This window comes from Canis aureus, chromosome 12, assembly GCF_053574225.1.
Source record: "Canis aureus isolate CA01 chromosome 12, VMU_Caureus_v.1.0, whole genome shotgun sequence".
Taxonomy (NCBI): Eukaryota; Metazoa; Chordata; class Mammalia; order Carnivora; family Canidae; genus Canis; species Canis aureus.
This window is the reverse complement of record NC_135622.1, coordinates 63,561,970-63,633,341: the sequence shown is the minus strand read 5'-3', so window position 1 is coordinate 63,633,341 and position 71,372 is coordinate 63,561,970.

Below are 71,372 nucleotides of genomic sequence, written 5' to 3'. Positions count from 1 at the left end.
CAAGGACCCTGGTACTGACGCCCTTCCCAAACCCATCACAGCTCCACGGCTGCTACTCTTATTGTCATCTACCTGGCACAGGGCTCAGAACCTGGTGGCCACTCCACAGCATTTCTTGAATAAATCAATAAAAGGCAGCTTTTAGGGGAAGAAAATCTTTGTGTGGTTTGATTTTTTTTTTTGATAGGTGCATAATTTACAACTGACAATGTGGTGCCATAATTTAGAATGATCCATCCTAAAAGCTTGGTAACTTATCGAGTTGTCATCGAAGGTTCATGCCTGTCTCTTTGTGGATGTGACCCCGCTGAGAAGGGAGGCTCCGTGACTTCAGCACCCACAGCAGCGGACTCCGCGTGCATTGATAGATTGATTTCAGCACTCTGGGAAACTTCCTACAATGATTTTGATGAGTCAATATAATTAGTTAATGTCAGCAACAAATCCAATCATTTCCAAATTCTTGCTAGGCTTAGAAGCCTCCTAATTCCCATTGTTTAAAAAACATTCAGCTTTATAGTCATCTCAAAGAAGATTAGCATGTGATGGAGTATCTCCCTGCACTTACTAAATACATGAGATGAAATATCTCTCTTTTGTTCTTTTTTTCTTTTTTTTCTTTCTTTTTTTTTTTTTTTTTTTTTTTTGAGTTTCTTTTGCTTTTGAATGTGAAAAAGTACGCCCAGGAAAGATGATTGATGAGTTTACATCAGGCGTCACAATACTGAAGTTTTTATCTACACAATTTCCTTCATAATTTCCTGAAACCTTAAAAACCAGTATCTTCCTCCACATTCCAGTCATTGTTATTACCCTGAAAGACAGAAAGTTAATGAAATAGCAATGCTGGCCTGGTCTGGCCTGGAGACTGTGAAAGTATACCGATCCGAAAATTTTCTGGAAGGTAGGATTTGTTTGGCATGTTGTGGTGGCTGTGGAAGCAGACAAGGGCCCGACTGGTCTACACATGGTAACACTTTATTACTGATGGGTGCCCTGAGCCAATTCTACTCTCCGTCACTAGAACATAGAACCCCCTGGGACCGAGGACCTGCTCCTCGGCACAGCAGGCTTCCCACTTGGCAAAGATCATCTTTAACTACAGAAGAGGATTCTTTGGGGAGCAGCTTTCTCCAGATTTGCTGGTAAGTCAAGTGGTAAGTCAAGGAAAGCCCCCCTTTCACCAGTTCCTGGGAACCAGAAAAGAAACACTTTCTTATTTCCTTTTGTTGTTCTCATTGGTGCTTAGGTAGTCCTGCCTGCAGAAATCCCGCTGCCGGGTGACTGAAAACGTCACTTCTTATGGACCCGCTCTTGTCAAGCCACCCCAACGGATGCCCGAGAAGCTGGCTAGCACGGAGCTGGCAGTGGTCCCGCTGCTTCCTGGACCTGGATGTCACAGAAGCACAGGTGCACGGGCAGGGAGTCCCTCAACTCAGCTCCACGGTGTCTCACCCTCAGGGACAAGCCTGTTGAAGAGGCAGTGGGAGCAGAGGCAGAGCAAATAATCCCGTCCGTCCTATGAGTCCCCACTTAATTCTAGGTAGGCATCCTTGAGACAGTATAGACTATACCCCAAAATAATTAAAACTGGAGATTAATTTATGTGAAAATGATGGAAGGGGGTGGTGCAAGGAGAAGTACCTTTTCTTCCCAGCCGTGTCTTAAACTCAGACACAGGACAGTTGAGACATGCTCTTTGACGTGTCATTGACATGCCCGGCACGTAGTAGGTGGTCATGATGGATTCGCCTGTGATGTTTATGAAGCTTCATACAGTGTCAGCTGTTGCTACAGTCACTAGCAAGACAGTTCTGGGAATCTGGATAGTCCGTTCGTGCACTCATTCATTTGCAAGGAGATACGTACGTGCTCCTCTTGTGTGTCAGATAGCAGCACGGGTGCCAAAGCCACTAGTGCCCTAAGACGCACGTAAAGGTGTTTAGAGCACCAAAGAAAAACTATGGATGTCTAAACAGATATGCATAAGCAGCTGCTGGGATGGAAGAAAATATAGGCTGGAAAGAGAGCGTTAGAGGAATCAGGGCATGACGGCCAGGAGGGTCCATGACATCCATCACCCGGTGTTGGTGAGAACACGAGGAGAGGGACACCATTCCAAGCAGGGAGGACCACAGAGCAAAAGCTTAACTATGTTGCCTGCTTCCCTTGGAAATGTCCTATAATTTCCAAAGGCTTTCTGGGTAACCCGTAGAAAAGGACGTATCCTTGTTGCTGAAACTGAGTAACCTCATCAGTGCAGCCTTTTAAAAATGAGAAAACATGCCAGAAAGGCAGATGTAACTTCCATTTAGTGTTTTCAGAGCAAGAACTTCTGGCACGCCTGAGAGTACCGTGAGCAGTGGGGCATGCTTCTCTTCCAAAATGACTTCAGTTCCCCATCAGATCGTTTGCAATCAGGTGGATTAGGAGTCGTCTGAGTTCCTCCGCAGCCATGCCATAGGGTAGCCCTCCCGACATCTTTCAATTTAACTGCACAGCTGAGACTTTGATCCGTGTGAGAAAAGGTTTGGGAAGTTCTGCTTCTCAGAATGTCTTCTGCTGGAGATAGTGGGCACTGCATCCTCGATGAGGGACGGAGGGCTGACTAGAAAAATGCTGCCGACGACGGCGGAGAGCGGTCTCCACTGTGAGCCGTGACCGCGAGGCGCAGGCCCAGCTATGGATCTTCTTGACCGTTGAGCTAAGAACAAGAGTTGTTTGCCGGTTGTGCAAATCCTTTTCTATAAATATTTGTCCTTGACTGACAAGCTCTCGGTGTCTCCGTGTGCTTCAACATTTTCATGGTCCCAGAGCCACATATAGCCTTCGAAGTATGAAAATCTGTCTGGAGTTTATAATCACATCCTGGTGACAAAGAAATCCCAATGCAACCCCCTGAATTGTGTCCTTCAGCTCATAGCGATTCCGACCCTACAAAATGCCCTTTCCGGTAGGTAATGGGAATTTCCAGTGGAAATTTCTTTTCGGGGAAGAAACCATGGTGTGAATTGAATAGTACCGGTAAGACCTGAAGAGATTTCAAGGATGAACTTCTGAAATTCATAGAAAATTTTAGAATAGTTGTTTAAAACTTCTCTGCATATGTGCTTTATAGCTGGCCCCATTCCAACTGCAATACGTGAGCACAGGTCAGAGATGCTTCCTAATATTCTCTCCGTCACTAAATAGTATCCCAGGGTCTTGGTAGATGCTCAGTACATATTTCCTAAATCAATTAAGGGATTAATCATATTCATGCTTAAGGCAAAGAGCCCTAGAGAATGTGTCCTATGGAGAGAATGAGTGATGTCACTAGATCACACAAAGGGATTAAAACGTGGCTACCTGCCTTCAAAATGAGAAGCAAGCCTGCTTAATGCGGAGGAGAAGGATGAGTGGACGTGACCCACTGATATATGGACAACTGGACGATATGCTCTTAGCCACAGGTGCTCAGGGGCTGAAGAAGGTGACCCTGGGATGTGAATTTCACATCCCTCTCCTTTTTTTTTTTTTTCAGAGTCCCAAGAAATAGAAAAAGGATGTGATTTTATTGTTTTTGTTACGAGTAAACACTTGATATGATGTAGCATCATCCACGTAGGTATCACACCTGCATCCAAACTGGTAGGCTCTTCAAGAACGCTGGGGTACTGGAGACGCAACATCAGGGTGACCTTGGTCTCTTACCCACAAGTGTTGAGAGCTTCATTTATTGTACCCTCAGTCATCCACAATCGTGTCCACAATTATCAGTTCTTCATGGGTCTGAGCAAAGGAGGGGCTAGTGAGACATTTCTCAAGCAGAGACGTTAGCTGCCCTAGATGTGGATGGTGGACGTACGTGCGCTTCCTAGGGCTGCCAACAAAGGTGTGTTGTCCCCCAGTTCTGGAGGCCAGAAGCCCTGAATTGAGGTGTCTGCAGGGTTGATCCCTTCTGAGGGCTCCCAGAGAGACCCTGGTCCCTGCCTCCCTCCACCCTTCTGGTGACAGGGGTGACTGGTGGCATTCCGGGGCTTGTGGATGCTTCGCTCTGACCTCGCCCCGTCTCCACATGGTCTTGTGTGTGAAGACACCAGCCAAATTAGGGCCGCCCGAAGGACCCCATCTTAACTTGACCACATCTGCAAAGGCCCTATCTTCAAACAAGGTCACTCACAAGTACTGGAGATTGGGACTTCAGTGTACCTTTGTGGGGACAGGATTCAGCCCACATCGGGGAGCTAGCGTGGTCCTCAGGGCACAGGGATGAGCGTGGAGCACCGACGGGTCCACCACATGCTGCTGCCACCCATGCTGGAGCTTCCCTTCACAGCCACAGCCCATGATCCTAGAAACGTTACTCTGGTGTGGAATCTCTCAGGAAGAAGAATGAGGCAATGTCTTCACGGATGTGGGGTGTTGGGTGAGGTTGGGGGGCGAGTGTGTTGGCCATGCCATCCGGTGGTGGCTCCACGGCTCCACGGGTACCAAATCTGCAGAAGTCCATCCAGCTGTGCACTCACTGTTCGCCCTTTTATCCTCTGTCAATGACGTCCCAAAGCTGATGACAGTGATCCCGGGCCAAGTCTAGCCCACACTCTCTGTGGCACGTATACGACAGGAATTCTTAAGTACCCCGATCTGACATTGAGCCACGTCGCTCTGCGGCTTACGGGAGATCTTGTGCTAACATATAGTAATTATTTCTTTGAGTTAATTACGTACATACACTTGAGTTAGTGCTTTATCAGTAATGTTCTTTCCCCCATCTATTATTTATATACTAATTTTATTAACTTCATTTATTCGTTATTTTATTCATTACATGGGAGTCCACGATGCCCCAGTTATTGCAGTAGCTGCTACAGATGCAGGACTGGCTCAGACCGGGGCCCCGCCTCGGAAACGCATTCCATATTCGTGGAGTCAGACAGACGGATAGACAGGGGCACCCACTGCTGTGAGCGCTGTGTCTGCGGAAGCCGCAGGTGAGGGAGGGCGTCGGTGCCGGGAGGACGCTGCCCCACGGCGGCAGACGGAGTGATATTTGAGTGAGGGACGGAGGCACAGGATTCTGATGACAAGAATAGAGTCAAGAGAGTAGGAGAAAACTACAAAGATAATGGGACAGGGGGACCTGCGTGTGCACATATGTGCCTGCTCATGTGAGCGTGTGCACATACAGGTGCGTGGGTGAGTACACACGTGCACATGCATGCATATGTAGATATAGTGTGTGCATGGGCACACATACAGTGCACACGTGTGCAGGTGCACACATACACATGCAGGCATTGCCAAGGAGCCCTCCTCTTCCAGTGCTTAGGGACCTGAGGACATGAGGTCAGAACCTTGCTGTGCAGACAAGGGAGGGATGGAGAGAATGACGGAGGGGGCCCCCGCCCTGCTTTGCAAGGACGGACACAGGAGGGACGTGGGATGAGGACAGCGAGCATTTTATGAGCGGCGGGAGCAGCTGCTGTGAGGACAGCAGGGGTGAAGGGGCAGGGATGCCACCCCAAGCCCCGTGGGCTGACCCGCCCCACGCCACCGGTCCCTCCGAGAGCAGGTGGTCTCAGACTCGCTCAGGCGCCTCCGCTCCTGACAAGTCCCAAGGCTGGAGCAGAGACTCCGGTTTATTCAGGTTACAATAATAATAGGTAATTTTTTTTTCTTAGTGATTCCAGGAGCCAGGCCCCATGCAGACATCATCTCTAATGCACAAAACAGGCCAGTGAGGTCAATATTTAAAATTCAATCTTGTGGAGGCAGGAACCGAGGCGCAGAGACATTTACAGGCCCAAGGTGCCGCAGGTTCGTCTGATGCAAAAGCCCCTCCGTGGGCCTTTATTTCTTGCTACCTGCCTGCCCTGTGGGATTCCTACAGACAGAGCTGCCTCCGGAAGTCCGCGTCATTTGGTTTATACTCCAAGGAAGCGCCACCACCGCGTGAAGCCCGTGCCGCGTCCCCCTGGAGCCGGGAGCCTCGGGTCGGCAGGCCCACGCTGGTCCTGGGCCCATCACGTCCCTGCCGTTCAGCCCGAGCCGGGCTCACGAGCACACAGGGGCCTTGGGCCCTTGGACGTTGGAGCGGAGTCCGACGAGTCGTGCACCGGGGCAGCCAGTCCTCCCCCCACCACGCCAGCAAAGAACTGAGCTGATGCGAGGCCCACACCCTCGACCCGAGGGCTGCTCCCCCGCGGCACCCCCCCCCCCCGCCCTACACACACACCTCCTGCCTCCTGAGAACAGCCCAGAGCTTTCCCCGGGGATCTTTGCACCCACATCCGTTCCCAGGGCTGGAAGACGAGGCGCAGCGCCCGCACACCGTAACCCTGCAGCGGCCCCAGAAACCAGCCCGCGCTGACTATTAGGATCTCTCAAAGCAAGCCGTGAGCGGGGCGGGTGCCTCCCATTTTCAGGTGAGGGAACAGGTTCAGTACACGCGCCCACCGGTCACCACTCAGCAGGATGCAGCGACGCTGGGATTCCGCAGGTGCACGGGGTTCGCGATAGGCGGTCCCGCTCTCCCAGCGGGCTCTGCTCAGGCTGGGGCGTGAGTGCGAATCTGCGCTCTACTCACTCTCACGGAGGACTCCACGGCGAGATACCGTCGGGCGTCTCCCAAGGCCAGTGCTCCAGTCAGAGAGCGTGGGTCCAGAGTCAGGGGCGGGCCAACAGTCACAGCGAGGAGTCGACGACCCCGTGGAGCCGGGTGCCCCTGCCGTTGGTGATTCCACCCGAGATGCTTGTTCAAGGTGGTGGGCTTGGTCCTGGGGTGACAGGCTCTTGCAGAACTTTTAAGTACTCGGGTTTTAGCAGAAAGGCCAGAGGTCTCGGAAGGACATAGGTGCTGGGGCCCATGGGGCAGGGGTGGAGCAAGGGGAGCAGGCTCATGAGTGTGCCCGCCTGCACCACCCTGGGGGCCATGTGTCAGCGCCGCCTGGACCCCAGTCCCCCGTCCGTGTGGGTCCTGGAAGGTCAGCAGCGAGAAGATGGGACTAGACCCCAAGGAAGTTGGGGACTATCCCGAGGGGCCGTGGGGATCCCATGCGAGAGACTATTGACAAGGAGACGGCGGGCTCTTGGGGGCTCCTGGGTCCGACCCAGCGGGGCGTCGGGCAGGCCCTGGCTGCCCTCGTCCCTCCTGCCAGCTGGGCCCCGTGGACGGAGTGTGAGCTCCACAACTGACCTGGGAATGAACTTGAAAAGTCTGGCTCGAGAGAGATGCAGGCACCGCCTCCGTGGCCAGTGGGCTGAGCCGCACGCCCACCCGCCTGCACGCCCTCACGCCGCGCCCCCACCCATCCACACGCCCTCAGCGGGGCGCAGAGGCACGGGGTCTGCGGACAGAGGCGCAGCCTCCCCGCGTGCATCCAGGCCCAGCCGGCAGAGCCGTGGTGGCCGTGCCCCCGCGCCCAGGTCAGAGCCACCTTCCTCCCGCTGTCCGTGCCCCCGACTCCACAAGCCACAGATTCCATGACGTCAATACGAAGTGGCCTCGAAATGCCAGCAGTGGTGTTTGGAACATGGATGGGAACCCATCGGCGGGCAACCACGGCTGCAGAGAGAACCCGTCTGGGCCCAGCGTCCTGTGGCCCGCCCGGTGGTCGGCCTCCCGCTGGCTCTGGCTGCAGCCGCCTGGGCCGGGGCCTCGCTGCTTCTCGGGGGTCACAGCACTGGCTCCTGCGGCGAGGCGGTCGGCTGTCCTGAGGTCAGCGTTTCCAGGGGGGCGCGCAGGACGGGCCAGGGGAGGGGGAGCCACGCTGCCTGAGCACAGGGGCAGGGCGCCCGGGGGAAGGGTGGGGGCCTCCCCCCGAGGGGGTGAATCAAGGCGAGAAGGGGTGCCGGGCCCTGGAGCAGCTCTGGACCCTGGGCTGCAACGCCGAGAGCCCCTCCCGCCAGCGGGAGCCCCGCGGGCTTGAACCTGAGCCGCGCCGGTGGTCTGGCTGCCTGTGCCCCGCTGCCCAATCCTGCGCTCCGCTTCTCCTGCTCCCCTTCCAACCCGGCTTCTTTATTTTTATTGCTGTTCTGCATCGCTGAGAAATTCCCTCAGCACCCCCCTTCCCTCCCACCCGCTCGTTCTGGAAAAGAGGCTCTGTAAATCATCTCGGGGGACATTCGCCACAGAAGCTGCACGATGGGGCTCCTGCGGGCAACCCCCGCGCGGGCGGCGTGGCCTCAGTGCCCAGGTGGGGCAGGCGTGGGTCACAGGAGACAGAGGGGGAGCACGGTAGGGCCGGAGCCCCGGTCGGCCTCAGGCAGACGCTGCTGGGGCTGCAGGGGAGCAGCAGGCATGGCTCAAGAAACGGGCCACGGGGTGCCCACCTCTCAGGGCAGCCTCTGCGGGGGCCCTCCCACCCTGGAGCTCAAGACCCCCATTGCGCCCACGCCCAGGTGGAGGACAGGAGGCTTTGGGACCTCGTGCCAGACGAAGAGGACCCCCCCTCCCAGGGCTGGCTCCCCCTCGGGAGGATCCCAATCACTCCTATTCTTTCCCATCCTATTGTGTCCCTTGCTGGGTGCAGAGATGCACACAGGGCTGGGGAGAGGGGGTCTCCCCGACCCTCGGGTGTCTGGGCAGGCGTTTGCTGCCCAAGGTGATGGACAACGGGGGACACGGAGCGGGGAGCCCGGCTGCAGCTGCAACCCGGATCCGGGCCCCGAGGAAAACCAAACCCCACAGCCCGCGCCCCAGCCACCTGCCTTAACGGCTCCCCATGTTCATCTTTTTTTCCACGGAGTGGAGGTTACAGAGAACGGGAGACGGTGAGATCCCAGGCCACGTGGGGCTCCCTGGGACCCCCCCACCGGGAACAGAAGAGCCCCAAGGGCCAGCCCCGGGAGTGCATGTCCAGGTGCCCAGATGCCTGCCTGGAGCCTCCATAGCAGAGGCTGCCCATGCTGCCCTCCCCCAGGGACACCACTTGGGGTAGGGTCTGGGCCCTGCCCCCCCCCCACATCCCCCGCCGGACCCTGCTTCCCTGACTGGGACACTTGTTAGAGACGCAGACCCACAGGGTCAGAAAGTCCGGGGGTGGTGCTCGGCCCTGTGGGGTTCACGCCCCTGGGGTTATGATGGGTGCTCCAGGTGAGAAGCACCCACCACCCTCCCAGAGGAGGAGGAGGACGAGGGAGTCCTGCCAGGAGCCAGGCCGGGCTTCAAGGGCAAGCAGGGGCCCGGGGAGCGCAGACAAGACACTTGTGCCAGTCACCACGACCCCCTTCCTGCCAGAAAATCCTTCCCGCAGACTCCTATGGCTAGAACAGGCATGGATTTTTGGTTTTTTTAAAACTCCAATGGCTTTTTTCCATGTTTTTAGCCATAGAATTTTTTTTTTTTTTTTTTTTTTACCTGGAATGTTACATGTGACCCCAGAGGGTCGCTGCAGGTGATCCAGTTGCACCAGGTGAGGCGGGTAGCGGCCGGCGAGCAAGCCCGGAGCTGAGCGCGTGGCCTGGGGAGTCGTCGCGGGTGCCTGGCGGGACAGCAGCCAGGTTACTGCAATCCCGCGCTACCACTTGGATTATTCTTTCCTGAACCGCAACGAGTGGCCAGTTTCAGTATCTGGAGGGTAGAATGACCACCCTCCCCTTTCACCTCCTGCTTCTAGAAGAACCCGCCTCTATGCATCGGCGCAGCCATCTGACCTTGTAGGCACGAACAGCACCAGGGACGGGAGCTCAGCACCCGTCCACCGTTCCTTGCTGTCGTCTGATCAGGTGAGCGAGAGGAAGTCACATTTCTGAATCTTAATTGGTTTCATCTGCAAAATAATAATAATAATAATAATAATAATAATAATAACCATGCCGAGTGCGTGGGGTTACTGAGAGAGGAGCGTGCCGGCGTCCCGTCCCAGGTCTCGGTCTCCTGTCCGTCCGTGATGGGCGCCCAGTAGAAGTTCGGCAGCATCGCCACCATGAGCTGCCTGCTGCCCATGCTCGGCCGTGTCGCCGGGAGCCGCCCACAGGGAAACCCCGGAGCTTCAGCTCGCACGGCCCTCCGTCTCCGAGCACCCAGCTGACGGGCCGCCCTGGGTCCTCGCCCTTCCTTCCATCCGTCTGGTTCCCCACCAGGGCCAGCGCTGGGGTCTCTGCCTCTCCAGGAAGCTCCTGGTCTCTCTCCATCTCCATCCCTCTGCTGGCACCGTCTGTGCACCTGCTGTCCTGACCCCACGGCACTACCAGGTCCGTCCCACTGCCGCCCTGTCCTGCCGCCCCTCCTCACCACGACTCCCTGAGAGCGGGGACCTGCCGGGGCGTCTGCTCCTCCCGAGAGCACTGGCCTCCCCGTTGTTACACCAAAGGGAAGATTTTTACTTCTTATTTCACGGAATCTTTCAGCAATCTGAAAATATGGATTACTCTCCTATTTACTGAGAAAGCTCCTCTCCAGGATTCCTTGACCCCATGTGCCCAGGTTTTCACCCTGGCGCAGAGGCAGGGGACTGAGGTCAAGGTGACGGGCCAGGTGTCTGCCCCCCGGGGCCCCTCTCCTGGGCTTGTGGAAACCCGTCCCCTTCTTGGGTCCCTGCAAGGCCATTTCTCCATGAGCGCTTCTCTGGCATCTCCCAGTGATTCCAAAGTTTCTCTTCTAATAGGACACGCGTCCATCTGGATTAGGGCCCACCTGGCAGGCCTCCTTTAACTGACTCGCTGCATTATAGGACGACCTCTGACCATGGTCACATTCTGAAATACTGGGGCTTAGGGCTTTGCCATGTGAACTTTGGGGGACATTCAGCATTTTTACAAGCCGCTGCCCCCTGCCTGCTGGCTCCCGGGACCCCATACAGGACTCCCTCCCGGGATGGCTCCGTCCCTGTCCATGACCTCCATCACCATGTGCTGGACATACGCTGGACCTAGCTCATGGACGTCGCACCTGTGTCAGCACGAACGTGGACATTTCCAAGGTTTGTGTCGGCTCCGTGTGCTGTATTCAATGTCGCTGTGAATCCCTTTATGGGTCAACCTTCTGCCCATCTATCCACCCAAAAAATATTCATTAAACACTGCGTCTGAACTGTCTTTGCATTCACAGAGCTTACAGTAGAATGGGAACATCAGGTTTTAATTAGAAAATCTCATGAGAATAAAAAAAAAAGAAAATCTCATGAGCCACAAATAAATAAAAAAGAATAAAATAAATAAAATAAAATAAATAAAATAAAATAAAATAAAATAAAATAAAATAAAATAAAATAAAATAAAATAAAATAAATAAAAGGGGTGCCTGGGTGACTCAGCAGTTGAGCATCTGCCTTTGGTTCAGGGCATGACCCCGAGGCCCCAGGATCGAGTGCCGCATCAGGCTCCCTGCATGGAGCCTGCTTCTCCCTCTGCCTGTGTCTCTGCCTCTCTCTCTCTCTGTGCGTCTCTCATGAATAAATAAATAAAATCTTAAAAAAAAAAAAAGGAAATCTCATGAACCAACAGAAAATTTCATCTGCTGAGAGCGTCAGGACGAACAGACGCATAGAATAAGGGTACACTCGCCAGCGAGGTGTGGCCAGTTTGCCACGGATACAGAAGGTTCTAGTATTAGTTTTAGTGCATGTGCTAGTATGGGTCTCATGACCCAGCATTGGCTCAGGGGAGACGGGGACTTGCACGGGCACAGAGGGGAGAGAACAGTGTCCCACCGAGAGGGCTCAGGTCTGGGCACCTGAGGACAACTCCGCCACAGAGGCAGGTAGAGGTCAGTCCGCGCAGGGCGTTGACGGGCACGGTGAGGGCATCTGTGCATGCGCGGGATGGAAGAGGAGCCCACTGAAGGGCTTCACGTAGTGGGCCGACGTCACAGGATCCGCAGGCCGGGCAGTGCATCGCTCGGACTCCACGGGTGGAGGCGAGGTGGAGTGGAGGAGGCGCGGGTGAACTGTCCTGTCACCACGCGGTCCTGGCAAGGGGTGAGGCGGCCTCCGCAGGAACAGGGCGGGAACCTGCAGGGTCGGGCCTGGGCCACACGGCTTGGTGGCACACGGAATCCGAGTCGGCTCTTTGGCTTGTGCACAGCCTCTGCAGTGAGCAGACGACCCCGGAAGAGGGGTGTGCAGGGCAGCTGGCTGCGTGCTCGAGACACTGTGGGTGGCGGGCAGAGGCCAGGGTTGGAGAAGCAAGGCAGTGAGGAAACATACCGTGTTCAGGAGAGAGCAGGAGCCGGGCCGCGTGGGGACGCAAGTCTGAGCCCCGACCAGCTTCTCCACTCAAGGGCTGCACAGGGGAGGCTGGGCAAGGCATCCGGGAGGCCTGGGAAGGCACTGTCGTGTTACGGGGCGAGGCAGGAGTCCCGGAAGATGGGGCGGTGGGGTCCACTTTGTCTGCCGGGGGCTGAGGGCTTTCCACTGCGTTTGGGGAGCTGGAGGTGGTTGTTCACTGTGGTGGGTTCTGACGGGGGCAGAAGCCAGGCTGGAGCCCTGGGGATGGAGTGGAAACAGAAGGAGCAGGGAGCAAGCTGGAGCAGACCTGGGGCTACGGAGAACACCTGACAGTGAGAATGGTGACCTTGGGTGGAGCAGGTGTGGAACCCTCCCAGTTCCCCTCCATCCAGCTAAGAGCTGGAAGCCCATGAGCCCCTTGCTGGGAGTGCCGGTGGCTGTGGCTCTTACCGAGTCCCTCTCCAGGCACCGCCCGCCCCTGACTGGGGAGAGCTGCCTCCTCTGAACTCACCCCCTCTGTGGGGACATCCTCAACAGCATCACCAAGGGGCTCTGAAGGCCCATCTCCTTCCCCCCAAGACCAAGCTCTGAAGGGCCATGGAGGCACCAGGGGCTTGCCTGATGGGCTCTGTCGTGACAGCTCTCAGTTGACTCTCCCCACAGGCACTCATCCCAAAAGTCTTCCCTCTCCAATCCCGTCCCAGAAAGCCTGTGTGTCACGCTTGAGGAGGATGCCCCCTCCATCACCCACTCCGTCAGACACACTGTGGTCCACCATGTCCCAGTGCAGTGCTCACCACCTCCAGGAAGCTGACGTCAGGAGGGCTGGGTTTGGCGCCCTTCCAACGTGCCCCCTCGGCTCACTGGATACTTGGAGCGTTGTGTACGGCCACTACACAGCCGTAAAATGCAAATTGTTGCTAAAATATGTGCCATTCCAGCCCATACACACATTTTCTCCACACTCCAATGATGTCACAAGTTGAGTGCATCTCGCAATCCCACTGTTCTCCATTCCCACCATTTATCTTGTGTTAGGATGAACACTTTTGAGCCATGATCGAAAAAGAAAAAAAGTTAGTTGTGCCAATAATTTTTTGAATGTGCCAACATGAAGTGAAGAAAGATTATTAACCTGCATGATAAAATCCAAGCTTTATAACTCGAGATGTCTCCAAGTAAATGATCTAAGAGTGAAAGATAGCGCAATCAGTAAGCAATTAGGAATTTGTAAAATTGCTTTAATAGTATGAAAAGCATCATAAACATCTCTCAGCCTGGGAGTATTGACCAACAATTACACAAATTAATGGTAGCTAGACAAAACTATGAACGCAGAAATTTCTATATTATTAAAACTATGAAGAAAAGAAGAAGTTATTGCCAATGTTAGAGTAGATTATTACAACTACATTTCCAGAAAAGTTACTTCCTTGCTAAACAGAATCTGTGTGTAGAGTTATTGCCTTTTGACATCATCTGTCCACTTAATTGCAAAGTGAATTTTGGAAGGCCAGAATCATCCTTGCTTTTTCATGCTGTGTCCTCTTATACCTACCGTGTAACTTGGCATATGTAGGCTTGCAATGAACATTGAGTGGGGAGATGGATTATGAATGGATGGGTGGATGGATGATAGATGAAGAGAGAAGTGGATGGAAAAAAGGAAGGAAGGAAGGAAGGAAGGAAGGAAGGAAGGAAGGAAGGAGGGAGGGAGGGAGGGAGGGAGGAAGGAAGGAAGGAAGGAAGGAAGGAAGGAAGGAAGGAAGGAAGGGAGGAAAGAAGGGTGCATGTATGGATGAGTGGATGGATGGATGGGTGGATGGATGATGGATGAAGAGAGAAGTGGATGGAAAAAGGGAAGGAAGGAAGGAAGGAAGGAAGGCAGGTAGGAAGGGAGGGAAGAAGGAAGGAAGGAAGGAAGGAAGGAAGGAAGGAAGGAAGGAAGGAAGGAAGGGAGGGAGGGAGGGAGGGAGGAAGGAAGGGAGGAAGGAAGGAAGGAGGGAGGAAGGAAGGAAGGAAGGGAGGAAAGAAGGGTGCATGTATGGATGAGTGGATGGATGGATGGGTGGATGGATGATGGATGAAGAGAGAAGTGGATAGAAAAAGGGAAGGAAGGAAGGAAGGAAGGAAGGAAGGAAGGAAGGAAGGAAGAAGGAAGGAAGGAAGGAAGGAAGGAAGGAAGGAAGGAAGGAAGGAAGGAAGGAGGGAGGGAGGAAGGAAGGAAGGAAGGGAGGAAAGAAGGGTGTATGTATGGATGAGTGGATGGATGGATGGATGGATGGATGGGTGGATGGATGATGGATGAAGAGAGAAGTGGATGGAAAAAGGGAAGGAAGGAAGGCAGGTAGGAAGGGAGGGAAGAAGGAAGGAAGGAAGGAAGGAAGGAAGGAAGGAAGGAAGGAAGGAAGGAAGGAAGGAAGGAAGAAGGAAGGAAGGAAGGAAGGGAGGAAAGAAGGGTGTATGTATGGATGAGTGGACGGATGGATGGGTGGATGGATAATGGATGAAGAGAGAAGTGGATAGAAAAAGGGAAGGAAGGAAGGAAGGAAGGAAGGAAGGAAGGAAGGAAGGAAGAAGGAAGAAGGAAGGAAGGAAGGAAGGAAGGAAGGAAGGAAGGAAGGAAGGAAGGAAGGAAGGAAGGAAGGAGGAAGGAAGGAAGGAAGGGAGGAAAGAAGGGTGTATGTATGGATGAGTGGATGGATGGATGGGTGGATGGATGATGGATGAAGAGAGAAGTGGATAGAAAAAGGGGAAGGAAGGAAGGAAGGAAGGAAGGAAGGAAGGAAGGAAGGAAGGAAGAAGGAAGGAAGGAAGGGAGGAAGAAGGTGTATGTATGGATGAGTGGGATGGATGGATGGATGGGTGGATGGATGATGGATGAAGAGAGAAGTGGATAGAAAAAGGGAAGGAAGGAAGGAAGGAAGGAAGAAGGAGGAAGGAAGGGAGGAAAGAAGGGTGTATGTATGGATGGAGTGGATGGATGGATGGGTGGATGGATGGAGGATGAGAGAAGTGGATGGAAAAAGGGAAGGAAGGAAGGAAGGAGGAAGGGTGTGTGGATGGATGGTGATGGATGGATGGGAGGAGAGGAGGGAGAGGAGGGAGGAGGGGAGGAGGAAGGAAGGAAGGGAGGAAAGTAGGATGTATGGATGGATGAGTGGATGGATGGATGGATGGATGGATGATGGACGAAGAGAGAAGTGGATGGATAAAGGGAAGGAAGGGAGGAGGGAGGTAAGGGAGGAAGGAAGGGAGGGAGGGAGGTTGTGTGGATGGATGGATGGACGGACAGATGGATGGATGGGTGGGTGGGTAGATAGAAGAACATGGATATGCATATGTACTCTGTAGATTCTGAGGAATGATTAGCAAGATGGATTGTCACTATCAGGCACACACATTCGGATTAATCATGCAATCATGCATATTCTGGTGATCTTTTGGCAACAGGCACCTGTGAACAGAGGCAGTATATGCCCACCGCTGTGTGCTAATGCCTTAGCGAGCGGGACACCCTCACCTTGCATGGTCTCCCATCCAAAATCCACCCAGTTGCCAGAATTTTTTATTTATTTCTCCACTCAACTCCACACTTACAGGGAGTTTGACATCGGAATAAATAAGACTCGTCTCCACGTGCAGGAAGCTTTGACTCCTGCTGGAAGACGAACTCACAGCATGACCTCTATAACCTCCATGATGCGATCGCCCCTTTTGTCAGATCTTTGATTCCCTTTTACTTTTATCTTAAGAGCATAATTGTGCTCCTTAAATCAGGGCCTGTTGGCATTATCCGCCCCCCATGTCTATTACTGTAAAGCTTATTATTATTGTTATTGTTGACCTACCCTTTACACAGAACTTACTTTGTACTAAACACTCTTCTGGGTGTATTACATTCGTGAGCACATCCTCATGACAGAGAGGACGTGGCCCCCATAGCTTAGTAGTGAATAGACCGGGTCTCGAATAGATTAAAGGCTTACAGAAAGATGTGGACAGACAGACGGAGAGCTTGACTTGATGCCAGGCCTGAGGTTCTAGAGGCTTCATTCTGTTCATCACCAACGGGGTGGAACAGACGTTAAGTCCCTGGGAGGCTGGGGAGGAATTACGGGTCTTTAGTGCAAAGGTAGGAAACGTATGGGAGACACACAGGCCCGACCCCTGACCCCAAGGAGCTCACAGGGTGTGGGAGGAGGAGACCAGGTCTCGCCAAGAGAAAATGTAGTCAATACAGAAACGTTTCTGTCCATTTCTGACCATTTTCTTGAAAGTCTTTATTTTCAAGACTTGCTCTGTTGAATGTACCCTCTGGGTCCTGGTGCGGGGCCACAGAGGAGCCGGGCACGGCATTCACAGCAATGCTGCTCAGAGAACCTGCCATTTAAGAGCAAAAAACCTACTTCTAATATATTCCAGACAAGAATCCAGGGAAGAGAGAAGGCACCCAGAGTGGCCCAGGAGGGGTTGATCACGGGCAGGGGTGCAGCCCAGGCTGGTCCATGGCGGGCAGCCCCCGCCGTCTGTGGAAGGAAGACAGTGATGTCCTCACAGAGAGAGGTGGCTGTGATCATGCCATGGAACACGGTACGATCGAAATCGCTCTGCAGATTTTAGAAACCCCAAAGAAGACCTGTGATCCTCGCTTCCCAGCACGGTCTGCGTCGTCTGCTCTCCCATCGGCCGTTGGGAGCACAGAACACACTTCCTGCAGGTGGGGAACGGGGACGTGAGTGAAGCACGGGCCTGCGGAGCCGGTCCCACAGTCCCCTGCCTGACAAAGCCGATGTCGGCTTCCCATGTACGAGCCCAGGTTTTCTTGGCACCCGCCTCCAGAGCCGCCTTCTGCTCTGCTCTGCTGCAACCTGCCGGCGGCTCCGACTGGGTGTGCGGCCCAGACCCTTCCATCAACCTCTTCCCCAGGTCTCCTCCATCCAGGGCCTCCCCAGGTTAGGCCAGGCCCACCACCAGCCTCTCGCCTCAGCCTCTAACCAGGAGCTCCTGGTTTCCTCCCCTCCACGCGCCCTCCCCGCTTCCCCTCCCTGGAGCAGCATCTTCCGTCTTCCTCCACCGGGACCAAAGTGGGTCGTGTCCTGACTCGGTCTGTAGGCCTTTCCTGGAGCACCGCCTCTCTCCCCTCCAGGTGCCGTCTTCATTATCCTTCTGCCCGCCCCAGCCCCGGGTCTGTGGGCTCTGCCTTCCCGAGACACAGGAACCAGTCACAATCAAGGTAACTCTCATCTGAGCCAAATGGGGACACAAATGGAACATCCACATCATTGGAGGCGATTATTCACCGGGGGCCCTTCCACCCAAGGGTGAGGAGGCTGTGGTTTTTGTGGCACGGAAAGATAAAACGTCGGTTCTGCCGCTGACCTCGCACGCTGCCATCTCACATCTATTTTAGGGCCGCTCACCTCCCCATGAGCCACCCCTTCTGGGCCACAGGCACTTTGTCTTCCCCGGGTTTCGCCCTGAATCCAGTGCCTACAGCCATTTGTTTGTTTAAAAATAGTTACTGCTATTACTGACAGGATCTCCTTCTCTACAAAGACACCCGCCCGGGAGGGCGCCGGGAGGGCAGCGGGCACCGGCGGGGGCTCCGCGTCGGGCGGACGCGCTGTCGCCGGCCCAGCTCGGGCTCTCGAGGGAGGCAGAGGGTGGCAGACCCCAGGCGGAACCGAACTGCCACCCGGGGGCCGCGTGGACTCGTTCCCAGTGACCCTTCAGCCTGGCGCGTGTGACCCACCCGGGGGCCGCGTGGACTCGTTCCCAGTGACCCTTCAGCCTGGCGCGTGTGACTGCGTCAGAGCCCTAGCGCACCCCTGCCCCCCCCCCCCAGCTCCCAGCTCCCGGGGCCTCCGGGCGCGGCTCTCACTCTGCGACTCGCCTGAGGGAGCGCCTTGACCCGATCAAGATCACCCAGAACTTTCCACTGACCGCGTCTTCCTATTCGGTCCTAACAGTCACACGAGGTAGTGCACAGCCGTGTCCTGCCTCCAGGAAACGGGGACACGGAGCAATGGGGGGCTTGCCCAGGGCCTTGGCGAGGAGCCAGACTGAAATCCAGGCCCGCGGGCCGTAAGGCAGCCTCATGCGCTCGCATGGCCGTCGGGGAGGACGGGGTCTGGGCCGAGAGCGCTGAGAACAGCCCGACCCCGGAGGGTGCAGGCGGGGGGCGGCCCTGGAGGCCCGTGGGTCCTGCCCGTCTCTCCCGGCTCCCCTGGCACCTGCAGCGTCCCGGGGGGAGAAGCACCTGGCGGCCTTTAACTGTCACTCCCTCGCTTCTCCTGGGTCACTGCTCGGGAGGCCTCCAAAGCCGCGGCCCCTCGGCCCAGCCCGGAGAGCACCGGCGTACCCCTTGGTGGCGCTCGGAGGGCAGGGAAAGGCTCGTGTTGCCGCCAAGGGCCAGCGTCCTGTGGCCTGCACCCCGGGACCACAACCGGGGCACCCACCCCCATGGGGCACTGTGTCTGCTTTTCACAACCCTTCAGGGACAGGAGTGCGGCTCGCCCCGGCGACCACTGTCCCGAGGCTGCTTCTGAGCAGCACGGGGAGGGGGGGGCAGACCTGTGGGAGCAGCTGCAGCCGCCGCAGCCCCGTGGCCACAGAGGCTGAAACGTGTGCGTATCTGTTTGCTCGTCCGTGTGTCCTGCTGGCCTGGAGCTCCCGCTCCAGGGCAGTGGCCCGAGGTCCGCAGCCTCCCTCTGTAGTCAGAGCGGCCCTGGGTCTCGGCCACGGGGTCCGAGCTCCCATCACAGCAGGGACGGGCGGGGGCCGGCCCGGGACCAGGCCCGGGGCTCATCTGCGCCTCCCGCCGGCGTCCTTCCTCCCAGAGGCCGGGCCTCCCGTGCCGCCCACGCACCTGCGCACCCCTCGGACAACCTGGGGTCTGTTATCAGGGAGCTGAGCCGGGTGCCGGCCGCAGACCCAGGAGAGGGGGCAGAGGTGCTCCCGGTCGCTCCATCAGCGCTTAAGTGTCAATCACTAACCGACTGTGAACCTTAATTTTTTTCTATATAGAGAAAGACAACACAACACTCCCTTTTCCCGTAGAGAGGCCGTGAAATCCTGCAAAGCGCTGGGACTCTCAGGCCCCCCGGGACACTGCGGAGGGGCCGGCCCGTGCTCAGCCTCGCCCGGGGGTGAGGCTCATCGCTCTGGGCCCCTGAGCAGACCCTCCACGGACAAGGATCCCCCGCCAGCCGCCCGACGCTGAAGCCTCACCGGTGGACACACGCCACACACACCCTGCTGGCAGGGGCTCCCCCGAGGGCGTCATGCCTGCGCGGGACGACATGCATGGGAGCGTCCTCATGCCTGCGCGGGACGACATGCATGGGAGCGTCCTGGGAGTCCCCAGACGGGAGGGATCATCCCGCCCCAGAGAGGGTACGGGGATGGGGGGGGGGGAGGCACCGCAGGGCAGCCCTTTTGAAGCTCAGCTCGGCCTCCGCGCAGCACCGAGCTTTGGGACGTCCTGGGAGCCATCCGCCCCCCCACAGCTATCGGGAGAAGAGCAACGACCGCCCTTCGCTGGGACAAGCGGCAGTGAGGGTCTAGGACAGGGACGCCGAGGACACGCTCCCCTGGGTGGAGCCGCCTTCATCCCCAGCCCAGACCTGGGGGCTCTTGGCAGCGGGGAGGTTGGTGCTCAGGCCAGAAGCCAGCGCGCCTTCCAATTTCCACGTTTGGGAAGACGAGGCACTTGGCTGGGAGCTGAGTTTCTCTCCATCTTCGCTTTCGGAGTCCCGGGGCAGAAATATTTCAGAGAGGAAATAAAATGCAGCCGAACGTTTCCTTTAGTGATGAAATCCGGTGCCCCGGGGATCTTCTGGGGCGAGCGCACAGTCGCTCCTGGTGGCAGCTGTTGTCAAGCCGACTTGGGATAGACTCTCCCTGAAAATTATCTGAGAAATAATTAGAAATCCTGTGTCGGGTTGGAAGGACGGGGCCCGGCGGCGGCCTCATGCCCGTGAGGTCACAGACCAGCTCTCCGAGGGCGTGGGGCCTCCCGCCTCCCGCGTCCCGCCTAGCGCCACCCGAGGGCCCTCACTAAGCTCTGCGGAGCTTTTTCAGATTCTTTTGCGTGAGACGGAACTGCTAATTCTGGGAGGTTTGCTTCGGAAGCAAGCTGAGTCCTGGGGCCTGGCTTCTGCAGGGGCGGCCCTCCCTCCGACGGGGCTCAAGCTGGACGGAGGCTCCTCCAACCCCGCCGCGGGCCAGCGCAGCTCAAGGGGCAGGCCCACTCGAGCCTCCTCTGCCTCGAGGCCCGGGGCCCCGTGCACTTCGGGGGCTGCCCGCAGGAGGGCCTCTTTCCAGGAGAACCATGCAAGCCCCGTCGGCCGGTGACCGGTGCCCCATGGGCCTCTGAGCGTCAGAGACACACAGCTCCTGCCCTGGACCTCAGAGCACGGTTCTCACTGGCCCCACCAGGATGCTGTACGGGGAGGACCAAGTGCCCGGAGGGGAAACAACCTCCCCAGTCACTCGTCCCCGGGAGGTGTGTTAGAGATGCGGGGTCCAGGCCTCCCCCACCAAAATGACCCTGCGGTCCCCTCCCCGCCGGGGAGCACTGGCCCGACGAGCCCCTGCCCTCTCCCTGCACGGCCCGGGTGGGTGGAGGACTCCGTCTGTCTCTTGGTGTCTCCAGTTCTCTGTCCAGCCTTTAAACAAGTATGTGCTATTTTCTATTTTAATCCAAAGTCACCTTGATGGAAGCTTCACCTGCACTGCCCCGGATCTGGAGGGTGCGTGGGAGGCGGGAGGGAGCGTCTATGTTTTCCTCCCCCTTGGGCCCCTCGGGGGTCTGAAGCAGCTCGGGCAGCCCGTGCAGGTTACAGGTACTGAGCCTGGCCCCCCGGGGTGGGCTGGCATTTCGCTCGGATAGGGGGTCAGGTGAGGCCGGGGCCTCCAAGGGTGGCAGCACTGCTCCTTGACCTCAAGGATCTCTGGGACCCAGGACGGTGCTCTAGGAGGGGCCGTTGGGGGCCACCCCGGGCAGAGGGCGACCGCTTCTCTTCTCGGAGGCGTGGGAGTGTCACCCAAGCTCCCCACGGGGACAGGCACCTTCCCAGGCCTGCCACCCTGAAGCCACCCTCCCTCCCTCCCTGGAGACCCCTGCCCTCCCCCAGAAGGCAGCCCAGTCTTCCTCCCACAGCCTGGCCGTGGGGTCCCGCCTCCCTGGGGTCGTGCCCTTGACCAAGCCGGTCGTCGCCTTGGAGACCCTGCCCCGGGGGTGAGTCCCAGCTCAGAGACGAACCCGCTGTGTATGCTCCTAGGCCGTGTCCACCCGCTCGGAGCCAGGGTCTGGCCCTGGGGTCCTGAGCCGGCACCTGCCGGGTAGCGGTGTGGACTGCCCACAGCGGCCTCCCAGGCACGGTTCCAGAGGCCGGGAGGGCAACATCCAAGTGCCAGCCAGGCTGGCTCCTCCCGAGGCCTGGCTGCTGGGCTTGCGGACGCTGCCTTCGTGCAGGGTCCTCGCGTGGGCCGTCCCTCCGTCTGTGTGTCCACCCTTTCCTTTCTGGAAGGACGCCAGCTACGTTGGGTTAGGCCCCATCCCAATGACCTCGTTTTCACTGTATCTTTAAATACAGTCCCATTCCGAGGTGCCAGGACCCCTCACCGCAGGAATAGGGGGCACAGTTCAGCCCCAAACATCCAATTCCCCAGGCTCCTCCTTGTCTTGGGCCCTCGTGACGTCCTGCTCTTCTGCAGATAACTCGTCAGCCCTCGGATCACCCGCCCCGGTGTGTGAAGAATCACCTATAAGTCTGATCTGGATTTCCTCCGTGGACGCCTTTCGCTGAACCGCAGCCCAGAATGACATCATCCATTACAGTTCATGATAATAAATGAAAGTAAAATCGTCCACCCGTCCATCATCCACCATCCACCCATCTAACCGTCCACCCATCACCATCCACCTGTCCTTTGTTCACCCATCTACCATCCACCCGTCCACACATCCATGTCCACTTATCATCCACTGTCCACCCATCCACCACCCACCCACCTGTCTACCTGTCCAGCGTCCACTCATCATCCACATGCACCTATCCTTCATCTACCCACCCACTTGTCCACCCATCCACCCATCCACCATCCACCTACCCACCTACCCACCCATCCACCCACCCACCATCCACTCATCATCCACCGACCACCCATCCACCATCCACCTGTTCTTTGTCTACCCATCCACCTTCCACCTACCCATCCACCCATCCACCCATCCACCCATCCAGCGTTCACTCATCATCCACCATCCACCTGTTCTTTGTCTACCTGTCTGGCCATCCACCCATCCACTGTCCGTCCTCTGACAGTCCTAGCAAAGGACCACCCAGGAGCCGGCCCCATGCCAGCCATTAGGAAGAACACAAGATGAACAGGACACATCATGAACTTCTTTGACCCCTGCTTCTTCACACAAAGGGAAACACTCTGGTTGGTGAGCCTGGTCCCCTTTAGCTTGAGAGCTCTGGAGCACCCGTGACACCCTTGTGGGAAAGACCCTGATGCAGGGAGCGTGGAGCCAGAGCCTGATGGCCGGTCCCCACAGGGGCACAGTAATGGCAGGATTGCAGGGAACCACACTAGAAGCAGCCCCAAGACCCCCCAGCAGAGACCCGGGCGGCCCTACTCGACCCCGGGTCACCTGCCAGCCAGCCATCTCATGACCGTGTCTGGAAGTAGTTCACGGTCCACGATGTAAGGTGAGGAAATTTGCCTGTGTCCCGCCCCCCTGGCCAGGCAGTGGCAGGCGGGACTCCACGGCCCCCCCAGCCTCCCTGCCACCCCCTCTCCCGTGCCCCCGTCCCTGAATACTGCCTGGGACACGGAGGTCCAATCCGCAGGGCGCGCAGGAGGCGAGCCATGGGCACATCTCCGGGGGGGGCAGAGTGCTTTATTTTCCTGAATTAATTAGGATGAAGGTAAGGCTCTAACCCATGGCCCTTGAGAATTTGAAAAGTAAAATGCCTTGTTTTTATTAATTTACTTAACTGTCCAATGAATGAACGATTGAGTTTAATAAGCTTTCATCAGGAATGCCGGCCTGTGTGCTGCAAACCTGAGTCCCTGGGGAGGTGGGGTCTGGATACCGCCTGAGTCCACCCCCCCTCACCCCGACCTCCCCTGCCCCCACGGCCCCCCGACCCTACCCCTCCAACCCCGCCGCAGTCTCCTTCTCCTGCACTTCCAATGGGCGCTTCCGGAACACTCACTCCACTCAGACCACCTTACACTCACTCGTGTATGCGCCCCATCCCAACCCGCCCCCCAGCTGCTCCTGCACCCGTCGGACCAGGCGCTTCCAGGGCACCAGGTTACAGACCCACATACTGCTCATCGAACACGCAGACGAACACCTAACAGGTGCCTAATGCCCCTGTGGACTGAGGGATACGTGTCGACCCCTGAGGAGTCAGGTTGGTACCTGAGAAATTATTTATAGCAGGAGTCAAAGAGGAGGGAGCCTCCTGGATCTGATCCATGAAGTAAGAGTGTGCAAGGGAGTAGGGATATGGAGAAGCAGAGGGAGAGACAGAGACAGAGAGAGAGAGATGGAGGGAGAGACAGAGACAGAGAGAGACATAGAAAGAGAGAGGGAGAGACAGAAGGAGAGACAGAGACAGAGATAAGGGAAGAGCGAGAGACAGAGGGTGGGTCGGAGAGTTGCTAGAGGTTGCAGACATGAAAGAAACCACAGCAAGTTGCGGACCCTTGATTTACAGTGAAATACAGTCATAAAAGATAAATGTGCCCGGAGAGTGGAGCTGCCTGGCTGTCAGGCTGCACAGAGCGAGCGGGCGCTCCCCTCCCCCTTCACGGTGGTCGTGGCCCACCTGGCTTGCGTGTCAGGCCCTCCCGCCCTGCCTGCCTCTTTCATAGCTCCCAGGCACGCACAGCCATGCACACACGTGCACGCACATACACATCCGTGCACACACGTGTGCCCACAAACATGCATGCACACACCCGCACATGCACACAGACACGCACACATGCATGCACACGTGTCTCCACCTCGGTGCCTTCCCTCCCACGGGCTGCACCCCTCCGGGCCCCGGCTCTGCAGTGGACGCAGGAGGAAGATTTATCGCAGCTCATGCTCCTCTCCTGCCTCCCAGACACAAGCTCATCCCACACGAAGCTTCTTTATATGTGGTTGTTAGCTCTGCTCTGCTGACTTGGGAGGCTACATATTTTTAATCTTTATTATTTTTAATGCCATACTTCATCTCTGGGCTTCTGGCTCCAACCACATTCTGACCTCAGAATACCAACAGCAGTAAAGCCACTGCCATTTGTCACCCCCACGCCGATCGCCTGGGGTTCTTAAATTAAAAAGCGTGGGTGGGGACAGAGCTCGGTGCTCTTCCGTCTCAGCCCGGTGAACAGTTTATAAATGCAGGAAACACAGGCGCACGCCGGCCTCTGACCGAGCGCTATGCGGGTGGGCGGCCTGCCTCCGTGCGAACAAAAGGAGGGTCTCCGTCCCTGCCACGGCATCTGCGCGGATGGGCAAGATCAGGATGTGCTTCAAAGTGCTCCTCTTGTAGAGGAGGGCGGGTACGGGGCCAGGTGGGACCCGAAGCCCAGAGCCCGGCCACGCAGCATGTCCCACGCCGGAGAGGGCTCCGGATGGCCGATGCCCCGCTCTCCTGTCGGTGGTCCCGGCAGGGTCGCTGGCGAGCATGCCTCTGTTTCCCACTACGCCCCATTTACCCCCTCACCTCCAACTCCTCTGTGTCCAGAAGCGTGACGAGGCATAAAGACACAGGTCTTTACACAGTGCCGAGCCTGTGCAGGAGGGGCCTGTCCGCCGAGACCACCCCAGGTGTCCCCACCGCGTGCGCCTTGGTCCCTCTGTGACCCTGTGTGGTCCCTCACAGCCGCTCTGGGAGGCGGATGGCCGAGACAGGGTTTGCCCTATTCTGCAGATGAGGAGGGGGCCTGTCATCACACAGAACCAGGAGTCGCTGCTGATGCACCCCTACATCGCAGCTTGGCCCTCTCTGCTCCTCAGCATCCTGCCACAAGCCCCTGCATGATGGGCTCCCTGCACCCCAAACCCACACCTCATGCCCCAGCATTTACCCATGAGATCGAGCTTCCTCTTCAGGAGCTTAAACCACAGGAGCATTTATAGCCTCGCACTGTGAGGCAAACAACAACCTGAATTGTGTGCTCCCCGCCCCCAATTCTGCAGCCTTTGTGAGGAGAGATGCCCACTGCCGATCTGGGTATGTGGGGCAGGACAGCAGGAGCCTGCCCGTTTGGACTGATTTCACGAATCCAGGCAGGGATCCATTCCTGGGCCAAGACCTTCCCTCTCTGCTCCACTAATCAAAATAATTTTTCATTCATCACTTGGAATTAGGATTTTAAAGAGCAGAGACTCCTGGGAAAGTGACCTTCTCGGGAGCAGGTTTCCATGAGTCACAGAGAAGGGGTTTACAAAGACGTCTGGAGACCGGTGAAAGGTCCGGCCTCGCCCTTGCACCGAGGTGGGAGCAACGTCTGCATCACAACCAGGAATGACATTCGCTCCTAAATAGGATTCTGGACACTGTGCTTTGGCTTTCCAACCTAAAAATGGTTTTTCCATGTAATGACTTCCACGTAATGACGTGTCAGCCCTTTGTCCCCCAGACAGGAGCTATGAGATCTCTCTCCACATTAGGCATTTTCAGAAGGCAGCTGGATGCACCGGCTTCATCGCGGAGCCACATCCACAGAGACGCTGCAAATCCTGCCGGATAACCAAGCATTGCAGATGGCTCGCACATCCTCACCCCTAAACCACTGCAAAAGCCTGTTCAGACGGCTTCACTGCTGAATTCCACTCAACATCTAAAGAAGAGTTAACACCAATCCTTCTCGAACTCTTCCAAACAACAGAAGACTCGTTGTATGAGGCCAGCATCACCCCGACACCAAAACCAGACAAGGACATCTCAGGAGGAGAAAATCGCAGGCCGACAGCCCCGAGGAGCGTACACGCGAAAATCCCCAAATCCATTTGGTTTGGATCAGCAAACCAAATCCAACAGCACGTTGTTTAATCAGTCAACGTGATCACCACGGTCACAAAATGAAGGTTAAAACTCAGATGTGAGAAAATCTCCAGGATCTGAAAAAAAACCTAAAGTCTATGGTTTCGGGCTTTAAATTTCCTTCTGAGCATTTGTTAGCATTCCTCCCACAGCACGTGTGCTGTGGGGAGCCCTGCGTGTCCCCGTGCTCTCTGCCAAGGTTGCCCTGTGGAAGGTCACCGACGGCTTCTCACGGCTGTGACCCACAAGGCCTTGCTCTGGGGCCTATTCCCGCGGCATCTCTTCTGCATCACAGCACACCCGGTCCCCTCCTGGAAAATCACGTGTTCTGGCTTCCTGGGACTTCTAGGGCCTCGCTTTCCTCCAGTGTTTCCAGCGGTGGATTGGTTGATGGTGGCTCGTCTCCGGGGGTCTCCTGTTGGCCGAGTGCAGGGGGCACACCCAGGCAGCCCAGGGCCCTGCTTCCAACATCACAAATGAGTTAAAGGAGAGAAAAGCGACTGCCTACCCTCGACATTTATAGAGTAATTTCTAAGCGTTTCCCCACATTTGTATCTCATACTGTCCCCCGTGCCCTGGGGTATTGATTGGATATTCGTTTATAGGAGGTAGAGGGTCGGGAAGTTTCTGAACTTGCTCAGGACCGGATGAGGAGCTCTTGTAAGTTAGCTGGGTGGTGGGTCTGCAGGGTGGGAAGTGGGAAGCCACGGAGGCTGACTTTGCCTACACTGAGCTACAAACAATGGATGGATGGATGGATGGATGGGAGGGAATGAATGAATGAATGCAGGCTCGGGAGGCCTCGGGACAGAAGGGCAGCCTTCCACACCCAGGGGCTCCACGCAGGACACCCAGGGAGGGCTTTCTCGTCTACCTCCCATGTCGGGGTGCATCTGTCCTGGCTTTGAGCCCCAGGAGGGCACCGCACCGAGGGGTCATCTGAGTCCAGAGGGCAGGCGAGCCCTGGGTCGGGGAAGGGGTGAGGCTGGGGCTTGATGCCGGGCCCCTGGTGTTTCTCATGCTGCGTCTGTCACAGTCCTGGGTGGGAGTCCATCGTACTCCATGTGGATGGCTCGTCTCTTCTACACTTGTTCTCTCTGAACCAGAATCTGAAGTCTCCCAAACGTATAAGAAGCTGATGGATTTGGAGAGCTGAACCCTGGATGTCAGGGGGCCACTTCGGGCAGGAGCGTGAGCATCTGGGGCCCCCATCCCGTGGGTGGAAACACCACTGGGCCAGTCCCACGGCCTGGGGGCTGAGCGTTCACACGCATCCCGCTATCCACGCTTGGGGTGAGGCCCACGTGCAGCGGATCCTGTGGGAGCAGAAACAGGGGCCCCTGCCCCTGCCACACTGTGAATCCCCCCAAACCCACATCCTCATTCAGGATAAGGCCTGGTCTATGGTATAATAAACACAACCCCTGTGGACGCCGTCACACGGAGTCCTGCCGGCCATCCGGCCTCCTGATGGCAGCTCGTTGTCCTCTCCCTCCTGCCAGCCAGCACAGGTGACGTTGGCTGAAGGGAGGAGAAGCACCGGCTCGGACCCTGCCGGGCCGTCTCGGGCGCAGGAGGAGCGTGGGCAGCGCAGCAGCGCATCCGTCGCACGGCGAGCACGACCCCCGGCTCAAGCGTCTCTGTGTCGCTACACCCAGGACCCCCGCCATGAAATGACGATGAGGAGGAAGGGTGATGCTTTTAAGCAATCGGCCCCACGCCCGCCTTCCTCTACGGTGTGTGCGCAACGTTGTGTTGGTCTCTTTAATACTGAATTTAACCAGCCCCTGGCCTAGGACGCAGCCGAGGGTGCGAAGACGTCGCTGATTGGGCCACCGCGGGCAGGGGTGAGATCGAGGATCCCTCCCAAGCGGAGCATCTGGTGGCAGGGGTGCGGCAGTGGAGAGCGCCATGGAGACCACTGGGGACAGGAGGGAGCAGCCGCTGCCCCCCGTCCTACACACCAGCTTCTCGCAGAGTGTCCTTCACTTCTTTTCCACTGAGCTTCTTGCCAGTGCGTGTCCCCCAACCTGCCGCCTCCAAAGATGGACCGTGGGAGAGGCAGTGTGACCAGAGCCAGCCTCTGCCCCAGGACGCTAATGATGCCAGCTGCGGATCGTCTTGAATCCTCTTCCAAAAGAAATGCTCCCCGTTGCCCGGCGGCTTGCAGGCAGCGTCACCCTGGCCCCGTCCCAGGCCGCCCAGGCCGTGGAGAGGGAGGGTCGGCCGGCGCAGGGGGAAGGCGCCCTGTTGCTCACCTAGCATGTCAGGGTGGAGGTGAGGCTCTGCGCCCGCTGTGGAGTAGTGAACGCTTCCTCCCACAGAATCCTCCTCCTGTTCTGGGGTGCGGGCGGCCATGCAGCTGGCACCCCTTCGAGCCCAGGATCAGGTGTGCATGCTTGTGTGTGTGTGTGTGTGTGCACACGTGTCACATGGAAGCCGGGTGTGGAAGGAGGCTCAGGTCCCTCCGCCAGGGTGTGTCCTTCGAGTCACATTTAGCATCCTGCAGCCTGGCACGGACACAGATAGCCACATTGCGGCCACAGCTGGGGGGAGCGGAGCTGCCGGCCTACTGGTGGGGCTGGCTGCCCACGCCTGTCTCAGGCATGCTTGGCTCTCTCCTCTGGCTGTCGATCCAGCCCGGGACAGACCTGAACGTCTTAGGAGCTGACTAACCACCTAATTCATTTTGCATATGCTCTTTTTGGCTGGCACGGCCACCAACTGGTCCCAGGTTTGACCTGGTTGGAAGTGGAGGTCGGATGCTCCAAGGTCGCTCACACACGTACGCAGTTTTTGCTGCTCAGTCCAATCTGACTATCTATTCGGTCTCAAAAATGGTTACTGCGTACACATTGGCTCCCGGGAAGGAGAACCAGCTGGGGAGGTTTTCAGGCTGACTCTTTATCCTGACTTCCTCCTCTTTACACTGAGTCTGTCATCTATTCAGAGTAGACACTTGGTGGAAAGTTGAAATAACTGGCTCGGTGACACCCAGGAAGCCTGAACTGTTCTAGGGCTCAGGTAATTTTTTTTATATAGGAGACTGGAAGCAAAGGGCTAACTTCCTCCACGTTATTTTATCAACAAGAGAACAACAAGCAGCTTTCTAAAATTGATAAAAGGGCATATAACATCGGGAACTGGATGCAAATCCAAGTTCCACTGCTCAAGCAGGAAGAACTATGTCAGTTTACATAACTGGAAAGGCAAGAGATCCTCCTTCAGGCACGGCTGGATTCAGGAGTCCCTACGACAGTCACAGCTTGGCCTGCGTTCTGAGCACCACTGGACTCTGACGGTGCTTGTGGCTTGGACTTAATTCTCCTGTGTCACAACCACAGTCAATCCACATGGCTGAAAAGGTAAAGGCCAACGTGCCTACAACTTATGATCACTAAGTAAGAGAAAGCCGTCCCTGGCCCTGCGGGTTGGAAAGTTGCAGGGAGAGGCCGGGCCCACTGGGGTCACAAGAACACTCGGAGTCAGGGGTCTGCTGCCCCGTCGCGATGGCGTGGGCTGGCCGGTGGGCGTGCTCTCTCCTTGCACCCCTCCAGCCACACCCCAGGCATACAAAACAGCGTGCAGGCACTGCGGGCATAAACAGGCGGTTTGCAGGTCAAGAAATTTCACCAAACTGAAACATAGAAATCATTAAGTATGTCTTCAGCTGCGGAGCGCGGAGGTTAGCACGATGATAATACCCGCTGTTGAGCAGAAGGTGTAGGGACGTCGGTGGCGTAAACACACCCGGGGGCACCGTTTCTGGAGACCAAACACCTATTGGTTCTTTAAATGAATATACACTTCAACTCAGAAGTTCCACCTCCCAGAATTTCTTATTCTACAGATGGACACACTCACCAGCGTGGAAAGACGTGCGCACGGTGTTATCGGAAAGTCTTAAAACAAAGGGAAAGGCCTAAACCTCCATTAGCCAAGGTCATATGAAGTGACCTGGAATCCCACATACTATGAAGTCATGGAAAGGACAAGCTGATTCTCCTGTTGCTGGTACGGAGGTGTTCATAAGACGCGAAATAGATGATCCCGTCGCTCAACGATACGCAAGTAGGCCCCCGGGGCGTGCTGCTTTTACTTTCAGAAATGGTCATGTGCGTCTGGCCAAGAGACGGAGCGCAGCGAGCACCCTGAGGAGGCCTGGGAGACAGCGGCGCACGGCAGCCCTTTCCGTAACCAAACGCCCCGAGCAGAGCGCCGCGGCTTGCTTCCGCACTTCACTCTTCCGCAAAGTCTACTGGAGGGTCGCGAAAAGCCGTGCAAGTGCACAACTCGGTTGTCTCGGGAGGGTGGAATGCTGGCAGGCGTCCAGCCGGGCTAAATCGTGAACACCTGCGAGGGTTGGGATGTGCTTTGCCAAGCCGCTTCCCGCCAAGGACGGAGGGACCCTTTAGCACCCGTGCTCCAGGGACGTGGGAACGCTGGGTCCCGCCTGTCCTCCACACGCCGACTATTATAACCGAAAGCAAAAGCCCTTTAGTGACATGGGTCTCGTCCTGCTACTGCGCTTGAGCCGCACGTTAGCGCTACTTGTCCGTGACGTGCCCCTTTTGGGCAAAACTAAACTGCTGCATCAAGGACTGGTTGACCCAGAATGAGCCACACACACTCCCAATGTACAAATTGGTCGATTGTCACGTGTGCATACACTTGCGAAGCTGTTACCACAATCAGGAGAGTGAACCTGTTCGTAACCCTCCTCGGCCCTAACCCTAACCCTAACCCTAACCCTAACCCTAACCCTAACCAGCATTTCCTGATACCCCGTGATTTCCAGTATTTCACAGAAGCATGCTCTCAAGGGAAAGATGCATCGACCACTCAGGTGCCGTCTGCTGGCTCAGGGGACTTTGCATCTTCTATGTTTTCTGTAAATGGAATCTTTCCGTCTGGCTTCTTTCACTTGGCGTGGTTATTTACGTTGTGTGCATCCCCAGCTCAGGCGTCTCCCTCGCCGGGCAGGCAGCCCTCTGCTGCGTGGGCACGCACGCCTCAGTGCCCGAGCATTGAGTGATGGTCGGACGGTTCCAGGTCATGCCTCTGTGCAAGTTTGGGCAAGGCCTCCACTGGGAGAATACTAGGCATGGAAGGATGGCCGTGCACGTGCTAGGGGCGTGCTTGGCTTTTTAGGAAACCGACAGACCTTCTCCTAACGGGGCAGCCCCTCCACATGCCCCCAGCGGCACCCAAGGGTTCCCTGCACCCTCACCGCCACTCGACGCCATCAGATTACTTCTGCACCTTCTAATAGGGCTGCGGCCATACCTCCCCACGCTTTGTGTGGTTTCTAAGAGGCATTCACAGCCACGAGTGCCGATTATTTGTGAAAGTGCAGCGACTCAAACGCTTTCCTGAAGTCATCCAAATATCTGCTGTGTCCTCCTCTATCGCAGAGTCCGGTGATCCTGTGGGAACGAGCCGTGAAGTTCATAGGACGTGTGTTTCCCGCGGTTTTCTACATCCGTTTTATTTTCGATAATGCTTTAGATGTCGTGTTATAGCTCCCATTGTTCCATGAGTAGCATTTGGTTTCAAAAAAACTGATAAGAAACTAAATGTTGCAATATTTGCGTTTAAACTTCATTGCAGCGTACAAAATTTATTTATAAACGATCACCACAATAGATGCGATCAGGTTTTGCAAAGACGATACTGAATTTCTTATTCCAGGGGACCTGGGAGGGATCGAATGCATGTTTGGGGAGAATGCTGCATGGTTTGGGTAGCAGGTATTTGGAAATTCAGTATTTCTTTCTGCTGCTCCTATCACTAGGCGGGTGCACACATGCACGCACACAGTTTAATAGGAAGCCTGGCGCCCTCAGCAGAGTAGAGGAGAAGAGCCGTGGGCTTCCCTGGGACGCTGGGCAGGAGTGCACGGGGGCCACGAGGCGGGTGTAGGTCTGCCCGCTTGCAAAGCCTGAGCCTGCACGGCCGCACACGTGGCATCGTCTCTGCTGGTCGGGGAGCCTGGGAGCGAGACCAGCACATGCGCCCAAGAGAGCAGCTGAGGACAGGGCCCGGTAGCCCGACTCGTCACCCAGGGGCCCACAGACAGTGCTGGCTGAGGGAACAGCCCAGCTCGGGGCGGGGAGGGAGCGGTCAGTGTGCGGAGGGCAGCCCAGGGACGGGGGCTCCCGCCCTCTCCCTCTGGAAAAGCAGTAAGTTCTCCTGCCTTTCCTCCTCCCTAAAATGCACCTTTCCCTTCAGAGCATGCTTTTGCGAAATCCTGGAAATCACAGGGTATCAGGAGATCCTGGTTTGGATGCCACGAGGCCGGCGGTGTGGGGACAGAGATCCTAAGGCCAACAGCGGTCAGAGAGCGGAGGCCTGCATTGGTCACCAAATACGTGCACATTAAGGGCTGAACGGCTGCTGCTCGGCCGAGACCCCGGGACCCGGGCTGCGGAGGTAACTGATGTCGGGGATGGGGATCTGAATCGCGGACTTCCAGCCAATGACCCAGAGATGGATCGGCAGGAACTTTCCAGAAGCACACCGTCAGCCTGACGCGTTTCCTTCACACCTTCGTGTGCTCGCCAGTAAGGCCCAGGGCTCCTCTGCAGCCGGGACGCCCGCTCCCATCCTGCTCCCTGCGGCCGCAGAACACATGCGCTGGCTCCCGACGCCCGGGCCTCGCGAGCGTCATCCCCAGGCTGAGAGCCGTGGGGCCGTGCATCCGCGCGTCCACCCAGAGTCCCACCTACAGCAGGTGCTTGCGGGGGGGGGGGGGGGGCGGCGGAGAAAATGATGACAACCATGTTCTGAAACACCTCTTACAGATTAAGAATACTTCCCAGGATCTGGTTATTTAAATGTCCAGATAACAACAACCAAAACAGCACTTGTATTAATTAGGATGGACAGTGTAGAGATGCGCTTGATGCAAAAATGTGTCCCTGGCAGAAAAACCAATCGGACGGAGATGGTCGCTCGGATGTGGCAATGGTCTTGCTCGGCAGGGCTGCTTTGCAAGACTACCTGCCGGGAGAGCCCCGGATCAGTCCCTCGGAGCGTGGACCCAGGTGTGGCGAAGAGCAGCGCCACCTGTGTGTTCAGGGAGGGCGGGACCTCGACCTCCTCCGTGCAGGTCATGGTTTCTCCACATCCCTCTGTGAACTCCCAGAAACAGTTGCCAGCGATTCTGAAGACATGTGGGTTGTCGTAGCCCCCAGGGCCCGCAAAGCCTGAGCCCCTGCCTCTCCTAGTACGTACGTCGTCATTGTACGGGTGCCCCCAGCACTGGTGAAGCCGCTGGCGCAGGGCGTGCGCCCGCCTGGGCCAGCCGATGCCTACACATCGCGTCTTGAACGGGAGCGCTCCGTGTGCACATACCGTGCACGACAGCTGATGGCACCTCTGCGTCCAGAATCGCCTTTGAAAACTCACTGTCCTGTGACGCAGGGCCCCAGGCTGAGAGGTGCACCTGGGGCCATGGCCGCAGCTCCCCACCTGCTGTGTGGTTCCTGGGCCAGACCCACGAACGCAGCTGTGCCCGGGCACAGGAGCGCAGACGCCCGTCGGAGCAGCCCAGCGTGGCCGCAGCCCCCACCACAGACTAGTTCTGGGGAACGACCAGTGAGCTGCAGAGGGCAGGCCTCCCTCTTGCCCCAGATTTAAGGCCAAAGACGAGGTGCCCGTGCACCCTCAGGTCAGCGAGGAGCAGCGCCCCGGGACGCCTGGGGATGCACTCCGGGCTGGCTGCCGCCCACCTTAGTCCCCGGTCTCCCCGGCCTCCCCAGCCTCCCTGGCCTCCCCGGCCTCCCCGGCCTCCTTGCCTCCCCATCTCCCGGCCGAACATAAGCATTACGTCATGGCTTCTTCCTCAGGAGACTCTTTTTTTTTCCCTCAGGAGACTCTTAACCATGCACGAGCCCCCAGGAGCTCGGGGCCGCCAGAGCCTCTGTCTTCTGGACCCTAGTGCCGGTTCTCTCAGCTGAAGCACATCTTCCATCTGGCGTGTTTGCCAAAGTCCCTTCGATACCTTGTCCCGTTGTCTGTGGCCGACCGGCTCCGCCGTCTGCAGCACCGGGGAAGGTCCGGGGAAGGTCCGGGGAGCTCAGGGCCCGGGAGGGAGGTCGTCAGCTGCAGAGCAGGGGGGAAGCCAGCCTGTCCTGCGCATCCAGGGCCCTCGTGGTGCCTCCGCCAGCCCCAGCCCCCTGGGTCCCACCTCTGTCCCCTGACCCCCGAGCAAGGTAGGATCCTTGGAGGGTCACCTGCCTTATAAAACACCGCCCCATCCCCTCTAGGCAGTGGGTTGTGCACCAAACACGTGCATTTTGAGAGAAAGAGGGTGGGCAGGGCTCCCTGCGGGGCTCGTGCTAACCCGAAGAAGCTGCAGTTGCAGACCCTCTCGTGGGTGGCACGGCCGAGGCTCAAGGATGGGAGCTGCTTTCTGAAAGCTCACTCAGCCTGGGCGGGGCGGGGACAGTGGCTCGGGGATTCACGCTGCACACGCGCTCTCCAAAACACGTGGCTTTAATCGAGCCCCAAGTCTGCAAAGTCTAAGGGGTGACAGGCTCCCGTGGAACTGAACCTACTCAGGAAATGCCCTTGAGCTCACGTCCCTCTTCAGGGAGGAGCAGAGCACGCGTGGCCGGGGAGCGCCTGCCCCCAAGCAGCCCGGGGTGTGTATTGAAGGAGCAGGCCCTGGATCCCCAGTGGCCTGCGGCGGCCTCCCCACGGGTGGGACTGGAAACCGCGCTCTGACACGTGCTCCAGGCACCTTCATCAGGCTGAAATCTAAAGGTCCCGATGTGGAGATCGCCAGGGAGAGGGGGCGACATTTGCTGATTGTGGATGCAGGATTTAGGCCCTCTGGTGCCCTGACACTGGCCCCGTGTCTCCGTGGGAGACAAGGGTCACCAGAGACCCAGGGAAGGCAGCTGGAGGAGAGTTCGCTCTATGACGAGGGGCTGAGGGTGGGGTGAGAGGTGACAGAGGGCGGGGGCGTGGCTCCCAGTGGGGGGGGGCGGTGCTGGCCTCCGCGTGGACCCAGCGGCAGGTGCATCTGCATAAGGGATGCACGTGTTTCAGGGGGTGCAGGAGTCCTAGGTCCCGTAAACGCCTGGCGACCTAGGAACCCTCGTGTTGGAAGGAACGAGGGTGGTTTGAGACTCTAGTGGGGCATCCGTGATGATAACACAAGACCACGGGCATCCCCGGGCAGGGGGGAGCGGCGGGGTCCTGGCAACTGGGACTTATGGTCTGAAAGTGCAAATGTGTCCCAACCCGCTGCATTCAGCGGGGGACCATCTGAGCCCCGCACGCACTTCACGTTCACTCCCACTTGATTTCTTCTGCAAGGAGCACCAGGGGCCGCTGAGGTCCACGTCCTTGAGCTCGAGCAGGTGGGAACACGCACCCCCACTCCCCACTGCCGGGAGCCGCCCGCCGTTCCACGTCGTGCATCAGCCTCCTTGCGTGCAAAACTCTCCCACCAAGCAGCTGCAGGTCAGGGCGGCCCTCCCAACCACCTCCTCCAGGAGCGCGCCGCGGGCCTCCTCGTGGCGGCGGGGCCCAGTGTGCAGGGGGAAAGCTGCGCTCCCATTTCTCTTCGGAGCCACCGATGAGGTTTCTGGGTGTCGGGTCTCCTGGGGTTGGGGGACGTGAGTGTCAGGAACACGTGTGCACCCCCCAAAAATACTCCACCCTAGGCCGAGGCCCCAGCCCCTTCCCGTCCCCAGCACAGGCGACAGGAAAGAAGGCTGGATGTAAGCAGGTCACGCGGACTGTAAAACCTTCACGCCGAGAGCCCAGAGTCTCCTCGGGGCCTTGATGACCGTGCAGGAAGAATGACAAGCACAGTGATTTATATTCCCCTTCTTTCCAGAGGAAGTTCATGGGGAGAATAATTTAGGCCGTGTTGAGAGCAGGGCAGGGGCACGGCGGGTCTGGCGTCGGCACGTACCCGTCCGGGGGAGCCCCGCTGTGCCCGCAGGCCCCTGCCCTCCTGCCACCTGGAGCCAGGCCCGCCCGGCGAGGAGCGCGCGTGAAGCCCAGCCCCAAGGCTGCTGCATCTGCACTGCAGGGGCCCGTCCAGCCCCCGTCACGGCTGGCGGCCTGGGGGTGCCCGCAGGACAGCTCCGGCCGCGGCTCTCCCACCTGCTCTCCGAGTCCCCTGCCTGTCTGTCCATCCCTCTTTCGTCAGCTCCATCAGCTCCATCAGCTCAGATGCTCAGGATCCTTTACAACATTCCCAGGAAACCTGTCACTCCACCTACCTACATTCCCAATGAATTCCTAAGGAACGCCACGCCAGGGAGCTCCCCATGCTGATGGGAGGAGGAGAGGGGGGAGGCGGGAGGGGGCAGGAAGAGAGAACAAGAAGAGAAGAGGCCCTGGGGTCCGGGGGCATCAGGCACACAGGGACCCGCTGGCCCCCCTGACGTGAGCGGCAACAGGCACTTGTGAACGTCGCCTCGTCCCACCTTAGGGGAGCCCGTCGAGCGGCTACGACGACCTGCAATCCACACGGAGAAGATCTAGGCCACGGGATGGAGACACCGGGTTTGTTTGGGAAGGTGGATATTGAGGGGGGTCCAACGGGCTCTGGAGCCTTCCGTGCCGCCGCCACCGGGGAAGGAGGGCATGGAGCGTGGCAGGGGCAGAGCCCTGACTTCACACAGCTTTGTGCAGGGACGTGGCACACATGGCCGCGGCGTACATTTCATGGGCCACCTCCCGCGGTGGGCATCGGCGCCGAGCAGGGGTTCTGGAAGCCCTGGCTTCTGGACACATCCCCTCCCTCCCTGCGGCTGCAGCCAAACGCAGCCACCCGGGCGCCCTCAGTGCCTTCGTCTCCGCCGGGAGGACAACCACCCCAGCAGCCGGGGACAGTCCCCGGGGGTGGCGCGGCCCTGCGGGAAGCCCATGCCACATTTCAGATCTCGAGCTCCCCATGGACAGGAGAGGTGGCCGGGCCGACGCCGCTCAGGTCCCGGGAGCACCGGCCGCGCCTCCTCCGCCACAGCAGGCCCCTCCGGTGATGTTCTCACGTTATAAACGGGTCAAGGGACCTCGTAGTGCAAATGCACCGCGTCTGTCCCCACTGGTAACCAACTGATTCGGCCAGAGGTAACCCGAGACCTTGTCCGGGGGAAGCAGGTGCAGACACGTGGGAGGGGAGACCCTTCGGGTGCCTTGGGGCTGCGGGTCCCGTGGGGCGGCTACGGTCCTGCACACAAGCGGGGACGGGGGGGCGGGGAATACAGAGGCTGCGACAAGGGAGAGGCTGTAAGATGAGCTCAGAAACCGGTGACGCCCTTAGATCATCTCAGTTGTCAAGTCCAAAGGGAAGGAGGAAGAGGCGGCGGCAGAGAACAATTAGCAGCCCCTTCAGGCTGTCCCCGGTCGTCACCCGTCAGGGGCCCCGTGGGAACGGAGCTTGCTTTGGTGGGAGCAGAGGGAGGTGACTTCCGCGCTCTCTCTGGACCCCAGGGGCCCACGGAGCCCAGGATCCAAGGTCTGGAGAGAACGTGTGTCGGGGCTGGTCAGCCGAGACGGCATCCCTGTGCCCGTAGTCGTGGGGGCGGTACGTTGGCTCTTCAGTTGTGTTTGATAGAAAAGTCGGCATCTTAGCAACTAAACGAAGCACAGGCTCATCCCCCACGGAAGGACCCCGAGGGCAAGGCTCTGGGCATGGGTGCCAGGCCTCCCGTCGGGCTGCTCGGCCATGGCCCGGCCTCGGGGCCCGGGGGGGACCGGGGGAGAGGGCCACGCGCCTCAGCTCCGGGGCCTGCATGCCGGGAGCCCACACCCGTCCCCGGCCTGGACCTCGCTGCACAGACGCTGGAGAGGGGCATCTTGTAGCCGCGGGGCAATGAGGCAGCTGGAATGTTGGGGTTCTCTTCGTCCAAGCAGAAACACTCGCCTGCTGTGGGAAGGCGAGCAGCGTCCTCTGCTACCACGGCAGCTCCCGTGCCACTGAGGACCAGGAGGCCCGGCACCGCACGTGCACACACAGCGTCCAGGCTCCGCGGTCAGGCCCTGCCTGAGGCCAGGACGCCCAATATCCATCCACGGGTCTCAGGAAACACTGACCCACGGTTACAGAAGAGCCGATGGTCCCGAAATTTTTTTTTTTTTTTTTTGCAACAATTGACAATATCACGCAGTTGGAGAAGGAACCTGCCGTCAGAAAAGCGTGACTCTGAGTTCTAGGTCGGGCTCCGGGCGGCTGAGCGACCTTGGCAAGGTCACCGTCTGAATGCAAAATGAGAGCGATAAAATTATCTCGAGAGTTCTCACCGGGGTTCAAGTGACACAATCTAGGTAAGCGCCCAGCGGAGTCCACAGCCACTGGACGAAAACCACAGCTCCTGCCGCCGATCTCCAGCTCCTACTCATGGAGCAAATTCAGCGCAGGACGCAGCGGTGGGCGCCCCGGCCGGGCCCCTGACGGCCGCCTGGGGGGGGGCGGCGGCCCTTCGTAGCCGCAGGTTCACACGTGCGCTCCGCTTCTCAGCTCTGCACCGTGACGCCCCTCGCGGGAGGCCCTGCAGACTCCTGCCCCTCCAGTCCCTCTGCTTCCCCGGACGTGTGGCCAACGTCATCGCCCTGAACGTCGCCTTCTTCATGCACGCTTCCCTGGGGACCCTGGAGGCCCCGCATGTAGTGTGCACACCAGCCAGGCACACCTGCCAGCCCACGTCCACCCGCTGCCCGGCCGCGCTGCCCTCGGGGCCTCCTCCCTGGCCCCACAGCTCCCGGCACATGCCCACGCCGCCCCTCGGCCACGCGACCTCATGCTCCCCGGACTCTGAGCTCGCTGGGGCACAGATAGGGCCAGGCCCTTTTGTAGATTTGTTTCCCTGAATGCAAATCCCAGAGCACCTGGTGGGACTCCGCGTACCCGGAAGGCCGGTAACGTCCTCACGGACTCCCAGCTAATCCAGGGCGGTAGCCACACCCCGACTTTAGGGCCCGTACTTCAGCTGCAGCTCTTTCATGTCTCCCCACACTTCGGGCTTTCCCCAGAAGCACACTGAAAACCCAGTGAATTCTCGCAGCCGTCTTGCTTGTCTAGAATAGTCTTTTCTTCCTCCCAGCCCCCTGCATTCAAGGGGGACAGCTTCCAAGGGAGAGGGGAAGCCCTAATCCTACCCGAGCCCACTCCCCTGAGACCACATCCCTCCCAAGTCCCCAGAAGGTGACCTACAGCTTCGGACAATCTGGGGTACCCCTGGGTACCTCAAATGAGGGTTCGCGTCCAGAAGCGCTCACCCCCCTAAGACCCCGTGCCCAGCAGGCCCTCCCACCCCACCGGGGCCGCACCAGGCCACCGTCAGATGCCCGCTCCCACCCGTCCTCCTTCCTGCATTGGCGGTGGCACCTCCTGGATCCGAGCAAGCTTGGGGACGGGCGTTCGGGAGGACGCAGCTCTCCGCTAACTCGGGGCCGAGGAGCCCAGGCACGTCCTTCCCTCGCTCCCCCTTGTCTCTCAAGCCCTCCCGTGAAGGCTTGGAAACCCAAACACACAGCTTCCCAGCTCAGACAAGCGCTGTTAACGCACTCGAGGGGACCCAGGCACCAAGTCTACTTGACGGTCGTCCTCGGGTCACAGATGCATGGAAACGTCCGCTTCTTGCAGTCTGAACACAAGAGACGGTAACACCTCTTGTCAGAAGAGAGGTTTCCACGTCTCCAAGGCAACCCAACGTCTGTCTCCTGGGGAAGGAGACGTCCAGGAGGGAGATTTCACAGGGGCCTGCTCAGCTCCTCGGCGGGAACAGCGGGAGCCCCGAGCCGTTCCCCAGCAACCGGGAAAGGGGGGCGCCAAGGACACAGGTGAGGGCACGGGAGGGCCTGGACCTGGCCCCCAATGCTCTGGGTGCCGCCGGGGATGAGAAGTTGGCCAGTGGAGGCCTCTACCGACTCGGATGCGGATTCGGGTGACAGCTGAGGTGGGGTCTGGGATGTTTCACTGCACCTGCCACCAGAGGCTTCTGTGGCCTCCCCGTGCCTCATGCACTAATCTGCACAATGAGGGTCATCAGAGCGTCTCTCGGATTCGGGGCTTAGAGCTCTGCGGGCCACGTAGGACGTGCTTGCCAACCCCCGCTAATGACTGATGCCCCAGGAAGGTCCCCGGAGGAGGCTGCGGTGCCTCCCTTGTTTTTGGCATGGGTGCCCTTCTGAGCAAGCTCAAGCTGCCTCGAGGCTGGGTCTGGGCTTCCAGGTAGGGCCGTGTAGGCAGCGCACTGCACAAGTCCAGCTACAGGAACACAGACGAACGGGACTCCCAGGCCCGGATTCTGGTCCACGTGGATCAGTCTGCGGGGATGGAGGATGAGCCCCACCCCAAGAACTGGGGCTGTGAGGAGCCCCTGGGAGCTGGGGTGTGGGGCTGGACACGGGAGCCAGAGGCTCCCTGCTGCCTGCGGCGTGAGCAGGTTCAGAAGCGAGAGGGGTGTCGCCAAGGCACCTGCGCCCGGGGCCACGGGTGGGGGGATGGGGTTGGGGGTCAGGGTCGTGGGGGCGAACATGGAGCCCCCTGAAGGCTTCTTGACGTTCCCTCGGGCGGCCCGGTTAGCAGACGGAGTGCGTCAATCCCGGGGCGTCTCACACGTCCCTGCCGCGGGGGGCCAGGCTCCCAGCTCCGGGAGGCCACACCCCGCAGGCCCCTCCAGGCTGCTCCACGGGGGAGGGGGGAGCGGCCCTCCCCGTGGCCGTCGCTGCCCTGGGCTGCAGCTGTGGCCCTCAGCCGAGCAGGGGCTTGTCTGCACCCCAGAAGAAGCACGTTGCCTCCCACAGCAGATTAGAAGGAAGCGCAAAGCCCTTTCGGGTCGGTTAATCACAGCGGGTCACTGGATCCCGCCGCTCTCGCTCAGGACACAAGTCTCAGCTGCTGGTCGCTGGGCTCAGGGGGGCCCTGTGGGGGACACGTCAGGCTCTGGGGTCTGTCCCAGAGCCCAGGGCGCAGAGGAGGGCGCGGGGTGCGGAGGCACCCCCAGGGAGGGCGTGGGCACCACACAGAAACCGCCAGGCCTCTGCCACGGAGGCCCAGCCAGCTGCCTGCTCTCGGACCCCCACGCACCGCACGGGACTTCCCGGAGCTGCTGCAGCGCAAATCCGGGCCCAGCTGGGAAGGAGGCCGGAGACTGCACCTCTACCACCAGCCCGCCCCCCCCCACCACCGCGGGGCCATTTCCTCCTGGGCCCCTCCCACCACAGCCCCTGCAGCCCTGCACCCACCCAGGCCCTCCCCAGCCCTGCAGCAGCTCTGCTCCCGCCCAGCCTCCTCCAGGAAGGAAGGCGGGGTTGCCCCTCTCGCTCTCCGCTCTCAGTGTGGTCACCGCTGTCTCCTCTCCTGTTCCCTGCAAGGGTTTACAGACACCCACCCGGGGACTTAGGGCCCTAGGGTACCCTGGGAGGCTCCTCAACTGGATCCCACTGGCAAAGACCCTTTCCCAACTCAGTCCATGTGCAGAGCTTCTGGGAGTCAGGACATAGGCACCCTCCCTGCCCCCTCCCCCCAGCCCTGCGATCGCCTGCTCCAGGGCCACGGGCGCCCCCATTTGGCTGGGAAGTTATGGGGAGCCAGGCGAGGCCCCTCGGCCTGCAGCTGCTCCCTGCTGTCCGCATCCCTCCTCCAGGGGCCTCACCTCTTCCCCCATCAACGGAGGCAATTTAAATCCACTCCATTTGGTGCGAGGAAGCCTTGGGTTTGTGCTAAAACTGTGCGTCTGGCTGCTGCTCCTGCGATGCATCATCTCTCTGGTTCCGGGGGGCACCTGTGCGTGATGAGTGAGGACAAGCAGTGAACCCTGAGCCCCGCACCCCCGTCCCCCGGCTCATCCCCAGGCTCCTTTCTGGGTCCTTCCCCGGTCGGGGTGGGAAGGGCAGAGCTAGTGTGTCCTCGCCGGAGGGAGCAGCTCAGGAAGCTCCCCGGAGAGGCCGCCAGTGGACGTTCGCTCCAGCCTCAACCAACAGACACGCTCAGGATGCTACTTTCCCAGAAGGAGGCGGCCAGCCTGGGCAGACGCGCACGGGCTCGGGGTGCAGCCACGCGCGGGCTTGGGGCACAGCCACGCAGCCCGGCTGTCAGGGCAGAGCTCCCGCAGGCCCCCTGCTGCTCCGAGCTGGCTCCCTCCAGCAGGTGGGGGGCAGAGGCACCCGCGCCGGGGACAGCTCCTCACATGACCCCCGCAAGGTCCCAGGGACCCGTGGAAGGCAAAGCAGTGGCCACCAGCAGGACCTCTACAGGAAATCGCCCACTAGGGATCCCACGTGGTCTCAGATCCCCAAGTGCTATGGCCACCGTCCCAGGACCGGGATGGGGCGGCTCTGGGGGGCGCAGGTGCCGGGACCTGCACGTCGGGATCCTGACCACGCAGCACAAGGAAGGATAAGGGCCTCCACGGGCCTGGTGAGCATCAAGAGCCTCTGGGCATGAGCCGCAGTTGGGACCAGGAGCTCCGTTCAGAGCATCGGGCTTGGCCGTGGCAAGCGTTCTAGAACCATCCCTAATGAAGTGATGAAGTGCTTCTGGGGGAACTCTGGAGACATCCTCACCCCGGTTTTGCTGGCGATGACGTTCATGTTGGCATTAGAACACGTGGAGGATAGTAGAGATGAACGGCAGGGCTGAGACGGGGGACAAGGGGCCGGGGACGGGGGCAGGTGCCTGTGACCCACCAGCCCCTGAGACCGATGCCCCAGGGAACCGGGACAGCCAGAGACCCCACTGCTCTGGGTCTCGTCGGGGACGCCCCTGGGGCTGCCCAGGCGGAGGTCACAGGCCCGTGCCTCAGCCAGCGGACACTTCATGCCCAGAGCCAAAGCCTGTGGTCCCCTGGGCACCCCAGCCCTTCAGTCCATATAGTCCAGCCTCTGCTGTGTTCGGGACAGGTGTGGAAGGTGCTAAAGCCCAGGGCTCCGGAGGACAACATCTGACGCCAGCCACGACAGTCCTGGCGGTCACTGGTGAGGGACGAGTGTGTGGCGGGTCGTGAGCCCCACTGTCCGATCACAAAGGGTTCAAGAGCACCTGTCAGCGGGAGGAAGAGTGAGGCGGGCTCCCCGGGGGCCTCCCACCGCGGGAGGAGCAAGCCTCCCCTCCAGGCTCGCCGCCTCTGCTGCACCTGCAGATGGGGACCCCATCGTCGCGGCCCGAGAGGCTCTCCCGGCTGACGGACGTGTGTGCGGGGGTCTGAGGCACCGGGGCCCCGTGGAGCCACGCGCTTCTCTCACCACACCGCCACGGGGACAGAGCCCAGCCCTTTCCTGCCCTCCTGGCTCTCCGTGCAGGGGAGCGTCAGAGCTCCTCCCGGCCACAGACGTGTCATCGCTGCCGAGGACGGGCCAGCCCGGCCACAAGCCTCCGGTTCCCGTGCCGCAGTCTGACTCCTGTAAGGGTAGGACGGCCCCACAGCAGTGCTCTCTGGCCACCCCGGGACACCTCGTCCTCTTCACGGTCCCCCTGCCCCAGGACGGGGGCGAGGAGGCCACACACGTGTCACCAGCAGATTAGATCAGCACCAACTTCGTGTTACGGTAAGACACTTGCTTTTCCTTCTGATTTACTCCATCTTCCTTCTGGAAGGAACAGTGATGGCTTCAAAGACAATCAAATGGCACGTTTTTATAAGAAACAGAGAGATGACAGTCAAATGTGAAAATGCTTTTGACTGATTCGATCACCAGGTTTTTTCCACGAATAAAGAAAACGTGCACACACACACACACACACACACACACGCACAAACATATGTATTGAAAATTTTTTCTGATGTTTCCGATATTGAGCATTTCTAGCGAAATCCTAGGCACTGAAATGCATAATTCTACGAGCAGCAAACCATTCCTCCAGGACCCAAGTACATGGGTAGACTTAGGACAATTAGCTGATTTTCTCAAGCCCTCTTTTTCTTGATCCCGTGGAGAGAAGCCGTGTCCTGGGTGAGCTCGTGGATTCTGCAGGGAGGAGGCTCCATCGGAGGGGAGGGTGCCCAGGATCGGCGCCGAAATGCCACGGAAGTCCAGCCCAGGCTGACGGTTAATGTGCCGAGGATCTGAGATGCATTGTGGTTGTCAGGGCTCAGGACGCTGGCTGGCTTGTCCAGTCCCCCTGAGCGGTGCTGCGGTGGTCCAGGCCCAGACAGAAGGTGTGGGAGCCTGACTCCAGACCCGGGAGGTCGCCGGGAGCCTCATTGGAGCGGCAGGTGTGACCAGGGGAGTGTCAGCCGTCAGACCCCAGAGCCCGATCGTGTTTCAGAGCCCCTGGGTGGGAGCCGGGGCGGCGGGCATGGGCCAGGAGTCAGAACGACACTCAGGAGCACCCGACACCCCTGCCAGGGGACCTGCCTAATTCCTAAAGAGGCTCTGGGACACAGAGTACATCACCACCACTGAGGACAGAGTGGCCACCCTGGTAAATGGCCAGGGGCTGGGCTGGGCCCCGAGCCCTGGGGACGGGAGATGGAAGCTCTTCCCTCTGGGGTAATCCAACTGTCACCGGACCCGCAGGTATGAAGAGGTAAGAAAGGTCTCACCCGGGCAGCCCAGGTAGCTCAGGGGTTTAGCGCCGCCTTCAGCCCAGGGCGTGATCATGGAGACCCAGGATCGAGTCCCATGTGGGGCTCCCTGCATGGAGCCTGCTTCTCCCTCTGCCTGTGTGTGCATGTCTCTCTGTTGCTCATGAATAAATAAATTAAATCTTAAAAAAAGAAAAAAAAAGAAAAAAGGTCTCACCTGAAGATGCCCCTCCGTGCTCATAATTCCTCAGAGGCCCCTGCCATCCACAGGAGCTGGTCTCACCCCTCACTCAGCATCCACGGGCCCTCACATCTCCAGGCCACTGCTCTCAGCTCCAGGGTGGCACCAAAGCCACAGGCCCTGGAATGGCTGTGCCTCGCTGCTCCCAACTGCCCCCAGCTGCCTGCCCTTTAAGGCCCAGCACAGACCCCAGTCCCGTCTGACCCCGGGTGGGCTCCCACTCTGTTTGCTGTTGTTTGATATGTGCAGGGCCTCAGAGTGGAGACATGCTGCACGCCTCTGCCCCACAACCCCAGAGGCTGGCCTGGGGTGGTGTCTGTCCTCAGGAGATGGTACATTTTAGAAAAGGAAACTCTCAAAACCGGGGCCAGTGACGTGGACTAGGATTGTGTGAGATCACAGCATCTGTGTGTGTCGTACAGAGAACGGATGCTGAGAAACTGGAGGGGGAATGAGACCCAAGTCCTACCCTATGGGGCCTCCAGCCAAGCAGAGTGACCCGTTACTCTGAACATGACCCAGCCGACCTGACCTTCATCGCGTTTATGATTTACTGCCGTTGTGCCCGGGGTAACAGACAAACCACCAGCAGCTTCCTGGAGCTGCTGCTGCAGGAGTGTCAGGGATGAAAAATTTTCCTCTATCCTTCAAGATTCTTCTGGCTGGCCTAGGAGTTAAACTGACATGACACAGATTAACAGGAGAAAATCAAATTTAGTATCATACTTACAGGGAAACCACACAGAGGTGAGATTCCAAAGACAGGCAGGTGTACATGCCATCCCAAACCACGTAGAGGGGTCGGCGTCTAGAACCTCAGAGGACAGGTGTGCAGTCCACAGGCAGATGAAAGAGCAAACGTGTCATGAACAAATGTTTGCTGGGCCCCATGGGAACAATGGGACACAGACAGGCATTTTAACAAATGGACTGAGCCAGGGTCCCCCCATCCATCACCCCTTGCCCATATTGTACGTAGTTACTTATGGCGACAGCTCCTCCATCTGCATTCTTTTAGGGAGTTAGAGGGGACGGAGGTCCAATATTCCTCCAGAGTCTTTGGGGCCTTGATTGTTTCCAACTCAAAACAATCTGCACGCAGAGGTGGCCCATCTTGGATGACTGGTTGGAGCAAGGTCTGAACACAGGCACCTGCTACATTCTCAGGAATTTCATGATCCAGTTGACAGCATAGTGGTAGCTTGAAATCAGCCATGACGGCAATATTCTCACCATAGAAATTGGCAAATGCTACAAACAAGACCATTATTTGATTGATTGATTGATTGATTTTTGGGTAGCCAGCTGTTACGAATTTACCAACGCACCATTTAATTAGACCCACCCACTAACTGGACAAGTTCACATGCATTGTTAAGTGATACTTATATGCCAAGCAGGGACCTCCCCTGGTGAGGAAGTGACTCCTCTTTCCTAAGTGGTTCACTCTTTAGCTTCAGAACCCTAAAGAACAAAGTGTGTGCCTAGGAATGTGCCTGGGCACAGGGTGCCTTAGACTCTTCCAGCTGCTATAATGGAATAGTGGACACGGGGTGGGGCTTGTCTCTCAGGTCTAGAGGCTGGAAGGCCAAGGTCAGGGTGCCAGCGGGATCGGGAGAGGACCCTCCTGCAGGCTGCAGACACTTGCTGTGTCCTCATGGAGGAAGGGATGAGGAAGCTCTGTACTCAGCCCCTTCATGTCGACCCCACCCTCATGTCCTGCTTACCTCCCAAAGGCCCCACCTCCTTATACCATCACCTTGGGGATTAGGTCCCAACAGAAGAATGTGGGTGGGGCACAAGCACTCAGACCACAGCTCAGGGTCCAGGAAGTTCTCCATACCATGAAGATGGCCGGTATCTCTCTTGCAAAGGCTTGTCAGATCTCCACCATAGCCCAGATAGACACCATTCTAGAAGTCTCTCCTCCCCTGAGGCTTTGAGAATGGCTCAAAGGGTTTTGCTTGGTCATAACTGCCTGTTTGCTCCTTTGTAACGAGCTATTGGTAAGCAGCCCTAGTGGAGTCACAGCCTGGATGATGGGGTGTGGGGCCCATCCTCACTTTCAAACCTATAGAACCTGGTCTGTGGGAGCACCTGGTCTGTGGGAGCACCTGGTCTGTGAGAGCACCTGGTCTATGAGAACAGCCGGTCTGTGGGAGCACCCGGTCTGTAGGAGCACCCGGTCTGTGGGAGCACTCGGTCTCTGGGAGCACTCGGTCTCTGGGAGCTCCCGGTCTATGAGAACACCTGGTCCATGGAAGCATCTGGACGAGTTCAGAGTGGCACAACCCTGCATAAAGCAGCTGCCTCTCCTGGGCATTTGTTTATCTGTCTGATTTCCCAGCTGGTGGGTGAGCCAGATCTGCTTTTCACCACAGGCTCCCCAGGACCCAGGACAGTGCTGAAAACAATGCGGGACTCGGCAATTTCTTGCCGAATGAACAAATGAATAAAATACAGATCCAGAGGTGACGGACATAACGGATAGCTGGGTGTGCATACTAGTGAACTACCCTATAGAAAACACTCACCAGATACGCCGTACTATCTACGGATGGAAAAAGGAGAAGAAAAGAAGAAGAAAAATCGTGATTTTCTGTACCAAGAATGATTTAAAATAGAGGTGGAAAAAACTTCCTTCCCCTAAAGTTGGCTTTTAAAGAAAATAGTGGAAAACAAATACCTAAATAAAAAAGTTGTAACTATATTTAAGATAAATTTCTGAAAATTTGAGGGTTTTTTCCCCTCTGAGGACAAAGGCAGTGATATATTGAACTTTGTGTGGGCAAAACAGTCTCCCTCTCTCCCTCTCTCACGCACGCCTGACTTTTCTCTCTAGTCATTAGTCCCACGGTCACTACAAATTCTCGTATCTGACAAATGCATTCAGATCAGGCCCCAACTGTAACCACATAAAACAGTTGAGAAATTAGTGCAAACTCCCCCAGACAGATGCCAGGACTCTTGGGCCTGGTGCCCACAAGTATCCCAAGCCACCGCCAACAAAAAGACAAAAATGATGGGGTCCAGCATGGAACACCTTTTATTTCAGGGTGCACCGGGGAAGGGGCGCTCGGGGACACCGGGGACTGCAGCAGCCCGCACTGACTTGCACAACAGCCCATTTTGCTTTTTCCCAGAAGCCAGAAAAGAGAGAACAAAGGTCAGAATACGCGGGTGCCTGGGCCGACCCCCCGGGCGGTACCGGATGCATCCTCGCCTGGATTCATGAAGTCACGAGCACTGAGGCTATGCTCAGCAAATGGAAAAAAAAAAAGTTTTTAAAGATGTGCCTTGCCGCCTCGTACTGTTTTCAACTGGACCATCCGTGCTGCTGGCCGGAGGGCAGGGGCAGGAGGGCAGGAGGGCAGGAGGGCAGCGCCGGAGCTGCGCACAGAGCCCCCAGCTCCACGCCCCCGACGCCGCAGCGCGGCTGTGCAGCCAGCTCGTCCCTGTCCAAAACGTGCACTTCCAAGTGGCGTTTGCGTCCTCGCCTCTGCCTTCATAGTTTTGATTTCCTCTTGCCCGGAGCTCGCCCGTCCGTGGGGGGCTCCGGGTGAAAGTCCGTGGGGGGCTCTGGGGGCTTCACCGACATCACTTGAAAGCGGCTTCGTTGTCTTCTCTAGCTCAGGATTCAAAGGCTAATTTCTCAGCTCCAAAGGCACTATTTGTTTCCATGCCCAAGGCAAGAAGCCAGAAACTCCCTGCATATAATTAGAATCTCTCTAACACGGACCAGTGTAGACCAAGCACATTGCAGCTTTTGCCTTTCATGAAAGACCGGTGAATTCCTTGATTTAACATAATTAGGAAATACCCACATTTCAACTGTTGTGTGTGCACGCATACAAACCAATCATGATGCGTCCTTTAAAACAAATTTTTCTTTCAAGATAAATTTTCCAAACACTAAAATATTTCCTTTTAAAGGTCTAAGAAAATCTCAGGAGTTGGTGGGAAGGGGGTTTCTCCACGTGATTAACAAGATGTGGCAAACACACACAAGTGCATGTGTATATGCACATATGTGCATGCGTCTCTGTACATGTGTACACATACATGTGTATGTGTAGATGCACATGCGTGCCACTCGGACCAGGAGCAGCCCAGGGGTGAGTGTCCTGCGATTGCATGTCCTTTACCTTGGCTCTGCAGCCCTCCCTTCTGTCAGCTGCATTACCAGCTCCTCTACTTCTGCCATCAGCTCCTTCCCAAACATTCTGCACACCAGAGGGATCCTTCTGACATTAAAATAGGCGTAACCCTTACACACACAAACACACACAAAAAAAAAAAAAAAAAAAAAAACCCTGAAAATGTACCATATACTTGAATCTAAAACTATAAAAACTTTAGGAGAAAAATTTTCCTGCCCAAGGATCAATTCCTTGACATGACACCTAACGTATGAGCCCCAGGAGGAAAAATTGGATATTTGGACTTCATAAAAATTTAAAATGTTTTTCTCTGCAAAAGCCCCTCTGCAATTGATAAAAGGATAGGCTATTGACTTGAACTGAATATTTTTGATTCACAAATTCTGCATATTTGAGGATGCGTACCTCGAATATGTAAAGACCTCTCAAAACTGAGCAGAAAGAAACAATCCAGTCAGAAAATGGGCAAAACCCTTGAACAGACACTGCTCCAAAAGAGATACAAAGATGGCAAATAGGTGTGTGAAAAGATGCTCAAGATGATCTTAGCCACCAGGGAAATGCACTCAAAGCCACAGTGAGACAGCAGGACACACCATCAGGCTGGAGGCCACAGCTGCTGCTGGTGGGGACGAGGAGCATTTGACATCTTGCGCATCGCTGGATGGGATGCAGCTCAGGCACAGCAGGAAACAGCCGGGCAGCGTCTACACCGGTCCCTACACACACATGGGACCTGGCAATCCCACTCCCAAGTATGTAACCTAGAGGGATCCCTGGGTGGCGCAGTGGTTTGGCACCTGCCTTTGGCCCAGGGCACGATCCTGGAGACCCGGGATCGAGTCCCACGTCAGGCTCCTGGTGCATGGAGCCTGCTTCTCCCTCTGCCTGTGTCTCTGCCTCTCTCTCTCTCTCTCTCTCTCTGTGACTATCATAAATAATTAAAAATTTATAAAAAAAATTAAAAAAAAAAGTACGTAACCTAGAGAAATTAAAATGTAATGTCAACACAAAACTTTTGGAAATGAATGTTTATAGAAGCTGTGGTCACAACCACCAAAACATGGGGAGACAGCAAGTGTCCTTCAACAGGGAATGAATAACAGACTGGCCCATCTGTCCAGGGACTGGCTGCCCCGCAGCACCACGGGTCAAGTCCACGCCTCGGAGGCCTTGTTGCTGGGTGCAAAAGCCAGTATCGTATGGTCACATAGTGTAGGATCCTGTCTGCGTAATGTCCTCGATGGGAGAACCTCTCCCAACAGGGGAGGTAGTCAGGGCGTGGTGAGGCTTCCAGCAGGAGGGCATGGCGGCTGAGGGCAGAGGGGTGGCCTGTGTCGTGTCCTTCGAATATGCCCATGCCCTAAAATGTCAGAAGACTCTACGCCACCCCCATCCCAGGAGAAACACTGTGTCCAGAGGCTGCTGTGACCTGAATACTGGACCCACATCGGTCTCTAGCGGTGCCACTGTCCTCTGGTTTGTGAGCTGTCGTCCTGCCTGGGGCTCAGTGAGGGGCACACAGGGGCTCTGTGCTCTCCAACAACTCCTGTGTGACCCTAAAACTGTCTCAATATAACAAAATTCTTCCTGGATCACCACTCTGATTAAGGTGCTTTGGGAACATCAAGCCACCCTCCATCTAAGGGCAAGGCCACTAGCATGGCGTAAGGAGCCCCAGGATCCCGGCCAGCTGGCTCACCACCCTCTGGCTCACCTCTCCGCCCCCATGACTTGGCTCGGCTGCCTCACCAGCTCCTGCAGACCCTTCCGGCCTCTTCTTGAAGACTCTGCTGACCGCCCCCCACGCCTGGCTGACCCTGGTGCCCTTCCTCTGACCCTGGTGCCCTTCTTCTGCATCCGCACACCCTTGAGCCCGTGTGGTTCAGGTGCTGGCCATGGGGTGGTGACCTCCCTGAGAACCTGAATCCTGGGCCTTGCACATTCAAGCGGACAAAGGGACCCAGACTCTCACTCTGCCACCACCTGGTGTGAAACTCGCTCTCGGCAGGTGTGCACAGATGTGTACGCATGGAAGATGCCCCGGGAACACTTGTTTTTGATTTTGTTTTGAGAGGGAGAGAGAAAGACACAGGCTGGGGGAGGGGCAGAGAGGAGAGAATCTCCTGCAGACTCCATGCTGAGCGAGGAGCAACACAGGGCTCGATCCCACAACCCCAAGATCATGACCTGAGCCAAAATCAAGAGTCAGACACTGAACTGAGCCCTGCAGGCGCCCCTCGGAGTCCTTGTGGTATGAACAGATCGGCACCCGCAGCAGAGCCACGATGCAGACGCACCGGCGAGGGAGGCCAGCGGCGCTCCCCTTCCCACCGAGAGGCTGCCCCCCCAGGAGGGGAGAGATGTGGGTGGACGCAGTCCCAACAAGGACCCGCAGGACGGCCTGTCTTCCTGCTCCCTGCGTCTCTCTTTCCCTTAGCCTAATGGTCTCCTCCCTGCCAAGCCCGGTCCCAGCCCTGAGACGTGGACGAGACTCGAGCAAAGCCCCCGAGGCACCCCGACTCCATGAGCGGACACCTGAGATCGGCTGTGGCAGCCGCCCCCCTCCCACCGCACTGTCTGAAATCTGTGGCTCCGCGGCAGCTCTTCCTACCTGACTGAGCAAATCCCACGTCCTTTCTTTTCTTTTTTCCAGATTGTTAGACTATTCTCAGCTGTTTATTTGAGAATCACTAAAAGCACACGCGTCTAGGGCATTTGATTAATATTCCATTTTATTATAAAATTATATGTGAAAGACGAATGTGGCTATAACGTGACATGTGATTATAACAAGATATCTGGGGACCTTGTTTTTCGACGTCCGTTGTCAACTCAAATGACTAAAGAATTTGAAAGTGACGGGAATCAACCACCAGCAGGGCACAGGACGCTGTGACAAGGAGCAGCCTTGGGTTCATGGCATGCCCCTGCCGGCACCCATGGCGCACCCCGAGTCCCTGCGTCCACGTGACCCCACGGCTCCCCAGCCTTGCCGTGGGGACTCACCTGGGGCCTTTAGCAAATGCTGGTGGCTGCCCCGCCCTGTCGTAGGTTGGCGCAAGGTACGGCACCTGTTCCGTGGGCAGGTGATGGGCACCACTGGTATTACGATGCCCACAGCCCACCCGAGAACAGTGACACGCGGGCAAGTCCTCGTCCCCAGAGCAGCTTCTGATTCCCGACACCGGAGCCGCGCTGCTCTGTCTCTTCTCCCAGGTGGGTCCCCCGGTCCCCAGCTCGGGTGGGCACCGGGTGGGCAGGCTGGGCGCAGATGCCGATGCTGTGCTCCCCACCACTAACTCGTCTTCAGTGTGGATTCGCCGGACCTTTGTCATCTACGTCCTTGACCATTCGGTGTGCTCAAGTGCTGAGCATCGCCCCTTCTTTGCTTTTGATCTCCTGGTGTGTGTTCCGGAATCCTTTCCGCCCAAGATCACTGTGCCAGGAAAAGCAAAGGAAGAGAAGGGAAAGAGCATTTGCCAAAGTTTGAAAGAAACGTCCGGCGTCAGAAGCGGCCAGCGCCCACAGAGGTGGGCTCCAATCGTGAATGGGCCGCGCGGGGCAGCACCACGCGGACGGCGGCGGCCAAGCTTGCAGGACACCCAGCGGCCGGGCCCCGGATCCCCCCGGGCCAGCTCCCGTGTGGAAGGTGAGGCGAGGATGGGCGCAGGGGCCCGCACCCCACCCCGATCCGTGCGGGGCTCCACAGGCGGGTGCCCCTGCCCTCCGGCTGCCCTCCTGCGGGCTGAGCCTGTCCTCCACCCGGGAAAGGACCGGGGGCCATGCTGCGGCGTGGGAGGCACCCCCTGCAAAGGGCTGTCTTGCTTCCAAGCAGGGTGCGCACGAGAGAGCCAGGTGTCCCCTCCTCCATAGCAGGACTCTGCTTGCCATGAGGGGACGGGGGGCTGAACGCAGCAGCGGCTGGATCTTCCAGAAGCTGCCGTCCAACATGCTCAGAAAGGCCCGCCCTGAGCCGGGGTGCAGTACCCGCATAAGCGGGGCAGGCCTGAGACCCCGGTGCGTGGGCCCAGGCAGGGACGGCGCGGGCGGCCTCCTCACTGCCTGGCCGCTCAGCAGCACCTGCAGAAGGACTCTTCTCAGGTGCGGGCATCCTGACACGTTGCACCACGTTTCAACCACGTAAAATCAGGTGCACGGGACCTGAACACCTGGTGGTGGGTCAAGCTCCAGTCCTGCCAGGTGCCCGTGCTCGCACTGGCGTCCACGCACGTGCCCGCGCCTGTGTGTTCGTTCACAGGTGACCTGACCTCTGCTTGGCGTCTGGCAACAAACTGGCAGCTGACACGCACTCTGGGCTCCGGGGGACGCCTCCAGGCCCAGGATCGACGTGTGCACCAAAAAGGAGGGTGATTCCGGTTTTCCTTTTGTAAAGTACCCGTTGCTGTTACTTAACAATCGACAACCACACTCGGCCTTTATCCAGCGATCTGGGACCGTCGGGACTCACAGTCTACAGGGGTATTCTCACGCGGGAACCGCTAGTTTCAGGGCGAGTGCAGGAGGGGAGGGACCGACGGACAGACATGTGTCTTGTGGGAAGAAGAGGCAACCTGGCGAGGGGAGGAGCACGGGCCCTGGGACTTCCGGATCTGTCACCTCCATCCCGGGACCTGTAGGGGGTGAGCCCTCCCTTCACCCTCCCACAGTGAAGCTGACAGTAGACTTGGAACCAGAGCCACTCCTATAGCACAGTCACCCAACGTCTGGGCATCCAAGAGTCTCCTCAGCTCTGTTGGGTCCTTCCACGTGGGGACCCAGGTGAGACCCCAGTAGGTCGCTCTTCTGCATCCCAAGCCCTACCGTACTGTTTTCACCTCCCTAGACTCCGCAGCATGGGCCCCGGTGCCGAGCTCCGAGTCTCCTCACCTACGTCCCTGACGGTCCACTAAATCCCCCAGCACGCTTGGTGGCCCCTCAACACATAAAGCACAAACCGTCCATGGCTGTGACTCTTGCACACCCTCGACCTCTCTGTGATCTTGATTCCGGCAACAACTCCAAGAGCAGCCCCAAAGGAACTGTGTGTCCCCCCATGTTACAGAAGGGGACGCCACGGCGGGACTGTGGTGTCGCCACCGAGGGACGGGGGAGGGTGCAAGGGAGGGTGCGAGGAGGTGGTTAACCTAACAAGGAGGCCCAGCCGCAGAGCACACATGGCAAACGTATTTGGAAGGTGAATCTCCCCCTTTCCGCTCCCTCCCTGTGTTCCCTTGGCCACGTCACTGAGCCTCTCTGCTTCCCAATGACTGCAGGTGGCAAACGGGTGTGAGGATGCCTCCCTGCAGGGCTTTGTGGGGCCTGGTGCCGACTGGCGCGGGGAGCATGGCTGGCACACCCCAAGCCCCTGCCTTCTCCCGTCTGACTCCCCTCGTCCCTGAGGGCAGGTGCTCCTGCCGACCACCCAGATCCCCGTAACCTCCCCGTGTTTGCTGCCCTTTCAGCGTGGAGAGGAGACGCGTGGGTCGCAAACTCAGCTCAAGCCTCGTCTCGAGAACTCCCAGCCTGGTCTCGGGGTCATAGGTGACGCCGGCTTGAGAGCAAGCAGCCGTGACGGCAGAGGCGAGCTGGGTGGCTGAGGAAGAGCATTACTGCGACCACCGTGAAGAAGTCAGGGCTGCACCAATTTCCTTGCCTGTTGTGTGTGCATGTGTGTATGTGCATGTGCCTGAATGTGTTTGTACAAGAAGGTCTGAGCTTCAATTTCATAAACCTTGATTCAAACCCCAAGCCCACCTCTCACCTCACATGTGATCCAGCAAACAACCCTGCTGTCTGCGATGAACAGGTGAGAACCATCACAAGCCACGCCAGCTACCCTCTATACATCTTTCCTTTCCTTTCTTTCATTTATATTAAAAAAAAAAAAAAGCCATAGAGGATGTCTTCATGGCCTGGACATCACGTTATTTTTTTGTTTTTTAATTTTTATTTTCTGAATTTTCTTTATTAGAGTTCAATTTGCCAACATAAAGCATAACACCCAGTGCTCATCCCGCCAAGTGCCCCCTTCAGTTCCCATCACTCAGTCACCCCAACCCCCCGCCCACCTCCCTTTCCACCACCCCTTGTTTGTTTCCAAGAGTTAGGGGTCTCTCATGTTTTGTCACCCTCACTGATATTTTCACTCATTTTCTCTCCTTTCCCTTTATTCCCTTTCACTAATTCTTATATTCTCCAAATGAATGAGACCATATAATGTTTGTCCTTCGACTGACTTACTTCACTCAGCATCATACCCTCCAGGTCCCTCCACATCGAAGCAAATGGTGGGTATTTGTCATTTCCAGTGGCTGAGGAATATTCCACTGTATACATAGACCACAGCTTCTCTATCCATCATCTGTCGATGGACACTGAGGCTCCTTCCACAGTCTGGCTATTGTGGATATTGCTGCTGTGAACATCGGGGTGCAGGTGTCCCGGCATTTCACTGCATCTGTATCTTTGGGGTAAATCCCCAACAGTGCAATTGCTGGGTCTAGGGCAGGTCTATTTTTAACTCTTTGAGGAACCTCCACACAGTTTTCCAGAGTGGCTGCACCTGTTCACATTCCCACCAACAGTGCAGGAGGGTTCCCCTTTCTCCACATCCTCTCCAACATGTGTGGTTTCCTGCCTTGTTAATTGTCCCCATGCTCACTGGGGTGAGGTGGGATCTCATTGTGGTTTTGATTTGTATTTCCCTGATGGCAAGTGATGCAGAGCATTTTCTCATGTGCATGTTGGCCATGTCTATGTCTTCCTCTGTGAGATTTCTGTTCATGTCTTTTGCCCATTTCATGATTGGATTGTTTGTTTCTTTGGTGTTGAGTTTAATAAGTTCTTTACAAATCTTGGAAACTAACCCTTTATCTGAAATGTCATTTGCAAATCTCTTCTCCCATTCTGTAGGTTGTCTTGTAGTTTTGTTGACTGTTTCCTTTGCTGTGCAAAAGCTTCTTATCTTGATGAAGTGACAATAGTTCACTTTTGCTTTTGTTTCTCTTGCCTTCATGGATGTATCTTGCAGAAAGTTGCTGTGGCCAAGTTCAAAAAGGGTGTTGCCTGTGTTCTCCTCTAGGATTTTGATGGAATCTTGTCTCACATTTAGATCTTTCATCAATTTTGAGTTTATCTGTGTGTCTGGTGTAAGAGAGTGGTCTAGTTTCATTCTTCTGCACGTGGATGTCCAATTTTCCCAGCACCATTTATTGAAGAGACTGTCCTTTTCCAGTGGAGAGTCTTTCCTGCTTCATCGAATATTAGTTGACCGTAGAGTTGAGGGTCCACTTCTGGATTCTCTGTTCTGTTCCATTGACCTACGTGTCTTTTTGTGCCAGGACCACACTGTCTTGATGACCACAGCTTTGTAGTACAACCTGAAATCTGGCATTGTGATGCCCCCGGCTCTGGTTTTCTTTTTTAACATTCCCCTGGCTATTCGGGGTCTTTTCTGATTCCACACAAATCTAAAGATGATTTGTTCCAACTCTCTGAAGAAAGTCCATGGTGTTTTGATAGATAATGAACACAGATGCAAAAATTCTCAACAAGATACTAGCCAATAGGATCCAACAGTACATTAAGATCATTCACCATGACCAAGTGGGATTTATCCCCGGGATGCAGGGCTGGTTCAACACTCATAAAGCAATCAATGTGATAGATCATATCAACAGGAGAAAAAACAAGAACCATAGGATCCTCTCAATAGATGCAGAGAAAGCATTTGACAAAATACAGCATCCATTCCTGATCAAAACTCTTCAGAGTGTAGGGATAGAGGGAACATTCCTCAGCATCTTAAAAGCCATCTACGAAAAGCCCACAGCAAATATCATTCTCAATGGGGAAACATTGGGAGCCTTTCCCCTAAGATATCAAAACTCTTCAGAGTGTAGGGATAGAAGGAACATTCCTCAGCATCTTAAAAGCCATCTACGAAAAGCCCACAGCAAATATCATTCTCAATGGGGAAGCACTGGGAGCCTTTCCCCTAAGATCAGGAACAAGACAGGGATGTCCACTCTCCCCACTGCTATTCAACATAGTACTAGACATCATAGCCTCAGCAGTCAGACAACAAAAAGAAATAAAAGGCATTCAAATTGGCAAAGAAGAAGTCAAACTCTCCCTCTTGGCAGACGACATGATACTGTATATAGAAAACCCAAAAGCCTCCACCCCAAGATTGCTAGCACTCATCCAGCAATTCTGCAGTGTGGCAGGATACAAAACCAATGCCCAGAAATGAGTGGCATTTCTATACACTAACAATGAGACTGAAGAAAGAGAAATGAAGGAGTCGATCCCATTTAAAATTGTACCCAAAAGCATAAGATACCCAGGAATACACCTATCCAAAGAGGTAAAGGATCTATACCCTAAAAACTACAGAACACTCTGAAAGAAATTGAGGAAGACACAAAGAGCTGGAAAAATATTCCATGCTCATGGATTGGAAGAATTAATATTGTGAAAATGTCAATGTTTACCCCCGGGCAATGTACACATTTAATGCAATCACTATCAAAATACCATGGACATCACGTTTGTGCCAGAGTTAACTTTTCAGAGGTGCCAGGAAGGGTGTTAAAGCACCCATGGACATAGCTGTGGGGCCTGCCATCTTCCCCAGTTGGGCCAGGAGTGCTCTTGGCCACAGCAGCAGGAGGTCACGGGCTCCACCCAACTGGGTCCAGGTCAGAAGAGGCCTCAGAGCATTAGGATCCACCCGTGGAGTCCTCTAACTCCTGGAAGGAGGGGCCTTCCCATCTAGTAGATGGCTTCACCCAGCTCCGCACAGATGAAGCGTGCCAACCGTCAGCCAGCAACAGGTGCCAGGAGGCACTGTCCCCTTGACCATCAAGATCTCTGTCCGGGCAAGGCTCCTACCAGCTATGTGACCTCATGCCTGCCAGGAAGGGACCAGGACACAGAGGTCCTTGCACACCAGGTCCCCAGACCCTGAATGAGAAACTTTCCAAGACATGAGTGACTCACCCAAGGTCACCTGGAATTTGTGCTGTGGGCCTGCGGGGACTGCCCTAATGGCCCCCAGACCCCGTCAGCAGCCTCCTGTTGGTCCAGTGTGGCTCTGGGCCTGCAGCTCTGGCCCCTCCCATTTCCCCACCTCTACCTGGAGTGTTTACACTGCCCTGAGACTCACCCCTGGTTGTGGAACGCGCTTGGTGAGACGTGCACCTGGTTTCCTCTCTAGGTGGGCGTGAGAAGGGGCCTCGGCATGTCGCATCAGCAGGTTCAGTTCTGACTTCCGAACTTTTCCACAAATAAATTTTCATCCCTAATAGAGATGTGTGCATTTCATTGTTTTAATAATTTAGCTCTGAGATGATTTATGGTTAGCATGTTAATTATGAATACATACATTACCATTTTTATAGCCTATTTGGATATGGATCAGCAGAGAATGAACCGTTACCCTATTGTTTCCATTTATCACTTGCGTTTAGTCCTGCATATTTGTGAAACAGAAGCTGAGCTCCAAACAGCAAGGATTAACCCAACCATTGCTCAACGTCCCTTTGATTCCATCAGATGCATAGAATGTCAAGCTTCCATTTAAAAATTGTGTCTGGCTAACAACCCTTGACAGAACCTTTTCCAGTTTCCCCCCAAAATGCATGAAAACACAAGAAAAGGTGAGGAGACACATATATGTTGCAAATGAAGGCTTCTGTGTTTCCTACTTCTGCTCACTGAGATTTCCAATCATGGAAAGGACCACAAACATTTAGTGGATGGAAGAGAATTCTTTAAGGATCAACATGGCCACCTCAGCCGTCCCACGACAGCCCCAGGACCCTTCTGTCCCCCAAATCCTACGGCTCCATCCAAGTGACCCCCGATAGTCCTCTTCCAATAAGTCCCGGCACTGACCTGCCTTCATGTGAGCTCCTCGCTTGTCCACTCTCACCCGTTAGCACAACCCGACCTGCGCGCTGTGACCTAAGAGCAGACATCAGGTGTGCACTCCAGACCCAGCACAGTGTTCAGCAAACTGTGGGTATCATGAAGTGTCTGTTGAAAACTAGACAAAAGCCTGAGTATGAGGCACGGCCTCCTTTGCTCTACTGGGGCGTGTGGGTCTTGGTGTTGGTCTGTGTGGCAGGTGAAGAAGCTGAGAGTGTCAGAGTCAGGAGAGAGGGGCTGACGGCTGGGGAGGGGGCCATGGAGGCCTTGGGGCCTGCACTGGTGTTGGGAAGAGGGTCCTAGGGGCTTTGAGGGAGGCGAAAGATGGATTCAGAGGCTGTGCTTCCCATTGACGAATATCCCTCCCTCTCTGAGATCCGCTACTTCCCCGGGAGAGGCGCCACTGGCATTGCTCTAAAGCAGAGGAGCTGCTCCTGTGAGATGCACATGCTTCAAGGAGAACTGAGAGCTAAGGAGACATGGTCCTGGGCGTGGGGAGGAGTACGGGGGGCAGCACGGTGAGGCCACAGACGAGGGCAGTGGGGCCGTGTGGAGCCTCCACCTGGTACTTGGCCGTGGCCCAGCGGAGCCAGGAGCCGCCCGGCTGTCCTTCACAGCACACTGTTAGGGCCCAAACCTCCGCTGGCTCATCTGGGACCCGGGAGAAACACGTGACCATATCTCCACCTGACGATTAGCGCCCTGTGTGGTACCAAGTGTCCATTTGAATTGTGTCTCCTTGTCCGGGTGCTTCCCTGCTGGGCGATGCACGAGGGGACTGGTGCTCACGAGGCCTCCACATATGCTGGGTTTCTTAGTGGAGTCGGGCGCTGGCATGTGCTTATTACAACATCACAACAACCAGATTAACACCATCATTCCCCAGTTGTTCCTCATTGTTTTTTATAACAATAAAAATGAAACCAACCTAAAAATAACCTCTCAGGTGATGGCACAGACATAGAGATGACCTGTTTTCAAGTCCTCTTCTCTAGGTTTCACTGCTTTTGGGGGCTATCAGCTTCCAACCTGGTCCCAGTACCCCTACTTCCTGGGGCTCACACCCGTGTCAGCCCCTCCCATGGATGCCAGGTGGTCTGACACACAGCATACCACCAAGGTATGAGATGTTGCAACCAACATCCCATTATAAAGACGTGGTTTCCATCTAGGGGCTCCCTCTCCATCTCATCCCCTACTGTGGGTAAAGCCAGCCGCCATGTCATGAGGGTGCTCAAGCAATTCTAGGGATGCCCATGTATGATTCCTGATGATAATAAATGTGTGCCATTTGAAGAGTCTAAGTTGTGAATTAAATTGTGCTGCAGCAGTAGATAACTACAGTAGCTGTGTGTGATGAAGAGCCTGGATGTGAAGCTGCCTTGGTGCTGAGCCAGAGCCATGACTATACCACCCATCGGCTTCAAGAGCTGGAGTATTTACTTATCTTTGTGACCCTTTGTAATGTCCTGTGTAAGATGGAAACATGCCTCTGGGTACAACAATAAGGACTCAGTGTGAACATGCATAATGGCACCTGCAGAATGTCCGGCACACAGTAGGCAATCTGTAAATACTCAGCAAATAAAAAGGTATTGCTTCTGTCATCCTCACACCTCTGTGTATGCTGTAATTGAGATATTACGATTGAGACATGCACCTGAAACACCGAAGAGTCCTTGGCACTCTACAGCTTTGAGTGATGGTCACCGTGGTGACTGAGTCAATAACTTCACAGGATTGTTTCCTTTGATGAACGTGACTGCTCCACATGGCTGAGAGCACCTTGACCCCCTGGCCGCGGCCGCTGCCCTGACAGTCAGTGTCAATGGCCCATCATAGGGCTTTCTGGAGAAAGTTACCCGATGGATGCTTTCTCTACACTGTGGGCAACAAGCCCCAGTGCTATCAGTAGCGAACATGACGAACCCATGGAAAGAAGGAGAAAAACATAAACTGGGGGCAAGTATTGTCCCTGAATAAACATAACAGAGACCTGCTCTATGCTTTGGTGGGAGGATAGCACATTGGGGAAAATCTCAGAGCTGGCCATTTGGAAGCCTGCCATGTTTGTTCTTCCAAACGGTGAAGTTTCCCAATTTATGATGGTTCAACATACGATTTTTCAACTTTATGATGGTGTAAAAGTGGTACATTCAGTAGTAACCACACTTGGAATTTTGAATTTGGATTGTTTCCCCAAGCTAGTGGTCTATGGCCCCATCCTCTCTTATGATGCTGGGCAGCAGGGGCGGCCATGGCTCCCCATCAACCACACGATCACAGAGGTCAATGAGCAACACACTTGTGACCATTCTGAACCCACACAGCCATTCTGCTTTTCACTTTCAGTACAGTATTCAGCAAATGACATGAGACATTCAACACTTCTTATAAAACAGGCTTCACATTAGATGATTTTTCCCAACTGTAGGCTAAGAAAAGTATTCTGGGAATGCCAAGGTAGACTAGGCTAAGCTTTGATGTTCAGCAGGTTAGGTGTATAAATGCACTTTCTATTTAGGATATTTTCAACTTGCAATGGGTTCATTGGGATGTGACCCCATCATAAGTCAAGGAAGATCCGTATATGGCTTCAGGCATGCCAATGTCCTCACTGGAGCTTACTTTTCTCATCTGAAAAAAAGACAAGGCATTCTCGTTGTTTAGGGACATTGCCTTCACTTTCAGAAGAGCACACAAGAACTAGAACATGATTACATCAGAGGAGGGAGGAAGCAGGAACAAAGGAATAATCCAAATGATAAAGTGTGGAAGGAACTGGACTCACTAGGAGCTCATTCACTTTCGTGGAATTTCTGAAGGGATGCCCTGAGAAGTAGAAGACAGGCTTGCTCCATGAGGGTCAAAGACGGGATCCAAGATGTGTAACACAAAGCTCCAATTTTGCAATAATATATGTGACTAATACATAATTGATAATATCTTCGTGATCATCCTTGTCAGAAAGCAGAGGCCTCTGTTCCTGGGTATGTGCAAACATGTCACAGGACTCTTTGGAGGGAATTTGAACTCTAAATTGCTGTTGGGCCTTGGGAGCATGACAGGAACATACGGTGGCAGTCGTGCAGATGCCGGGGCACTCCTCACCACATCTGCCCTGCGATGGCTCCTGCCGATCCCTAGCAGCATGGCCCCCAGACCAGTCAGTTCTCTTCTGACCTGGAGAATATCTAGTTCATTATTATATCACTTGACAATCTCTGAGCTGCCTTATAGCCTCTCCTTCCATGAGGCTATGAAAACATTTGCCACCAGAAACCTGTACGGGTTGTCATCAGCACTCATTAAGACTTTGCATTTTGATAGGTCTTTTTTTTTTTTAAAGATTTTATTAATTCATTTGGGAGACACAGTGTTGGGGGACATGAGCAGGGGGAAGGGGAGAGGGAGCAGGAGAAGCAGACACTCCACTGAGCAAGGAGCCTAAGGGGGGGCTCAATCCCAGGACCCTGAGATATTGACCTGAGCCGAAGGCAGATGCTTAACCCACTGAGCCACCCAGGTGTCCCAATATATCCTTACAATTAGACCTATAAAACCGGAATTAATAAAATCTTACTGATTCTAAAAGGAGTTAAATGTTATTTTTTCCTAATAAAAGCAAATACCTTCCATTTGTTGGGACTCCACCATTTGACATGTGAGTGTGTAATTGAGCAGGTTTGTGTGTGCATGTGAGTGTGTGTGTATGAGCATGTATGTGAGCATGTGTGTGTACGACCGTGTGAGCATGTGTTTATGTGAGCGTGTATGTGGGCATGAATGTGCAACCATGTGTGTGAATGTATGAACCTGGTTGTGAGTGTGCATGTGTGTGTGAGTGTGTGAGCACATATGTCTTTATGTGAGCATGTATGTGGGCATGTATGTGAGCACGGACATGTAATCATATGTGCATGTGTGTGAGCATGTGTACGTGTGTGAGCATATGTGCACGAGTGTGCCAGCATGTAATTGTGTAAGTGTATGGGTGTGCATATGAGCATGTATGTGTGAGCATGAATGTGAGTATGTGGGCATATGTGTGCATAAACATTTATTGAACAAACATAATTCATGTCATAATTAACTCAAATATATCCCGCTTCTTTGAGAGATTTTCTTTTTTTCTTTTTCTTTTTTCTTTTTTTTCTTTGAAAGATTTTCAATGAGAATAGTCTTTATTTCTCCTAGGGGAAAACTCTAGAAAGCCATGGCTATTTTGCTCACCTTCGGTAATAGATAATACAAGGATCACTTAAGTCAGAGAAAGAGTCTCAGTTCAGAGGTTAGAATATTGTGACCAAATATTAATTTAGACAGAAAATTCGGTTTAACTTCACAATCACCTCGGGGCCCCTGACAGGCTCACTGGTTAAGTATCTGACTCTCTCTCTTTTTTTTTTTTTTTTTTAGTATCTGACTCTTGATTTCTGCTCAGGTTGTGATCTCAGGGTCATGGGATCGAGCCCCACGTGGGGCTCCACACTGAGTGTGGATCCTGCTTGGGATCCTCTCCGTCCGCCCCTCCCCACTCGCTCTCTTGTTCTCTCTCTCCCTCTCAAAAAAGTTGAGGGCTGTGTGGCTTCGCCAGCCCCCCGTCTGGAGCTTGTCTGTCCCTCCTCCAGCTAGCGACCCCCTCCCACACTGCCGCAGGGGCGAGCAAGAGTGATAAAGGACAGAGCCCCTCATCGTGAACGTGCACCCTCATGAGCTCACTCCCAACTCTGTGTTGGCTGCGACGAGCCTGGAGGAGTGTGGCCTGGTCCCCGGGCAGCCGCAGAGGCTGCTGGACGGGCCTCGGGCCCAACAGGTGCCCTCAGCATCCCTTCTCCCCCGCGGGGGGCTGCACCGCCCGCTCCCTCGGAAGCCCCTCCGCCTGGGACGGGAAAGCACACATTTCCCCACAACTGCGCCTCCGGCCTCGCTGGCGACTGTATACTCAGGGCTGCTGAGAAGGGCCAGGAGTGGAGGTGTGGCCGCGGACGGTGCCTCCGTGGAGTCTGGAACCCGGGAGCCCGCCCGCCGCTGCTGGCCGGCTCCACGCGCTGCCCCCGCGCACGGAGCAGGGAGGCTGCCGCGCCGACAGCCTACTTCGGGTACTAGGCACCGTCTCCCATGAAACGCGTTTGAAAAGCCTGCCCGAGCTGCTGAGTAGCCCCCGGACACAGGAAGGGCCCCGACTGCGGGGTGAGGCCGCTTGCTCCAGTCACAGGGGTAACAAGTGACAGAGTTGAGGCTCCGTCCCCGGAGTACACACCCCATGAGCAACCTCGGCACGAGACCCACGAGACATAGGGGGCCTCACCATTCCCGGATGGATGGGTGACATGCAGGCCACGGGGCCCCCACCCGGAGCTTCAGCAGGTGTGGGCTGGGGCCTGAGGGTTTGCGTTTCTAGCACGTTCCCTGTTGGTCCAAGGCCTACTGCATTCAGCTGCTCCACCTGGGCTGGGCTTCCCCGGCGACCCGGGGGCAGGCCTGCGAGATCAAGATCGCTGGGGGTCCCAAGGGCACGGGGTAGCACAGCTGATGGGAGGCAGCTAATTGCTCTCTGCGATGGGGAGGAACTTGTTAGGGTTTCCTCATGGGGAGGCCGGGGGCTTAGACATGTGGTTAAAAGGTCATGGTGGAAATAGGATACGCAGTTCATCCAAACAAGCGTTCTCTGAGGAAGGCACACCCTGGCCAGACGTTTCCCCAGGTTTGCGAGTTGATGACAGCGTAATGCAGTTTCATTAAACATGATCCTCTCTGTCCCTTAGCAGACCTTTGGACACACGCATGCACGGGAGACTTAAACTTTCTGCTTTTGCCCACTAGCTGGGATATGTAAGGGCCACGTACATAGGTTGGAGGCGAAAAAAAAATTAAATGAATTAAAAAAAAAAAAGAAAAGGGTAATTTTGAAAACTGTGAGTATTCATTTAAAATAAACCAATTTATAAAGCTGGAAGTGACAAGCTAAAATTAAATGCACTTCCCTTTTATTACTGTTTTTCTACACCCTCATCAGCCAATTACACTCTTAAATCATTTAGCAGAAGGATCATCTTTACTCTCTTTTAAAGTAGATAAATTCTTCTTAAAAATCCATTTTAATGTCTGATTGACGGATCATTTACACTTGTATTTATCACGTGTGCCAAGTTTTCTCTATAAGATTTCCACATAGAATCTGTGCATCTGGACCCGCCTGGGGTTACGTGCCCTGACATATAGGGACCCGCAGACCACGAGGACCTGAGAAATCCCAGGCTCTTTCCAAAGCCTGGCCCAGAGCTCAGGTCTCCACATTCAGGAGTGTTTCTACATTTACAAGTGTCTGAGCCAGCCATGTGCTCGGTCTCCGAGGGCACAAATAACCTGTGCCAAACCGGATGAATGTCTGTCTCCTGGCCTGGGTCCTGGCCACTGGGGCAAGTTTTAGCTCATGCAGCAGTTCAGACAGCGTTCATTTCCTGTTTACATCAAAGCAATCGGATCTAATTTCAGAGGTAAGATTTCAGTCAGATCCAATGTGCATTCACTCCCATCCGGCTCCTTTGTCCACTCTGGAATCCCACTCCGGGGGAGAAAACCGGGAGCGTCACCTGCAAACCGTGGATTGAGTAGGCGTATGGTGGTGTGCAAGCAGGTTGTGCTCGCTGCCCCGGGCACGCTTCTTACCCCCTCTGCGTCTGCCAGCACCCTGCCTTCACTTTTGGGAGGCTCCTCCACGGTGGGGCGGCAGCCTGTCCCTGACCTCTGGGGTCTGCCCAGCGTGGGGCGGGACGGCAACGCCGCGCGCTGCACCTGCAGGTGGGGGCACAAGCACAGGCAGCGCAGGCCCTGCCGGGAGGAGGGGGAGCTCCGTCCGACAACGGAGCTGGGGGTCCCCAGCTGAGCTGGGCCACGGCTCCCATCAGAGCTCTTGCCCGGCTCCTCTCGCCATCCTCAGCCATGCTGGGCTCCCGGGTGACCACAGCCAAATCATGCAAACCCTCTGCACCCCTGCTTCCCCGTCTCCAAATCAGGGATGGTTAAACCTGTCACATGCAGTTACTGGGATAACGACAATCATGTCCAACAAGGGGCGGCGCATCTGCTTCAACAGCCCCCATCAGGCATGGATTCTAGACGCTGCACCTCAGATCCGCCCTGTTTCCTCTCCACTTGTCCCCATCACTCAGGGCAGAGCCTGCCTGTCCACTGTTCTAGGTGGAGATCCTGCTTTCTGACTCCCGTGCTGCCAGCTATTTTTCAGTGGAAGTTACAAAGGGAGTGGGCCGTCGCCCCAAAGGGCATCTTCCTTTCAACAGGAGTCTCCTGGAGACTGGGCCCCCTACTTGAATAACGAGTCCCAATGGTGGGACCGAAGCCGCAGTGGTCAACCTGCTGAAGACACCATTTGAAGAATTCCAGGGGATCCCTGGGGGGCTCAGCGGTTTAGTGCCACCTTCTACTCAGGGCATGACCCCGGGTCCTTGCATGGAGCCTGCTTCTCCCCCTGCCTGTGTCTCTGCCTCTCTCTGTGTGTCTCTCATGAATAAATACATAAAATATTTTCTAAAAAAGAACATAATATTCAAATATTGAACGAAAGTTTCCGAGTGACATGACCCATAAGATCCTGTAGGACAGTGCTGGCATATAGGTCTTGTCTTGCAGGTGGAACGTGATGGTCCGGCCACGGTGCTGAGCCTCGCATTGAAGGAGAGCTGCCACGGAGCCGGAGGCAGGTGCCCATCAGGTGCTGACAATCGAGACGCTGAGGAAGAGCAGGGGGTTCCTACAGGCAGGGCACCCTCCAGCACAGCTAGGGGCGGCCCTACACTTGTATGGGATGAAGAGCAAAACCCTTGGTGTGATCAGTGCTGGACCTGTTTCAGACGAGGGAAATCCCTGGAGAGGGCACTGGGAGGAGGGGCCTGAGCCAGTACTTGCAGGACGTGGGGAACGTGGGGAAGAGGCACAGTGACCAGAGGCCTCCATGCAGAGCCACAGCGAACCACAGGAGACCGTGGAGAAGAAGGAGGAGAGCCTTATTTGAGGTCGGTGAGGACATTCCTTTGACTGGAGAGGAATTTCGTGACAGGTAGCGAGTGAGGTGCCCAGAGGGCAGCAGACATCCTTTAACGGAAACAAATTTCGTTTAGGTCAGGCTGGGTGCATGCAGGTGCCTCAGTGTGTCTGGGGTGAACAGCCACTTTAGGACTGCAGTATCCCCCGAATGACTGAGACCTAAAAAAGCAAGGAACACACAGAACCCTGAGGCTCATCCTGGAGTCTGGGGCTTAGCGGGGAGTGAAGCATCCAGGATTCACACTGCCTGACTCACCTCCTTGGAGACCTGGCAGGGAGCTCTGCAAGGGAAGCCACGGAGACAAACGCCAGAAATAGAAGTTGTGGTGTTGACACAGCCTTGTGCTTATCCAGGAGAGGGGTGGATGGCTGCTGGGATGAAGGGGGAGGCAGTGCTGGTGACCCCAGACCAGCAGCTGCCCAGCTCCATATCCTGCGGGGGACCCCCACCCCGTCTATGCAGCTGCCTACCTCCATATCCTGCGGGGGACCCCCACCCCATCTATGCAGCCGCCCCAGCTCCATATCCTGCAGGGTACCCCCCACCCCATCTATGCAGCCACCCCAACTCCATATCCTGCAGGGGACCCCCTACCTCATGTATGCAGCTGCCCAACTCCATATCCTGCAGGGGACCCCCCACCCCATGTATGCAGCTGCCTAGCTCCATATCCTACAGGGGACCCCCACCCCATCTATGCAGCTGCCTACCTCCATATCCTGTGGGGGACCCCCACCCCATCTACGCAGCTGCCCTGCACCCATATCCTGCAGGTGTACACCTGACGCTGGCCCAGGAGCACAGCTCAGCTGCTCCTGACCCACAGACCCTGACCTGCTCCTGTCCTGCTCTCTCCTCTCCTGGCCAAGGACTCCCGGTCCTGTTCATGCTGTGAATGAGGCGGGTGTTTCCTTCCCTTCGGTTTGCCATCCTGCCTCTCCTTACCCCTCGTTCCCTTGCCTCTGCCTGTCTTTTCTCACAGGCTCCCTGTCCCGTGGAGCTGGAGGCTGGAGACTCCCTCTCCTGCCCACCTGCTCCTCTCAGAACCTCACACCCAGGGAAGCTTCTAGAAAAGTCTGCCGCTCGGCCCCTTCCAGGGCAGAGCCCAGCCATGTGGGACATCTCTCTTGCTTATGCGTTGAGGCTGCTGTGTCCTCTCTGATCTGCCTTAGATGCTGCTTCAGAAAAGACGATGTGTCTGCCTCCCCCCGCGTCAGACGGAAGGTGACCATGTGTTCAGAGGGTGTAGGGAGCTCAGTAGTGCTCTCATTGTTTCTCTGGGGCTCTGTCAAGGAGCCACCTCGGTGCCTACAGCCCTGGACACCCCGTCAGAATGCTAAGAAGGCCGTGACCATTCCTGCAGGGCGCAGGGGCAGTGCTGTCACGGAGCCCGGGGGGCAGGACCAGGCAGCGGCAGTGACGCGTGGCCCGAAGCTCCCTCTGGTGAAGTGGGACCCCCACCTGACTCCCTACGGAGGGTGCTCTGCTCTATTACGAGTGATAGGCCACCTGGGACCCTCACACAGGGCCGCCCAGCGCCCCCACTGTTAGACTCTGGCGGGAACCCACGAGGCAGACACGGAGATCAGCCGGTTGCAGCCACGAACAGGGGTCCACAGAAGCTCAGGACTCACCGGGTCTCGTGGGAGCAAGCGGCAGACCCAGGCCCCGCACAGACCGAGCCAGAAGCCGGCCCAGGTCCCCGGAGGAGGTGGCCCTGCACCGACAATCAATGGGTGAGCCAATCCATCTCCAGCGGAGGACGGGACACGTGACGCCGATCCCGGGGCCTTGCACGGAGGGAGCGGATTCTGGACGGGCAGCTAAACCACAGTGCGGCCTGGGCAAAGCCATTGCCGCTCCGGGACAGCAAGCGGACTTTCTCCCAGAGGCCAGCACGGAAGGCGGCCCTGGAAGGCTAGCTCCTCTTGCATCGTGTTTGCAGAGCACTCACTACCGGGCGGGGGGAGGGGGGGTTGTGTGTACCAGAGGCACTGGGCAGCTGCCACTAGCCTGTGCTGAGCGAGCCCTCAGGGCTCTCCCTGTCACTCGCAGGCCCCAGGGAATCGGGGACAAGAGGCCGAGTGGGGGTGAGAGCCGAGTCCACACGGGTACCGGATCCTGACACGCCCGAGAGCTACAGCTGCCAGAGTAGAGGCCTGGGCTCCGGGGGGACCCAGGGGAAGGCACAGGGGAGGACGGGGCGCTAACACCAGACACTTCTCTCCAACCTCACAGAACAGGTCATCTTTTCAAAGGACATCCCTGTGTGTTTAAAGAAACACACACCCTAGAGGATGCTAAAACTTCAGACACATTAAAAAAATTAAAATATTCTCAATCTCATACCAAAGAGATCCTTAATATAATATTTTGATATATTTTCCCCTCCAGGAAATTTCCCAAGAATAGATACTTTTTAATGACACTCAACCAGACTTCTGAAACTGGTGGTAAGTTCTGTTTTCTGGAAAGACTGTTCCAGGAGTTTTTCTTGTATTTCACTTCAAGAAATTGGTTCTCAATTTATTATGATATTAGTTAATCCAAGCTGATTTTTGTCCTCATCACTTCCAAGGCAGATTTTAATTCTGGTATTTAAATTTGCGTTTCACTGCAGCTTTTCCCTCCTTGAACCAGCTCTCCTCTTGGCTGACTGCCTGTTCATCCGTCTGGACCGGTGCTGGGGGAGCGGGCCCAGGGAACAGCCTGGGTTCAGATCTGTGCTTCTCACTGGCCACGAAGCTTCGGGAAAGTCACTTCCCCTTTCTGACCTGGAGCTTCGTCATCTAACCACAGAGAAGTGATGGTGTCTGCCTCACGGGTGCCCTGGGAGGTCACGCAGCACATGCTGGAGTTCCTGCTATGAACACCCTCAGAAGGGGACTGTGCCACCACTTCCTGCAGGCAGCTTCCATTGAGAAGAGCACCCCAGTTTTCTAAATATCTGTATTTTGGGTTCAGACGTCAACGGTCTTGAGAGGTCTGCTGTCCCCTGGGTCCCCAGGCTGAGGACCTCCTTTCTCTGTTCAGCAGTGTCTTCTTGGGTCCCCTGCTGGTACTCTTATTCTTCTCATTTTTCTTCCATTTATTTTTTATTTTTGGATCATCACTCCCCATGGAGAACCCAGGCCTCCGGGCTTGGTTCTTGGCACTGCTGCGTGGTTATGTATGAACCTTGGCTCCACTTGCCCTCCCAAGGGTTCATGAAATCACCTTCCTGGATGTGCAGCCAGAGCTCAAGGTGTATTTCAGATGGAAACTTGCAGCTGTGGCAGCTCTGCGAGACCAGAGGGGCATCTTCTCCAGCCCTGCACCTTGCTCACTCTCCTTGAAAGATGGTGCCCACCGAGGACTTCAGTCCCCAGCATGCACTGCTCCAGAGCCCTTCCTGCCCTTCGAGGGAAGCTCGTGGTACTACAATCCCCAGCACGCACTGCCCCAGGGCTGCTTCTTGCCCATGCGGAGGGTCGTGGGACTACAGTCCCCAGCAGGCCTCGGGCCACGTGTAGCCCACACCCGTATTTCCGGGTTGAGTCATGTGCTAGGACTGAGCACCGAGTGGTGGTGGAGCCCTGGGAGGGGCCGACTGCGCGCTGGCTCCCGAAGGATCCGCGTGGCACAGCTGCAGCAGGGAAGCTGCTTCTTTCCTGGACAGACACGCGACTTCGCGTTCTGAAGCACCGAGCACACAGTGCTGCACGGATGCAACGTCCAGGGTCCGTCTTAAAGAGAGCACGGCATGCATTCTAAAATATGGCTCCAGCAGCCATCTATAAGAATGGGGGAGCGCTCATCTAGTGTGGCCATATTGATGCAGTCAGTCTTTGTTTGGGAGTCACACATTGTGTTCCTCTTGCATCAGGGACAGCTAGCTAGGTATTGTTTCGAAGAGGAGCCCTTCCATGTGGGATTGTGCACCGGCATCTGTAATTCTGTGCATGTCAATGCACGTGTGCGAGAGCAAGTCCTCCGGAATGTGTGTGTGTGTGTGTGTGTGTGTGTGCGCTACGTGCACTCCCTCCTACAGAGAATGTCTGCAGGCTGGTGACAGTTTTTACAAAAGAATATTCTCAGGTTCCTGGGCTGCAGAGGCTGTGACTGCATCTCCCCCAGGGCTGACTGTCAAGACAGTCTGGCCACTGAGCCGGCATGCCCTGCCTGTCCCCTGCCTGTCCCCTGCCTGTCCCCTGCCAGCTGAGGATTCCCGCTCCCCACCGACAGCAGCTCGGCTGAGGCTCAGCTCTGTGGC